This window comes from Periplaneta americana, chromosome 1 (genome assembly GCF_040183065.1).
Source record: "Periplaneta americana isolate PAMFEO1 chromosome 1, P.americana_PAMFEO1_priV1, whole genome shotgun sequence".
Lineage (NCBI taxonomy): Eukaryota > Metazoa > Arthropoda > Insecta > Blattodea > Blattidae > Periplaneta > Periplaneta americana.
Genome location: NC_091117.1, coordinates 216,712,888 through 216,784,976, shown reverse-complemented (window position 1 = coordinate 216,784,976; position 72,089 = coordinate 216,712,888). Strand labels below are relative to the sequence as shown.

General features: G+C 35.2%; 1 protein-coding gene across 6 annotated transcripts; it reads left to right on the top strand.

Annotated features, from left to right (window-relative positions):
* Window positions 1–32,293: 32,293 nt before the first annotated feature.
* pygo (pygopus family PHD finger) lies at window positions 32,294–58,569 on the top strand. Of its 6 annotated transcripts, none has more exons than XM_069838327.1 (7): window positions 32,294–32,589; window positions 32,817–32,928; window positions 33,210–33,329; window positions 33,424–33,578; window positions 46,174–47,153; window positions 47,243–47,388; window positions 57,610–58,569. In XM_069838327.1, exons 2-7 carry the CDS (start codon window positions 32,891–32,893, stop codon window positions 57,728–57,730), a joined length of 1,560 nt encoding a protein of 519 aa, XP_069694428.1. In that variant the 5' UTR covers window positions 32,294–32,589; window positions 32,817–32,890; the 3' UTR covers window positions 57,731–58,569. The 6 variants fall into 6 exon arrangements, with proteins under 6 accessions (XP_069694428.1, XP_069694444.1, XP_069694418.1 ...); XM_069838343.1 differs by having other exon boundaries at window positions 32,817–32,938; XM_069838317.1 differs by having other exon boundaries at window positions 32,814–32,928.
* The last annotated feature ends 13,520 nt before the right edge of the window (window positions 58,570–72,089 follow it).

The window sequence follows — 72,089 nt, the reverse complement described above, 5'->3', positions numbered from 1 at the left end:
CATTTGCTGCACAAGCCACTAGTAATATATAAAAGGATCGAGAATGTCTGTTAGCGAATCAGTTATCAAATAGTGATTTTAGAAAAAGAGAAAAATTCACGTAGGGTATACCTTTATTTTGCTTAAATAACTGAGGGGCTGGGTGCAAGAAGGGCATTTTAGAGGCAAACATATAGATATTAATAATACATTGATGTATAAGAGTGTACAAGTAGTTGGGTATGCAGGTGATTTGAACATTATGGGTAGATCAAAAGCCAAAGTAGAAGAGATACTTAAAGACCTTGAAAAAGCAGCAGAAAAAATAGGATTGAACATTAATAACAGCAAGACAAAGTGGATGATACAGTCCAGAAACACTCTAATATCCAGTCAGCAGATAGGTTCAGAAACATTTGAAACCACGAAGGATTTTAAATATCTTGGATCAGTAATAACCAATGATAAAAAAAAATGGACAGATATACAAACACACATGACGAAGGGAAATCAAACATAAGTTACTTTGCATTATTGGATATTGGAAATTTACAAATCTAGCGTAATATTAAATAGCATTGGTGCCAATCTAGATAAATAATATTACAGTTATAGAAATACGAGTATATCTGAAATCATTACGGTCAGTTTTGCTATTTGAATTTCTATTATTTTACTTTATTTTATTTTATTTTTTTTTTCGTTATAAGAAAGATAAAGAAAGAATATTGTGGTCCTGATAAAAGTTGATCATGGTATTTTCACGGGTATGTTTTCAGCAACCCTTACACCAATAACGTATTTTGCATAGCGTTTGTGTCTGTCTGTCTGTCTGTCTATCTGTCTGTCTGTCTCTCTGTCTATCTGTCTGTCTGTTGATCGTCCTAGAACCAGATAGAGAAATTCCCTCTGAGCAGAACAGGGCTTCGGGTCTACCATGAAGAACAAGAAGAAGAAGAAGAAGAAGAAGAAGAAGAAGATGATGATGATGATGATGATGATGATGATGATGATGATGATGATGATGATGATGGTTAAATTTATATACAATAATTAATATTAAACAAAAAGAACATCATTTTAATTCACTTTTGCCAGTTTTACCAAATAAAAAAATGTTTAAGTAGAGAGAAGAGGGGTAACCTTCTGGATTATGTACAGTTTAACAGGAACAAGATATTCGCTTACATATAACAAAATGGATGATGACTGTGAGAAATTGAAATTAATAATATTGCCTCTTACAGAAAACAGAGTCCTTTCTCACAGATGAACTTTTGATTGACACATTCTTTTCTTTTTTTTTTTTTTTTGTAGTAACTATTCAAGAAAATGTTGGTTGATATTCAAACTATTTTCTTACACACATCATCTGCACTGTGCCCATTTACACATACTTCTGGTTCCCAGAAAATTTCCTTCTTATTTATTATCTGCATTGTCATATTAAATGCAACCCCTCTTTGATTTCTGACTTTAAGATATTTGGATTGTAATACTGTACAAAGTTTGGAAACTATTACAAAGTTGTGCACTATAATGTTGACAATTGGTAACTGACGATGAAATAACCTACCTCATCATCAACATCGATAAATTCATCACTAATCACAATTATTTCCTTAGAACATACACTGTTTAATTTGTTCAGAATGGAATGACGGCAATATCCTGATAAATAAAACAATAATTATGGACATGTCATCATTACACAATTGAGGACCGTTTTTGCAAAACTTGCTAACTGTAAAAACCGAATTTTATAGGAAACATAAAAAACTGAAATAACTGCAATTTTTGCTATAGCTCCCACATAGCAGAAAGCAAGTTTTGAAAAAACGATCACACTTTGACACACTACTGTGAAGGAAATAGAGGCCTGTCTTATGTTAACTAATCCACCAAAATCTCAATTTTGAAAATTTTGCAGTTAGCAAGTTTTGAAAAAACGGTCCTCAATTCTACATCACGTTCATTCAAAGCTAACATTTCTACTTCTATATCATTAGCAACAGCAGTGCAAGTTTGTGAAAGGGGGCTTCAAAAACTCAGTAATTTTAATCGCATCAAATGTGTTTGATTTTAATTTCAGTGACATTGAGGACTGTATTCTTTTTTTCTTATCCACTTCAAATATTTCTCTTATAGAAACATTGTACTGGGAACCACTAAGTTGTCATTACTGGCCAAATCTATACCATAGCGAGTCTGTCTGAAACTTTCCAAGCAAAACATATTTAAAATTTAAGATCTTCAAGACAATATTTTACAAATCTTAGTAAATCATGTTGTAATTATTACAGCATTCATGGATTCATTTGACAATGATTCCACAATACTGTATGCATTTTGTTTCATTTATGCAGTCAACTCAAAAATATATTCAAGTATTGGACGCATTCATCATTTTCCCCTGAAATAGATTACATTAAGACGTTATTTAATCTCTTGCCCTTGCCTGGCGTTTCACAATCTCTCACCAACCTAATACAATTCAATGTAGAATGTAGTTTCCTTATACATCTTGATTACACAGCTTTTTAACACTATTACCACTTCGGAATATGTATTATATGTCTTTTCAGTGTTAAATATTACTATACTTAGTTAACATGTTTCGGTCTGTTATTGACCTTCTTTTTATTTCTTTTTATTTTAGTAGGTTATTTTACGACGCTTTATCAGCATCTTTGGTTATTTAGCGTCTGAATGAGATGAAGGTGATAATGCCGGTAAAATGAGTCCGGGGTCCAGCACTGAAATTTACCAACATTTGCTCATATTGGGTTGAGGGAAAACCCCGGAAAAACCTCAACCAGGTAACTTGCCCCAACCGGGAATCGAACCCGGACCACCTGGTTTCGCAGCCAGACGCGCTAGCTGTTACTCCACAGGTGTGGATTTGACCTTCTTTACAACTGGTTGTTGATGGTCTTGGCACCTTTTGTTTTATATTAAAAGTATTTATTTCAGTCACTGACTTCACAGCATATGTTTAAGGTGTTAAACCTTTGCATTACATGTTTAAAAGACGTATGAACGTTTTCGTTGGACTACACCAACATCATCAGATACGACGTACATTTCAGCAATATCAATAATCTCTACATAATCTCTACAAATACAAAACATATTTAGTGGCATGCAAAATAAAACATACTAAAAACCAACATGGTTATGATACGCATTGACATTCTTGTATGACTACCCGTATTGTCAATTAATTAAAATACACGTGTAAGTTACAAAATATAATATGTTTGCAAGTCTTCACACATGGAATAATGAAGTAACATGATATAAAAGGAATAAAAAATAATAAAATATAAAACTAAAGTAATTATGTATTATGAGTGTAATTTGCAACTCTTCACACTCATCATCATCATCATCATCATCATCTTCACTTCATGATTTAGGCTTAGTGCCTGTTCCGTCTTCACATTTTATTCAATTCCACCTCTTCCTAGGACGTCCGACATCTCTTTTGCCCTTAGGTTGGTACTGTTGTATCAGTGCTGGAATTCTTTCATTATTCATTCGAGACAGGTGTTCTTTCCACTTTTTTTTATAATCTTCAACTTTTTCGTTTATGTTGTATATATTTAATTCTTTACGGATATCCTCATTTCTTATCAGATCCCTTCTTGTACAGCCCTTTACTCTGCGAAGAAGCCTCATCTCTGCAGCCTGTAATTTACTTTTATCTCGTTCTTTAATTATCCATGATTCGCTTCCATATGTCAACACAGGTACTGCCATAGTTTTATAGAACTTTAGTTTTGTTTCTTTTCTAGTTTTATTTTTTAGTGTTCTATTTATTGTTCCGCATATCCACTGGAATTTGCCTATTTTGTTGTCAATATCTCTATCTACGTCATAAGTTATATTACAACCTAAATAATCAAAATGAGATACTTGTTCTATGGGCTTATTATCAACTCTTCACACTCATAATACATAATTACTTTAGTTTTATATTTTATTATTTTTTATTCCTTGTATATCATGTTACTTCTTTATTCCATGTGTGAAGACTTGCAAACATATATATTTTGCAACTTACACGTGTATTTTAATTAATTGACAATAAGGGCAGTCATACAAGAATGTTAATGTGTATTAGATTAGATTAGATTAGATTAGATTAGATTAGATTAGATTAGATTAGATTAGATTAGATTAGATTAGATTAGATCTTTATTAGCCGAATAGAATTACAAGCATTCATGGCGTCGTCAGTACACAAGAAAAATGACATAACATACAATATAATACAAAAATAGACTTAATTCTAAATAAATTTAACAGTTTAATATTAAGTGACATGCAAAAAAAAAAAAAGAAAACCATGTTGGTTTTTAGTATGTTTTATCTTGCATGCCACTAAATATGTTTTGTATTTGTAGAGATTATGTAGAGATTATCGATATTGCTGAAATGTACGTCGTATCTGATGATGTTGGCGTAGTCCAACGAAAATGTTCATACGTCTTTTAAACATGTAATGCAAAGGTTTAACACCTTAAACATATGCTGTGAAGTCAGTGACTGAAATAAATACTTTTAATATACAATACAGGCTTCTCGGAAAACTATTACAAAAAAAAAAAAAAAAAAAAAAAAACTTTTGTTTTGTTTCCTGTGGGGGTTGGTTTGTGTAGTGTAATGTGGAGTCAAAGAGTGTGTGTGTTCTGAAATTGAGTTGTGTGTTGAGAATTTCATTTGGGTGTGTTTTTGTGTGACTGTATATTTCATATTGTTCTAGTGTGTTTAGTTTCTGGCTTTTTGGATGAATGTGTAGAATTTCCGTGTCTGTGTTGATGTCTCTGTAGGCGTGGTTAGCATTTGTGATGTGTTCTGCATATGTGGAAATATTTTGTAATTTTGTTATGGCTGTGATGTGTTCTTTGTAACGTGTTTGAAATGATCTGCCTGTCTGTCCTATTTAGAAGTTATGTTGCTATGTTGCTTTCACTAATGAACAATGATTTAATATGAACATTATGGTCTCGCCCAGTTATAATTCGCAACAACTTATTTTGTAAAAGTAAAATTTAGATTTTCAATACCCCAAATAAATATACCATGATATAATTATAATGTTACGAAAAAAGGCATAATAAGCTAATTTTAAATAATCCTTTGATATTTGTTTTTATATGTCTCAACATATGAGTTACCGGTACCAGTACTCTATTTCATGGATTGGGTTTTGTTAGTAGCTATATTCAATTTAAATCCATTAGCATGAAACCAATTTACAACATCATTAAAAGCAACATCCATATAATATGGTTTTAATTCAGTTAAGAAGAATAGAGTGTGGTGCCATTAGCGGATAATATGGAATAACAACTAGTACCGGTATTAAAAGGTCGTTCACCATTATTAACCCAAGAACTGTACATACATGCTCCCTCCCTCACATCAAGAGGACATCAGAATATATTCCTACAATAGGCCTACATCATAACTAACATTAACAAACTCAGAGTCATCACTGCGAAGATATCATCCATGGAACTTTTAATATCAGTCTATTTTGGATATGTTCATTCAATACTATCATATGGCATTATTACCTGGGGATCTTCACCAAAAGTGACACAAGTCCTCAAATTGCAGAAAAGAATACTCAAAATCATTAAAAAAGTTCCTATTCGGACTGAAAGTATAAAAATTTTCAGAGAACTAAAAATCTTACCTGTACCCTGCATATATATTTTAGAAACAGTGTGCTTTATTCATCAAAACATAGATTCCTTTAAACCAAATTCAACCTATCATGAGTATAACACCAGAACATCCCAAAACATACATCTGAATTTCCACAGGCTTACCAGAAGTCTTAACAGCATATCACATAGAGGCAGCAATTTATATAATAAACTTCCACAGAAAATCAAAGAACTTAACATAAGAAAATTCAAAAAAGAGGTAAAGAACATTTTATTAACGCATATGCCATTTTGCACAAATGAATACCTAAATTTAAAATTTTAGAATTAAACGTTTCTTGATACTGCCCTTGACCATTTATGTTTCAGGTAACTCAGAGTTGAAGAAAAGACAGGGAAAAGCAAAAAGAGAAGATACTAGGTAGAAAGTGGAGACTGAAGATCAAGCTTGTCCTATATGTATTTTTTTTTATTTTTTTCTCTCTTTTTTTGCATGTCACTTAATATTAAACTGTTAAATTTATTTAGAATTAAGTCTATTTTTGTATTATATTGTATGTTATGTCATTTTTCTTGAGTACTGACGACGCCATGAATGCTTGTAATTCTATTCGGCTAATAAAGATCTAATCTAATCTAGTCTAATCTAAACTATCAAAATAAACACATTGTTGATGATTGGACAATTTTAGTATGTTCTCATCAATTCCAATTCCTTCCCTTTGTTTAGAAAGTAAATGTATCATGAAGGACATAATCAAAAGTTTTTGAAAGATTGCATAAAGATCAGAATGCCTTGATACAGGTACTAATTTTATACATGCCATTATTGTGTTAAATTATATTGTGTATTCTTATTGTATTGTGTATAAAATTGTATTGTGTATTGTATAATTGTATTGTGTATTGTAAATTTATTGTGTATTGCTTATCATTTTTTTTGTGTATTGTTTATATTGTGTATATCACTGCCACCGGGTGCTTGCCCACTTGCGGTGTAAATAAATACATACATTTATATTTCGGTTTAACTATTAACTTAGGTCTAAGGGTTCAGTATTCGTTGCAAATCTATAAACATGCATCGGAACTATTTTTGGCATACTCTGTAGTTGTAAATTAGTGTCAATAACATTCACATCATTAACTACAGTAATTCGACTAGACTTTCTCATAAAAACTTCAATCCATAGTTGTTATCTATTTTCTTCCTTTGGATCCACTGTTTTAGTACGGTACATCATTTAGAGTTGTAACTTCCTCTTTTTAGCAGAAATTCCCTAACATTTTTCTTTCTTTACAGTAATTATTCAGCAAAATTAATTAAATAATTATGTATTTATTTATTTGTCTGTCTGTCTGTCTGTCTGTCTATCTGTCTGTCTGTCTGTCTGTCTGTCTGTCTGTCTGTCTGTCTGTCTGTCTGTTTCTTTCTTTCTTTCTTTCTTTCTTTCTTTCTTTCTTTCTTTCTTTGTTTTAGTTTTAGTACATCATTTTTGTTTGTTTGTTTTAGTTTTAGTACATCATTTAGACTTGTAACTTCCTCTTTTTAAATTAATTAATTAATTTATTCATTCATTCATTTATTTATTTATTTACTTATTTAGTTGCAGTGCTTTACAATGTTGAATGATGGCATTGACCTCCAGTTATATACTGTAGCTATCACTTACTTATCAACATACAATTTTTATATACAGGTACACAGATAAGCCATCTTATGTACACATACGTCTAATTATATATATATATATATATATATATATATATATATATATATATATATATTTCCCTCGTTCACTTTTCTCTTACTTTCCAAAAGTATGTTTCTAAGGATTTTATTATCTCTTCATTTGCAATTCTTGATATTTTTGCTAATACAATCTCATTACAAAAATATAGCCACCCCCTTTTCATAAAACTGCATTCACTCCAATCTGTCTTGACACATGTTAATAATATATGCTTTATATTTTCTATTTACCCACATAATATAGGGGCTACATATGTAATTTTCTGTATTACTCCTAAAATCTCTGTTTTCACACTCCTAACCTAATCCATGCAAAACCAATTCTAGCATTTTTATCCTATGCCGGTAATAATAATAATAATAATAATAATAATAATAATAATAATAATAATAATAATAATAATAATAATAATAATCTTTATTGGCCATTAAACAATACACTTATAATAGGCTTCGTCATTATTGAATTACATCAGACAATCATTAAGTATTAAGAAACTCATCTATGCTATAAAAACTATTTTCAATTAGAAAAGTCCTAAGAGAATTACTAAAATTAATAGCTTCTTTTAAGTGTTTTGGTAATTTGTTACATATCGTTATAGGCTATACGGTTCTTGGCTCCACACAGTTTTAACTTTCCTGTAATTTTGTAGTGAAGTTTTGTTATTCATGTAACTAAACATTAGTTGTTTTTCTATATCGTTATACCTTTGTCTCATAATATTCAAAACATTATTTTACCTTTCATGATTTCCTCTCCACAATAATTGTCCCAGTACAATCGTGTCAAGTTCATTTTTTAAAGTGCTAGTCCAATTTACTGTATTGCCAGTTGTTACCAAATATCTGTAGCAAATCTTAACAATCTCGTTTTCTACCATTTTTTTTAATTCTAAACCAAAATTTTCCTATTCTTACCGTAATTTCTCCCCTTCTGCTACACCTACCACATTTCAACATTGCTGTTCTCCTGGAAGCCGAATTGGGAAGTTGTAAGACTCGTTTAGAATATTTATCTTGTATTATATCAATTTTCTCCCAAATATTATTATAGTGCCCCATATCTCAATGCCATAGAATATTCTGAATTCTATCAGTGAACTGTATACGTTATTGAGAGTTTTTATGTCAATGTTTGGTGTTTTAGCTAGGCACATATTTATTTATTCAGCAAAATATTAACAGTTAACCATATAAGCATTCTATCAATCTTAACAGCATCATGGCTATTAGAACAAAATATATTAGAATTAAGCTCTTCATTTTCTAGTACATTACTAGTAACAAAATTGTTTTGACATTTTACCTTTAAAAATCTCTCTTCATGCTCAAAACACAGTTTTGATACATAGGCCTACCAACAATAACATGACAGTATTTACCACATTTGGAAAAGAAAGGTTAAGCTGATCTCTGTCTAAATTTTTTGTGAATTATACAGCAGATTGTGTTTACTTCTATCTTTTTCAATTTTCAAATTTAAACTACAGCCTTCACAATTGAATTTCTTTAGAATTGGATATACACAGTAGCCTCCAATATACTTTGCATACTTCCACTCGATAATGAGTTTTGGAATAATATTCTGGGAAAATTCCACAGATAGTAACAGTATATTTCTATTACAAAAAAGAGTAATTAGAATAATGGTAGGTGCCAAATCTAGAGAATCGTGTAGGACTATTTTCAAAAAACTACAAATAATGCCCATGGCTTGTCAGTATATCTTTTCATTAATACTCTTCCTCGTATGTAATCGTGAAAACTTTGTAACTAATTCAACAGTTCATAACATAAATACACGTCAAAAAAATGACTTTCATACTCCATCGGCAAGTCTATCGTGCTATCAAAAAGGAGTGCGTTATACGGCAGTAAAAATTTTTAATAGCCTCCCTATCGATATAAAAAATGAAGCTCAAAACATAAGATTATTTAGGGCCAAATTAAAGAAGTACCTAATTTCTCACGCCTTCTATTCTGTAGGTGAATTCATGACATTCAGTAACACTTCATGAAATTGATACTAAAACTTTGTGTTGTACTAGTAGACTATATTGTAAATCTCGTCTGTATATATTTCATCTAGACTGTGACTATAAATAAAGACTTTATAATAGTATTAAGTTTTTTGACTTGTTCTACATTCTAGCTGTAAAGCAATGTATGAATACCATGGAATGTTAATAAATACAATACAATACAATTACAGGCAGCTTTTGAATGGTTCTGTCAATATCATCATCACTAATGAGACAAACTTTGTTTACCATATAGCCTATCTCATCAAAGTTTGCAAGGACACTGAAGTCTGTCGCAGTTAGTAAACCAAATTTTGTTTCCATGCAGAGCTTTATCAATCTCACTTTAAAAAATTTGTCTCACTGAAACATGGATGGATGGATGGATGGATGGATGGATGGATGGATGGACGGAAGGACAGATGGAAGGACGGACGGACGAACGGACGGAGGGATGGATGGATGGATGGATGGATGGATGGATGGATGGATTTATTCCTTCCATAATATTCTTAGATTTGCTTTATAGCATAGAATAAAGAACATGTCCAATTCTTACGTTTAACATATAAATGCAATACATATAAAATGCAAATATGAAATATGTACAGAATTAATATCTTAATAACGATAATATTTTATACAATGTAATATGTTTACCATTTAATAGTATTAAAATATTTACACAGTACTGTGAAATGTCAAGAATTCATCTACAGAATAGAAAGTGTGAGATATTAAGTAATTTTTTAGTTTTACCTTAAATAATGCAGGGTTTTGGGTATGATTCTTAATGTCTTCAGGAAGACTATTGAACATTTTTATCGCCATGTAACGTACTCCCCTTTGATAGCATGATAAATTTGATGATGGCATATGAAAATCATTCTTTCTGCGGGTATTATACTATGAATGGCTGAATTAGATGGAAAATTTTCTTTATTACATAAGAGGAAATTTATTATGGAGTATATGTACTGATTTGTTAAGGTTAGAATCTCTCATTTTTTTTAAATAATCTACATGATTCTCTAGCCTTTGCTCCAACTATTATTCTAATAGCTCTTTTTTGTAATAAGAATATATTTTTACTATCTGCAGAATTTCCCCAAAATATTATTCCATAGGACATAATGGAATGAATATAGGCAAAATATATTGTCTTTAAGATACTGCTGTTTAGAAATTGTTGTAACGACCTATTTGCGAAGCATGCTGAACTAAGCTTGGGGGTTATTGTCCCCCTGCTAGCTATCTGTACAGGCTAAACCTATTCTCTAATCAGTCTGGAACTTTCCTGGCAAGCTATAATCTAAACAAAGTTCTTTATGACAGTATGAGACAATTTATGTTAAGGCATATGCAGGGGCGGCCGGTCCTTAGGGGCCACCGGGGCCGAGCCCCACTAATATTTCGTCCCAAATAATTTTTTTTTCGCATTTAAAATAATAAATTTTGTTCAAGACAGTGCACTGGATTCATAATTGTTTCAGTAAATTTCATCACATTATGCGATGTGTGTCAGTAAAACATCAAAGATTGTATGACACTAAATATTGTGAACTTGGGGCCGCGTCAAAGAGCCCCACAACTTGAATCACTTTAGTGCTCAACTACCATGGTACGCAAAGTGCAATGTCGCATTCGTTACCGATGGAAATTCACGAAGCGCTACGAAGTTACCGTTATGAGTATATGCTTCATTGGGGCCCATCCAAGCTGGCCTGCCTAACAGATGGAAGCAATTGTCGCAGATATTTGTTCTATGAACAACCACACAGCTAACGGTCTGAGCGAGGTTCTAAGACAAAGTCTACAACCTTCCAATTTATAAAATAAACTCATAGCTCAAGCATATGATGGTGCTGCAGTAATGAGTGGAAACCAGGGTGGGTCCAGACTTTGATGCAGAAAACATTTCCTTATGCGAAATTTGTTGTTGTTGTTTTCTAATGCCAGGCGTTTGACAATAAAGTCATTTGACCTCTTGCACTCCAATATTTTTCAAAGATATTATCATGGTCAGCCACTGAAACACAGATTTTGAGGTGTTCCGAATCCATTTCTTGGTTTGAGTTGCACAATGGACAGTTAGGGGACTGATATATTCTAATTCTATTCTGAAGTTTGGCCAAACAATCATGGCCTGTTGCCAATCTAAATGCAGCTACAGAAGATTTTCGTGGTAAATCGGGAATTAACTGTGGATTATGATGCAGAGAGTTCCATTTTTCCCCTTGAGATTGTGTTATCAAATTTTGTTTGTTGAAGTCTAAGTATGTAGATTTAATAAATCTTTTCACAGAGTAATACGTAGATTTAGTAACAGGTCTGTAAATAGCAGTGCTGCCCTTCTTTGCTAAAGTATCCGCATTCTCGTTTCCCAGGATTCCACAATGGGATGGTATACATTGGAATACAATTATTCTTTTATTGAGTGATATTAATTGAGAGAGCATTTTAGTTATTTCTGCTGTTTGAGATGAAGGTGTGTGTTTAGTGACTATTGATAGAATAGCTGCTTTGGAGTCTGACAATATAACTGCATTCCTAAATTTATTGATGTGAAATAGAAGATTCCTGAGACTTTCACTTATTGCAATGATTTCTCCATCAAAACTTGTTGTTCCATATCCAAGAGATCTATAAAGTGAGAAGAGACAGCACGTAACACCTGCACCAGCACCTTGTTCTCTGGAGATCAAGGATCCGTCGGTGTATAAATGAAGCCAGTTTTGTGGAGGGTACCTAATATTAATTGTCTCTAAAGACAATTGCTTCATTATTTCAGTGCTTAGTTCTGGTTTCAGTATTTCTTCTGTTAAATTTAGATTATATTCTATGCGAAATTTGTCCACTGCTATGCCCACCAATGTAATTTAGTTATAAAAATACATGTTCAAAACGCATTAAATCAGTGAAGTTGTTTTGTATATATTACCGGATTCATAGCATTCTTCTCCACTTCACCTAACGCAGTGACCTATTGCGATCTGTGTGCAGTAAGCGCATAGTGTAGTATAGTATAGTATAGTATTTATTAGCTGTCGTTATAGCAAAAGCTAATGACATTGTCAAATTACACGTGTGAAATTATAGTGCAAAAATGAAAATTATTCTATTACAACACTAAACATAAAACAAAATGATCACAAATACTCCTTAGAGTTTACAATTGAGAGTCAAGATTATCAAAATTAGGCTAATATCTAGATGAAAATTGTAACACACTGATCACAAATATTGATTTGATTAACAATTTATGAGAATTTCCTAATATATTACAGAATAATAATACAATTCAGAGAAAGAAACCTAAAAAATATCAACAGCTTGATTTTCTGATTCAAAATATTCTTGTACAGAATAGAATGGGTTTCTAAGAAGCCACGTTTTCACTTTGACTTTGAATATGTCAAGTGACACTTCCTGTGCTTCCTGTGGAAACATGTTGAACATTCTACAGCCCAACATGTTAGGACTACTTTTAACTTTGGATAGTCTGCAAAATGGTATGTCCAGTTTTTCTTTATTCCGAGTATTATACTCATGTTTATCCATCCTACTGGTGAAGCCATAAAGATTTTTCTTGATGTAAAGAAGGAGTTCCAGAATATATTCATTCACAACTGTTAAGATGGACTCCTGTATGAACAGTGGTTTACAATGTGCTTTGCTTGGTTCTTGTGTGATAATTCTTATTGCTTTCTTCTGAATGAGTAAGACTTCAATAAGTTTCTTGCTGTTTCCCCACACCAGGATTCCATACTTCAATATGCTATGAAAAAAAGCAAAATAAACACTTCTTAGGTACTGCCCGGGTATTTTATCCATACCATTTCAGCAATACGATGGAATTTTCAGTCCCGAGTTGTATCCTCCGTTAAGGGAAAAAAAGTGGAGCTATTGAAATGCTTCGAAAGGATTGAAGAGGGAGATGACTCAAATTAAAGGAATGATGTAACAGTGAGAGAAGCTTTTGGCCTAAAAAACTTGTTAAATAATAATTAATTTTTGTTTTTCTAAATTTCTTTTATGACTTTTATGACTGCCATACTATTACCAAAAGTCTCAACAGTACTCCTCATACAGGTATCTTATTATATAACAAGATACCTGGGATATTAAACATTTAAATTATGAAGGTTTCAAAACCAGGGTAAAAACTATTCCGCTCCAGTCCATGCCGTTCAAAATCACTGATTTCTTGCATTAAAGCTATAAAGCAAAATACCTACCTTCATTACTGTTGCACATACAATTTTCTCCAAACAATATTAATAATAATGTAGGACTACCGGTACTCCCTTTTTGTCTAGGAATGACTTGACAAGTAATCTTATGTCAAATAATGTGAGTGGAAACCCCCATTCACCAGCAGCAGTGATACATTGAACTAATGACCTTTCATCTTCTTCCAACAATACACAAGGTCGGCCTACTTTCCCAGCATTTTCCCCATTTATTCGTCGACTTATTGTGGCTCTGGATATTCCAAATTCTTCTGCAGCTTTTCGCAGCGTCGATTTTCCACTGTTGACAGCTTCAATGGCTTTCTGCAAACTTTCCTGGCTATAATCCTTGTATTTTCTTGCCCCAGGATGTCTCTTTGGATTTCTTGGCATTGTAACTTCCTAAAAATTAAAGCAATTCCAATAGTTTGTGATTTACTATTAAAAATAAATATGATGGGGTAACTTGAGCCACTGTCACAAGTTACCCCACAAGCTGTCAATTTGGGGAATTTTACATTCTGGCTGAGATATGTTGGCCATACTGCAATTTTCAACATGGCTTCCCATTGAGCTAATATGAGATTAGAACATAATAGCAATAATATTACTCTAAATTAAATGGTGTTATCACAGCAAATAAAGTTTTAATGCATCCAATTTTTGATCTTAATTATCCTTATTATATATTTAAGTATATTATCCTTACCTTTTATATATATTTTCGACAGTTTATCACAACAACATACAGCCACATGTAGGTCACCTGTAGCATACACAACACTAGATATATGTCTTCAGTGTTGCCACACTACTTCAAAATAACAACACACGTAAAAATGGCTCATGTTACACCACCGTTTCAAGTTGCCCCATTTTACGGTATCTTGTTTTTACCTAATCTCTGTTAATTTATTTATTTAATGTCTTGTAAACGGAAAATGTATTATATATCTCGTTATTTATTGTGTCTTTTGGTAGTTTTACTATTTGAAAACTTAAGAGTGTTAAAATTAAATTCATACTAGAAATCAATTAAATTGATACCAGAAATCTTATTTGTGTGTGTATGTGTGTGTCTGTGTATTTTTTGCGTTTGTATTTTGTGTTTGTATCTAATGACGAACCTATAATCTGTAATAGATTGTACAGGGAATGAATAAATACAATACAATACAATGCTTAATGAAACAAGTTGATATATTATACAATATAATACAGATGCAAACTGCATAATATAATGGTAACATGCCATGGTATGAAAGAAAAATTTCACAACCTCGAGCAGGAATCGAACCTGCGACTTCCTGTTCTCCGGTTAGAGCTATCGAGTTCGTCTCACGCCAAAGGCTTGGAATTATCCTTTCATATTGGCGACTCTATTATAGAATACTGTCCATAGCGTCTGATCTAGTCAGCACTGCTTATGGCTTGAAAGAAACTTTACAAATGTAATCTTCATCTTACGATGTTTGGTGACGTTTTTGTACATTTGCAGGTCATTTGGTTTCTTTTGTACAGACTGTAAAATTTTTCCTTTGTCAGAAGAGAGCCAATTGTTGATCCATAGGTTTGTAAAATGAGACTTTACTGAAGCAAAAGCACTGGGTAGAGATATCATTTGAAGAGGTCTTGGTTGCAAATATGTTACCTGTTTTTCAATTGATTGACTGGACGGTGTGACTTTTGGTGTTCCAAATAAGTACTTTAGTACGATTCTTAGCATCTCTCAGTGCAGTCCCTACCCGGAGATCCGATTGAGGGACTATTTTACCTCCGGAGAATTTTACACTGAGGGACTCCATGAATCATAAGCAGTGAAAAATATAGTGGGACTGCGTTGGTGTTAATGCAGCTTATGTGGGTACAATGAAATAAAAACTCTTGGTGCATTATGTAACGCATATCGCAAAATTTGTGAAATATCTGGCCCCACCAACAAAAATGATCACGAGCCGCCACATGTTGTATTCTTTAAGGCATTATGGATTTCTTTGGTTAACATACTCGTACTATAGTTCATACTTTTCAACTTATCTAACCAATCAAGAAATTTATACAGAAATACAATATTTCAGTCGCTTTCAGAACTTGTTAGTGGATATTTATGAACATCATTCAAGCGAATTCTCTTAAATGGAGGCTTAACATTCATGATATTCCAATATTCTAATGAAAACAGCAGTGCCTTTGAAATTTGGTATCGGTATATCATATTTTGAACCTAGTTCTCAAAGGGCTTCAATTACAAAATTATTAAATACCTTCAACACTAAGTTAACATTTTGTCTTTCTAAATTTGCTGGGAAGAGAGCCCTTAAAGGTACAGAATTATCTAACTTCAAAAGACTGTTACTTTTACAAGTCACCGGTAATAGTTTTCTTAGTGTAGACAGTGAAGCTGTTTCGAAAGTGTCACTTTCACTGGGATCGTCAAAGATGGAAAAATACATACATTGCTCTGCATTTTTTTCGGTTTAACCAATTATTTCTGATATTTTTCAATAGCTGCACAGAATCAGTGCCATGAAATAAAGGCCTGGACTTGTCAGCAGGGTGTGGATATAGTATGTTAACACTAGGTGACACAAATTGAAACATTGCTTTGCGATATATGCTGTTATTATCTGTGACAACACTAATTACATGAAAAACCTAGATTTTCAAGACCCAAAATTATATTTCTTATTACTCAATGCAGTTAAAGATAATTGAAAGACATGACTGGCAAAATGTGTACAACATCTTCATATGTTAAGGTGATACTACTTATAAATACATGGACACTTGTTGCCATGTTTGCCATTAAATGACACCTCTAGTCATGGGCGTCACTGCCTGGGGGAGGCAACAAGGGAACTCATCTACCTCAATAATTTTCGGAATAGTTGCAAGGGAAACTGATTTACTAATTAAAAAATGAAATTACCTTTTTAATCTTCGCAACTTATCACATCTTAAATTATGTACAATCTACCTGGGGTCTTTTCTGACCCTGGACAATTTTTTTTATTTTTAATTAAGTTTTTGTTGTTTTCTTATTATTTTATATATGTCATATACACTGATGGATCCTTGATCTCCAGGGAACAAGGTGCAGGTGCAGGTGTTACGTGCTGTCTCTTCTCACTTTATAGATCTCTTGGCTATGGAACAACAAGTTTTGATGGAGAAATCACTGCAATAAGTGAAAGTCTCAGGAATCTTCTCTGCCACATCAATAAATTTAAAAATGCAGTTATATTGTCAGACTCCAAAGCAGCTATTCTATCAATAGTCTCTAAACACACACCTTCATCTCAAACAGCAGAAATAACTAAAATGCTCTCTCAATTAATATCACTCAATAAAAGAATTGTATTCCAATGGATACCATCCCATTGTGGAATCCTGGGAAACGAGAATGCGGATGCACTAGCAAAGAAGGGCAGCATTGCTACTTACAGATCTGTTACTAAATCTACGTATTACTCTGTGAAAAGATTTATTAAATCTACATACTTAGACTTCAACAAAAAAAAATTGATAACATAATCTCAAGGGAAAAAAATGGAACTCTCTGCATCATAATCCACAGTTAATTCCCGATTTACCACGAAAATCTTCTGTAGCTGCATTTAGATTGGCAACAGGCCATGATTGTTTGTCCAAACATCTGCATAGAATTGGAATATATCAGTCCCCTAAATGTCCATTGTGCAACTCAAATCAAGAAATGGATTCAGAACATCTCAAAATCTGTGCGTCAGTGGCTAACCATGACAATATCTTTGAAAAATATTGGAGTGCAAGAGGTCGAATGACTATTGTCAAACTCCTGGCATTAGAGAACAACAACAACATAGGCCTATTTCTTATTACTGAATGCAATTAAAGATAATTGCAGGACATGACTGGCAAAATGTGTACAACATCTTCATATGTTAAGGTGATACTACTTATCATAAATACATGAACACTTGTTGCCATGTTTGTCATTTTATGACACCTCTAGTCATGGGCGTCATGGCCTGGGGGGAGGGGCACAAAGGAACCCGTCTCCCTCAATAATTTTCGGAATAGTTGCAAGGGAAACTATTTCACTAATTAAAAAATGAAATTACCTTTTTAATCCTCGCAACCTATCACATCTTAAATTACATACAACCTACCTGGGATCTTTTCTGACCTCGGACAATTTTTTTAATTTTCAATTAAATTTTTGTTGTCTTCTTATTATTTTATATATGTCATATGATGTGTTATATAATTTATTACAGTACCGAAAAAAAAAGAAACAAAATTCCAACTCTTCTCATTACGAAAGAAATCAGTTGAAGTAAATCTTAACTATGTTGATGCTAAGTTACAAAGAACAGACAGTGCTTGTTGCCTAGGAGTACATTTTGATAGTAAGCTTACATGGAGAAATCACATTAACTATATGAGTGGGAAGGCCACCAAAAGATTCAAACTACTGAAGAGACTAGCAGGAACCAAATGAATGTTGTTCAAGGAGTACACTAAACACAAACTACAACACTTACATGTTGTTGTTTTCTAATGCCAGGCGTTTGACAATAAAGTCATTTGAACTCTTGCACTCCAATATTTTTCAAAGATATTATCATGGTCAGCCACTGAAGCACAGATTTTGAGGGGTTCCGAATCCATTTCTTGGTTTGAGTTGCACAATGGGCAGTTAGGGGACTGATATATTCCAATTCTATGCAGGTGTTTGGCCAAACAATCATGACCTGTTGCCAATCTAAATGCAGCTACAGACGATTTTCGTGGTAAATCGGGAATTAACTGTGGATTATGATGCAGAGAGTTCCATTCTTTCTCTTGAGATTGTGTTATCAAATTTTGTTTGTTGAAGTCTAAGTACATATGTAGATTTAATAAATCTTTTCACAAAGTAATCTGTAGATTTTGTAACAGGTCTGTAAGTAGCAGTGCTGCCCTTCTTTGCTAATGCATCCGCTTGTCTTTTCCCAGGATTCCACAATGGGATGGTATCCATTGGAATACAATTCTTTTATTGAGTGATATTAATTGAGAGAGCATTTTAGTTATTTCTGCTGTTTGAGATGAAGGTGTGTGTTTAGAGACGATTGATAGAATAGCTGCTTTGGAGGCTGACAAAGCTTGTTGTTCCATATCCAAGAGAACTATAAACGCTTACATAAAACCTGTCCTAAAACATGGTAACGAAGTCCTCATAACTGCATCAACTAGTAATAAACAGATACTGGAAAGAACACAAAATCAAGCCTTGCGTCTCATCGCTGAGGCCATGCAAATAATTACTTCTAACAAACCAATTATGGTAGATCTTGAAACTCAAGCCCTTATAATTTATGAAAAATTAATACGATTTCCAGATTCTAACAAATGGAACAGATGTAACTCCACATCTACATTAAAGACCCAAAACTGATTCATACAGGAAGTTGTAAAGATTAGGGAAAATCTAGAAATACCAACTGGAAAAAAAAAATTAATACTTCAGTATAATCCAATAAATAATTTCAGAGCGAATTGCCATCTCAATCTAGATGAAATCTTCCACAAAAGTATACTCACCCAGAAATAACAAAATCCATTACTGTTCAGACTATTATCACAAGATATCCACGGAATGATTGGTTACATATCTACACAGATGGCTCACTCATGAATCCAGATGAAGGAGCTGGAGCAGGTGCTACTTGTCTATATTTTTCATTTATAGAAATGTCGGCAAATGTACAACAAATTTTGATGGTGAACTTGAAGCTATTTATGCAGCTCTCCTTGATTACAGAAATGAAAAAATATAGTTCTCTTATCTGATTCCAAAGCTGCAATTCAGGCAGTTAATACAACTACTTTTGCTAAATCAGAAAAATTAAGGAAATCCATTGTATGTTAAGGCAGATTCAAAATTTAAAATAAGACCTTAGTTCTCCAATGGATCCCAGCCCATTGATATGGTAATGAGAAAACTGATATGTTGGCCAAGAAAGGAACTAAAATAAACGCAAAGAAGAACTACAGTTTTTCATATGAGTCCATAAAACGAGTTTTCAAAAGGAAAATTAACAGCAATCACCACACTAATTCTCCAAGTGAACTTCAAAATTCAAGGTGAAACAATGTACTACAAGATTTAAAATCCATTCCTGATCTACCACGAAAATCTGCTGTGGCCATGTTCAGACTGATTACTGGTCATGACTGTCTTACAAAACATCTACATCGAATCAGCTTATTGGACTATGCTAGATGTTTATTGTGCAATAAAGAAGATGCCATGGACATGGAACAACTAAAAATCTATGAATCTCTGGAAAATTTTATGGACCTTACATCTAAATATTGAGAAGCAAGAAGAAGAATGACTTCACTGTTAAATATTGAGCATTAGACACACACACAATTTATTACAATTATATTATATTTATTTATATTATTGTCGTGTTGTTTTTCTCTGTTATAAGAAACATTTTATTAAACTTTTATTTACTAAAACAGTTATAATGCAGATAATAATAATAGTTATCATTAGGGACCGGATTTTAAAGGGAATTCCTTTTCTTTTTATTTCAACACCAAACATGAAATAATTAATTACGATGTCCAAAACTATCTTCCACCGACCAAATTATGTGGTTTTGACTTCCCTTTTTTTAGTCCATATTCCCTTTTTTCCCCGGTGGCCGGGTAGCTCAGTTGGTAGAGCAGCTGGCTACGGACTGGAAGGTCCAGGGTTCGATCCCAGATGGTGACAGGATTTTTTCTCGTTGCCAAACTTTCAGAACGGCCCCGAGGTTCACTCAGCCTCCTATAAAATTGAGTATACTTGGCTCGGAAACATGACGGCCTCTCTTCTTGGAATTGGTAATCCCTCATAAACCCCCATCCTCTACTCAACCCCTAGCCGCGTGGCAGAAATACAATAGAACCCAGCATTGCCAAATCTAGCAGTCATTGCCTCTACCTGTTGGGTTTAACCCATTCTCAGTGTCTTTGTCGACGTGTTGTTTTATACCGTTGTGCGCTTCAATATGTCTCATTTATTCCGGTCATGATTAATGAGTGTTGGAGCAGATGATCCGCAGCCAGGCCTCCTGATACACCTGAAGATCCAGGACCATCACGACAAGAACAACAAATAACACCGTCGAAGAAAACAGAATATCTTATTTGCAGAGGAGCGTAGCTAAGAAAACAAAGTGTTAAAATTGTGTCTAACGTTAGAAATTCTATCCATAAAGTAATCGAAAGTTCAGGCAGTTTAATAAGTATAAATCTTAATCACTTAACATCGGACGCAACCGGCGGAGTTGGATATATGGGCATAGAAATTAAGAATTACGGTTCACCAACTAAAGAGAAAATAAACAAATTAAAACAGGATTCGGTAAGATAGACGATTTTATACGTGATTTACTTCGCCGAACAGTATGTGAACAGCACGCGAAAGAAATATGGCCAACAGCAACACCGTCCTTAGCAACCTAAATAATGACATTATTCACAGCAGTGCTTAAAAGTTTTCTAACTTACAGCAGTGAATTAAATGCTTTTAAATCACTCTACATGACAACCAACATATTAGCAATAGTAAAATGAATATATATGAACTTCTTCGCCAACAACACAGTACAAAGAAAAGCCCTACAATTTAAAATTAAATTTACATACCAGTAATGAATAAAATATTGTATAGCATACTAGAGTAAACAGATTTTATGCGTTCGTGGAAATTATCACCCAAGGCGAAGCTGATAAAATCTAACTTTACTCTTTTGTACTATAAATTCTATAACTATTCAATGATCACAGTTTCAGAAAATTTTACCAGCGCAACATTCTTAAGTATAAAATTCTCGAACTTCAATAACATGAGAATTTAACACTTATTATAGAAGTCTGCATTTTTTTGTTTATTTAGGCAAAACATGTTAGTGAAAATATAAATATAAAGTGTTTTTAAAATAAGTTTGTTCATTTTTATACCAATTTTGTTTTAGTAATTATAAATTAAGGTATATTTACAAAGATAATATAGTCTTTCTGAAAATCGCGGTTTCACGGAACACAGTTTGAAAAACGTTCGCAAATCACAATGACTTCAAGAATTGGCAACTCGGCTAAGGGTTTATCCCTTGCGCGTGCCTGCAGTTAACTGGTAAAGGGGATGAGGGAAGGTCGTCATGTTTTCGTGCGAAGTATACCGGGTCTTTCCCGGGGGTAAAAGGCGGTCAGAGCATGGTGTCGACCACACCACCTCATTCTAGTGCCGAGGTCATGGAAAGCATGGGGCTCTACCTCCATGCCCCCCAAGTGCCTTCATGGCATGTTACGGGGATACCTTTACCCTTTACCTTTTATTCCCTTTTTCCCCTCTTTTTAAAAACATCTCTCATTTTGGTACTTTTTTTTTTATAATATCGCAAACATTTAGGTAATTTTCCTATATTTTTTCCGATAGACCTTATAACTTCCTGAGAAAGCGAAAATAAAATATCGTTCTTCTTCTGATTCCAGACATTGAAAAAATTATAAAGTGTGCTGATTTAGAGTTCAGGATAAAAAGAAAATTTTCACCTCTGGTTTCAGTTGATGTTGAGCGGTCATTTTCTGTTTATAAAGACATTCTGCATTCAAAGAGGTAGAATCATATTGAAACATATTTAAATGTTGAATGTGATCAAATACAACACTTTCCTTATGTTGTGAAGTGATAAATATAATCTTGTGTGTGCTATGTGTACTGTAAAATGGGGTGAATAGAATCAATAGGGGGAATAGGATTAAAACTTCATTCTTGTTTATAAAGTTTTGTTATAAACTGCAATTGAGCAAGAAGACAGTCATTGGTTACCATATTGTTCTAGTAGCAATGACTGTCTTCCCACTCAATTGCAGTTTATAACAAAACTTTATAACCAAAAATTAAGTTTTGATCCTATTCCCCCCCACTGATCCTATTCACCCCATTTTACCATATCCATGAATGTGCCGAAGAGTGTTTTTAATTAAGATAGCACCCTTTTGAGGGAGTAATATAGTCCTTTTTGACTATATCAAATACAACACTTTCCTTATATTGTGAAGAGATAAATGTAAGATTGTGTGTGCCATGTATATCCATGAATGTGCTGAAGTGTGTTTTGGGGAGTAATGTAGTCCTTATTTCAAGTCCCTTTTTTTTTTGGCTATAACTTTCTCTTTTTTCATTAACAATAATCATGACTACAATAATATAGAAACAGATATGGAAATTCTACACATCACACCAAAATGTCCGCAGTTAAACATCTAGAACAATACGAAATATACAAACATACAATAACATACCCACAACATATACTTAACACACAATTACAGTTCAATACCCACACATTATTCGACATCATGATACATAGCACACAAACAACCAACCCCCACCACAGGAGCAACACACCCCCACCCCTACAACTGACGAATGCAAATGGCAGTATGCAAGATCAACAGGAACATCAGTAGTTCGTAGGGCACTGAAGATGATGCCGAACCGGCGTCGAAACGGGCCGTCTGTCTAAGGTACATAACCTTTTTTTTTAAATTTTAACACTTTTAACATGTCGTTAAAAAATTTAAGTTTCTCTTTTTTGATTAAAAATTTTCAAATCACACATGTAAGGTCAATTATACAGTGTTCATGGGTTAGATGAGAAATATACAATATATATATATATATATTGTATGTTTCTCGAAAAAATTTCCTTTAAAATTCAGGTCTAGTAAATGAATGTGTTCGGAACTGTTTGGGACAAAAACAGTATTTTTCCTTTTACCACTTCATAGGGAAATGTGAACAACAAAATGATTGATGCAGTCTAGTAACTTGCAAATAAATAGGCCTAGCTGTTATTAAAGTAGTAAATAATATTGGTAAACAATAGTTAAGAATTATCTTCATTTTAATGCAAAATCCAAATCCTAGTTTAGGTGAACCAAAGGAAATCATAAAATGATAACTAAATAAAAATAAATCATGGCTGAAAAATACTTACCAGTAGGTATATATTTTGATTTGAATTGGACGGAGTTGTGCAACAACAGACCTACCAACAATTTGAAAAAAAAATAGATATTTGGACAAACTTGTTTTTGGCTGGATAATTTAATTCTGAAAAAATAAAAAATGTGTTACCAGTATCTGCTCTCTACTGCCATTTATAAGCAAAATTCGTTTATTGCATAGAATTCATATTTTTATTTTGCTTTGTAATAATGAATCAACTGCTGATCACTTATTAAAACTCAGCCTTTTTGGTTTCATTGTTTGTGCAATTTCTTGTAATAGTATAAATGTCTTACTTCTTATATAAAATATAATAAATAACCATATTTACATCAATGCCCAATATCTCGAAAACATGTTTTTGTTAGTTTGTTTCTTATTGCATAAATCCATTCAATTAAGTGTAATGCAGAACAATACACGTACACAAGTCTGATGAGAATGATGTCTGATCTCTCAGATAAGGGTTTGGAGGAAACCCGAGTGCTCCCCCCCCCCCCCAATAATTAGATGATAGTGATGTCAATGCCCCTAGTCTCTAACTCCTACCCTTCTTCTAAAACAACTGAAATAATTCAGATGCTCTTCCAATTAACAACACTCAACAAAAGAATAATTTTCGAATGGATTCCATCTCATTGCGGCATTCTGAGAAATGAAAATGCCGAGGCTTTGGCTAAGAAGGGTAGTACAGCCAGGGCTGGGCAGTATTTGAAATACATTTGTATTTTGTAATTTGTAAGGATTTTGAAAGTATTTTGTGTTTTGTATTTCAAATACTTAAAATACTTTTTTTTTTCTTCTTGTCCTTCAAGTTTTGGATTTGGATTTTAATAATGAACTTTTGTCTTATTTGCCTATCCATTTCAGATCTGCTAGTTTTCTTGCCACAATTGATTCCCTTAATGCCATAAAGAAATCTCCAACAACATCAAGGATCCATCACCCAACACTTGCTAAATGTTCAGCATTATGGAATGCGTCTAGGAGACCCAAATCCTCAGAAATTATATCAGATGTCTTGAAATATTCATCAAAGTTTCCTTGCCCAACTCGATGGAATTCTCTTTATGACCCAGTCTCTCAAATATTGCAATTCAAACATGATATAAACAGATGTAACAGAGAACTGCTCACACACATATTCTGTGTCCTCTTCTTATCATTTGGTGAGGCAGTGTCAGATAGCCATCTCATCATCAATGGCAAAGGGACAACCCTGTGCACTCTAAAGAATTACCCAACAGTGAAACAAGCTTTTATAAAGTAAAGTTTGTGTACCTCTGCACCTGTAGAAAGACTGTTCTGTTCTGCAGGATTTATTCATTCACAAGCAAGGGGATCCTTATCTGATAAACTTCTTGAGAAACTGTTTTTTTTTAAGGGAGCAGTAATTATTCATATGTAGCATAATTTCATTGCTGACTGGGAAAAGGAAGAATGTTCAGTTACAGTGTTTATATAAAATTTTGAGGTAAAAATACTTTTAATGTTAATATAATATTTTAAATTTTCAGTAATATTATTTCTTTAGGCCTATATATTGTATCGAGTATTTCAAATACAAATGTATTTTGAGTATTTGAAATACAAAATGTATTTTGGTTAATTTTTTCAAAATATTTTGTATTTGTATTTCAAATACAATTTTTTTAAGTATTTTGTATTTGTATTTCAAATACCTGGATGTCAGTATTTTGCCCAGCCCTGTACAGTCATTTACAGACCAGTTGCTATATCTAAATTTCATTCTGTAAAGCGACTCATTTAATTAACATACAATATATATTCAATTTGCAAGGAAAGAAATGAAACATTTTGTATCAAAATCCACACGTGATTCCTAATTTTCCAGGGAAATCTTCTGTAGCAGCATTCAGATTGATCACAGGACACGATTGTCTGGCCAAGCATTTGCACGGAATTGGAATATATCAATCTCTAAATTGTCCGTTATGTTAAGGTTACCAGATTCTCTTCACAATTTCCAGGGACACATATCGATATATGAAAAAACTACCTTTAACATTTCTGTCAGTTTGTCATTCACTTATAGGCCTATTGTTTTCACTTACCTTAAAGGATGAAAATACCCATTCTATTTACACATTAAAAATGTTCATTATACTAAACTACTACTTACACTGCTGGTACTTTCAGAATTTATTTAAGCAGGTCTTCTCTGGATCCCAATTTTGCAGAAAATTCCTGACAGGTGATATTGCAGTTGGTTAAGACAGCAAGCATGTCTCGAACAGTTTATAAACTCATTATGGATTTTTTGAATCTTCAGAACATTTTCATGGAAGAAAAATTTTCTTCACAGAACATTATTTCCAGAAAGATGCGGAGATACTTTGATCAACTTCTGGAATTGCACATAAAAAATCATTTTCTCGGAGCAAATTTAAAAAAAAATCACTCAATTTTGAGCAAATTTAATCTCCAGATATCCCCAGATTTTAAGTGTTAATTATTACAATTTTATGAAAATGCTATTGAATATCACTTTGTCTTTGGTATTCAGTCACAAGGTAAGATATCTGTGGAGATGTCCTCTAGAAAGAAACAAATTAGAAGAGGTAGTGCATTATTTTTCTTCCAATGTAGATGTAGCTTACTTGGCTTGGATGAAATAATTTACTTTATTAAATTTCTTGCTTGAAAAAATATGTGACTTCAAAGAAAATAGCAAAGTGGAATGAAAAAATTTGTAATAATTAACACTTAAAATCTGGGGATATCTGGAGATTAAATTTGGGGACATTTTGGGGACGAATTTTTTTTTGGAACAAAAAGCAAAATTCGGAGACTATCTCTGGGAAACGGGGATGTATGGTAATCTTACGTTATATGTCTTACAAGAAGAAATGGATTTAGATCATCTTTAAATCTGTATTTCAGTAGCTCATCTTGGAAATATCTACGAAAAATATTGGAGTGAGAGAGGGCAAATGGCTTTCAATCAGTCTTCTTAATGTATCCAGCTGTTTGCAGACAACATAAAGTCCACTGTAGTCTATTCAGTCGTTTTTCATGAGAAATGAGGGGTATTTTGATCGGTGCCTATTGCTAGTAGCCAGAGTTGGGGTGTAGTCAATATATACTGCAGGGCTGTGTCTTCTGCAACTGGTACTGATGATTTTAATTTACTTCTTTTGTGGTTTATGGATGGACAGTAAAAAAGAATGTGTTCCAGATCTTCAAGGGCAAATGGCTTTGTTGCCAATCGTCTGACATTAGACAACAACAACAACAACAACAACAACAACAACAACAACAACATGTTTCTTAGATATTTATTTTTCTGACAAATTAATTTTTAATTGACTTGTTAATTTATAGGTAATATAAGTCATTCAATGCCTTTAATTTTAATCTCTTAATGTCAGGCAGTATGAATTTCTTAAATAGTACAGGGTACTGTCTCAAAAGTGAAATGAACTCCTCCTAAATTGCGTAGGCCTACTTTCTTCTTCCATAATGTACAGTACAATCAACTATGTTCAGAAGCCTTAATTTTCAATAAGTAGGCAACATTTATATCTTCGTCATCTGTGATTGCGATACAGCTGAATAACTGAAGACTGGTAGCGATATGAGAAAGATCACTGTCCCTTGTAAAACAGTTTTTTAATCATACGAAAACCAAGGGACAACTCATTGGGAAGAGTGCACACATGTAGCTTAGTTAGACTACACTCGGGATTATTTATTTATTTTCTGTGCAGTCTATTCCAGGTTATAGGTTCGTCATTAGGTACTCACACAAAATAAGATTTATAATATGAATTTAATTTTAATTTTAACATACTTGCAACACTACCAAAACATACAATAAATAACTATCACTAATTAATATAACTATTTACTAGCCCAGTAACAATCTACATCAGGCATGTCAAAACCCTGCACATTGTGCACTGGTCAATGTGCAACGTGCAGTTCCTATTCCCCTACCTGGAGGGAGCGAATTGGCTTGGAGGGGAATGTGACAGGGCTGTACAGTACCTATAGTTGCAGATCAGCTTCTGTTTCAGCAACACAGATCAGTACGGGTGCTCATTGAGCTGTGATTGTGAATGCATTATGGATAATAAAGTGAGGAGTCCACAGATATAACGAAGAAGAGAAATCACGAATCATCTAACATAACTGTTATGATGTTTTCCTCAGCCAACAGTAATTATTTTAAAATGAAAGGCTTTCATCATATCATGTGGACCTAATAGTGATGTGAGAATTTAAATCAGATTAGTAAAGTTCTCAAAATATATTCGCCAGCTCTTATTTCTTAATTAGTACTCTCACGGCAAGACAAACATGAAAATGATGTTGTTTTGGAGTCTGTACTAACACAGGCATCAATGGTTAGACGACTTACAACTTTTATTTGATAAGCTGATAAGTGATGAGAATATAGTGAGGAATGCATGTGAGGCTCTTGAGGTTGTAAGGGAAGGAAGAAAGCAACTATTTGTAAGGCGGAAAAGTTTTCTGGAAAAATAATACATAATGGCGAATTTTCCACCTCACGTTACTATATTAGCTTAATATACTTACGTTAATAAATCTTTAAACCTGACATAAAGAAAATGTCCTCGCTTCACAGCTTGTGAAGTACTCTTTTAACTCAATTCAGTAACGCTCCCAACTTGCTGATACTTGCTCTCAACGTTTTCCAAATAAACTATATATAAATTTAAATTCAAGCTTAATTTATCCAATTTATTAATAATAATAATAATAATGTGAATTTATATTAATATACAGAAAGGAAATGATTCCAGTGTAAAAGCCTCACAATGTCCTATTGCATGTAATTGGGAGTAAAATATTTTCTTTCTTAGCATTTGTGCACCAATGGTCCCAATAATGCTTGAGGAACAATGAAAGAGTATTACTTTGAAATAATCAGTACCTACTATGTAAAATGAAATATTGTGTTCGTTTTTTGTTGTTTCGAAATTACTGCAATATTTATATTTTCTTCAAATACTGTATACAAATCATGTAAATAAATTATTCTTTACAAACGACTGCTTTGTGAATTGTAATTGAGTTAGTCTATTGTTTCTTGTGTTACAATTATTGTCAAATATAGACACTGACAATAATTGTGTTTTTTTCCTCCTACTAAGTATGTTTATAATGTCCAAATGTCAATTTAATTGAACACTAGAAGCGCAGAATAGATTCTTATACATCCCTCCCGCTAAGAACTGGTAAGAGCAACAAGTGAATGACGCAATCTGCACAGACCGGCGTTCCGCGCACATACACTGCACTTTCAGTGTCTGATTTCTGACATGCCTGATCTACATTATAGTAGATTACAGCTTGCTTCGCGTTTTTCAACACAGCCTGCTGCCTAAGTAGTATAGTATTTATTAGCTGTCATTATAGCAAAAGCTAATGACACTGTCAAATTACACGTGTGAAATTATCGTGCAAAAATGATAAATATTCTATTACAACACTAAAGATAAAACAAAATGATCACAAATACTCCTTAGAGTTTACAATTGAGTCAAGGTTTTCAAAAATAGGCTAATATCTAGATGAAAATTGTAACACACTGATCACAAATATTATTTGACTTGCTCCGTTTATACACAATAAAACAAGAATTAACTTAACAATTTATGAGAATTTCTTAATATATTACAAAATAATAATAAAATTCAGAGAAATAAAACTAAAAAATATCTACAGCTTGAGTTTCTAACTCAAAATATTCTTGCACAGAATAGAATGGTTTCTAAGAAGCCACGTTTTCACTTTGACTTTGAATATGTCAAGTGACACTTCCTGTGCTAACATGTTGAACATTCTACAGCCCAACATGTTAGGACTACTTTTAACTTTGGATAGTCTGCAAAATGGTATGTCCAGTTTTTCTTTATTACGAGTGTTATACTCATGTTTATCCATCCTACTGGTGAAGCCATAAAGATTTTTCTTGATGTAAAGAAGGAGTTCCAGAATATATTCATTAACAACTGTTAAGATGGACTCCTGTATGAAAAGTGGTTTACAATGTAATTTGCTTGGTACTTCTGTGATAATTCTTATTGCTTTCTTCTGAATCAGTAGGACTTCAGTAAGTTTATTGCTGTTTCCCCACACCAGGATTCCATACTTCAATATGCTATGAAAAAAAGCAAAATAAACACTTTTCAGGTACTGCCCAGATATTTTATCTCTAATTACTCTTAAGCGGTGCAGGACTCTGGACAGTCTCCGAGAGATATATTTGATGTGGCAATCCCAGGTTGTAGTTATTCACACAAGAAATTGTACACTATCGTTTAAAGGTAACTTATATACCTGTCTTATAATTTTCTAATTGTGTTAAGCGAACTTTCTAATCGCGGGATGTATTTTTTTATTGGGTTATTTTACGACGCTGTATCAACATCTAGGTTATTTAGCGTCTGAATGAAATGAAGGTGATAATGCTGGTGAAATGAGTCCGAGGTCCAGCACCGAAAGTTACCCAGGATTTGCTCTTGTTGGGTTGAGGAAAAACTCCGGAAAAAACCTCAACCAGGTAACTTGCCCCAACCGGGATTCGAACCCAGGCCACCTGGTTTCGCGGCCAGACGCACTGACCGTTACTCCACAGGTGTGGACTTGTATATATACTAGCGGAGTCAATAATAATTTGTGTGTATATATATATATATATATATATATATATATATATATATATATATGAAGAGTTCGCGGGAAAAACGATGAATGTCACAGTTTTCTTAAGGTTGATGTCATTACCGGTATCTAATTCAATGGATCACTGCGAAATTTAATGTTGTTCTTATATGGTGGAGGTGGGACTGGTGATATAGATTAAGTATAAATTAATCTCATAATTGACAGTAACAGCGGTTTCCCGCTAAACCTAATGTTTTTTTTTTTTTTTTTTTTTTTTTACAATCATTAGACACAGATGAAATTTTGAATTCTATAATGCGGATATATTTATCTACTATTGGCAGCACTGATTGCTAACTTCGCCATCTAGTAATAGAAGCTGTAACTACAGAAGCCTCACTTACACGAACAAATTTTCGATCACTATCGATTAGTAGAGGTCGGGTATCTTTGAACGAGTATACGTTGGCGAAACGTATAAACGAGCGAACTTACTGCACCGCTTCACGTTTCGCTTAAAAAAACCACGGGTTGCTGCACCAAAAGTAAACAGTGAGCTCATTGAATGTAAAGCAGCGCTGCAGGGAAATACAGCGGAATGTGTGAAACACAGATCACACAGATAAAACGTCTTTGGATCACACGTATTAAAGAACCAGAGTTAACAGAGATTCTAACTCGTTGTAAAGAACGGAAGTTCTGCAGCGCTTTACGTTCCGCTTAAAAAACGCAAGGAGTGTATAGTATAGAGCTCACTGGTTCCCACCAACCAAAACGTCTTTGCCACACATTCGCAGAATCCAATTCGGACCAACTCCTCTATGCTCTTCCGTCACACGCAACTGAAAAGTAGTGAGTGCAAGAAATGACATAAGTCATTATCTGGATCCTAGACTTCATCTATACTCTTATACAGAGAGAAAGGAGGGGTAAAATGAATGCAGAATTGCAAAACGAATTATAAAACAGATAGAAGAATAAATGAAACATGGCTTCGCACGTCCTTATTTATGAAATTATAAGAATTACTACAAATATGACGATAATATCGGGGAGAGGATGGTAGTGGCAATGGTGGTCATATTTGTGTAACGCAGGTTTACCGATCAAATGCAAAACGAAACATAGAAAGAAAGAAAGAAAGAAAGAAAGATGATTGAAATGTGGTCGCACACGTCCTTATTTGTGATATGATGATGACGATAATATCGAGAAGGAGACAGTAGTGACGATGGTGTGTAATATAAGTTTGCACTGCCGTATATTTGCTTCATTCGGCTATTAGGCCAAATAAACTCACACTGTAGATCGCTACACTCTATTATTATATCTTTGTTATATACTATATTTCTTATTGATATTAATGCATTAATATTCAGACTTTTATTTGAAATTCGTCTCTACTACATCATTATAAGGAATGGCCTCAATGACTGTACTTAAAGTCCGACATCTACTGAGGATTACAAACTGTTGGGTACAGACGAATCTAGCGGTAATTCTTAGAAACAAACAGAATCTAGTTTCGTCGACTAAATCATCTTTTTATTTCCCAGTCAGCTATCATTACGTGCTTTGATGTAGATGTCATTCATAAATGAAACAGGTTTCTTCTCTTAATTCTGTAATGTTTCCAGAAGTAATGTAGTAATAAAACTACTCCGAATTGTTTACATTGAGGTTAATCCCACACGAGAACAATTTGAACTCGACAAACACTTCGCTTTCATCTGCAACATTTTTTTTGCAATAGGTTTGTGTTTAAACATAAACTTAAGAAAATACCCTTACAGTTTTTTTTATTATGAATTCCTCTACATTCTCGGCATACTTTTTGTGCCCAAAGAATATACATCAAAAGAGATGAATTCCAGCTAATCTGAGTAGGCCTTGCTTTACGTACACTCGATCGCACCCGATGAACGCGCTATCTGTAGCTCATGTATTGAGAAAACAGACAATGGCGACATGAAGGTAGCGTGTGTTTGGGAACGAAAGTATATAAATATATATTGGAATTTGTTATTGTTTCCAAAACAGAAGCGGATTAGGTGTGACTTGTTGAGAAATATATTACAATGTGTTGGATTGTTTATATGTGTTAACAGTGTCGAGTTATAGTTACTATTTACAGTACATAAACCTGAGTACTTCAGTGGTCCAGAACCGAAAAAGTTGACAAATGAAACCGACTCGGTCGAAGTATTGGGATTAAAATGTTGAAGTAAGTTCAGAGTGTGTTTGGAATGGGTGCATCGTTAATCTATTATCACTCTGTAGAACCTTTAAATTTTGATTATGGCCTCTAAAGGCGTAATAAATTGTTAAGGTTAGGTCGAAGCTTGCTATGTGTAGATAAGTTCTGCAAGAGTAATCTTAACTGGAGAACATCACAAATGTTACGAAGTGTAAACTTCCATCATCATTATCTTGAGACCTTTATTTCAGAAGAATTCCAGAGACTTTTGACATGAGGATAAACAGAGGAGGTTAATGAATCACGAAGGGATGGTAAAGTGAAGGACATGAGCCATAACATTGCAGGGATGGCGCCCTTTGTCAGGTATGAATAGGTAATTCACTATCTTATTTATTTTCATTTTAAAATATAAATTTGTTAAAGATCTGTGTATTTGATAAATATGATATTGGGTGGGAATGGGAATAAGAGAGTAACATAAATTAGAATGTTCGAATGGTTACAATTTCTCTTACGTCTTGTGCAGTAGATTTATAGTGTACATAACGTATTCTCATGCCGCTCTTATATTTAATTACCACCAGTTTTTTATACGATTAATATTTTTTTGCTTTGAGCACTGGTTGGTTGTACTTTCTATGCAGCATGCCAAGGGGGAGGAACCACATGTACTTCCAAAGCCCTGGAGGGGATACACAACACATGCAACGAGGCCCTTGTTTCCATGATGAGCGGAATGAGAAACATCTGGGAAACTCGTGCGGGTAATACTAAAATGAGGCTATTTCAGGAAGGATAGGAAAGAACGGGCTTTTGGTTTTAAATTGTTATTATATTAACTGTTAATTATTGCTTTAGAATGCCGCTGGGAGGACTGGGGGAATTTAAACCCCCAGCGGGTACAGTTCCTGATCCACCCCCTGCCAAGAAGAAGCGGCGAGTCTCAACAGCAGCCTCGGCACCTCCTCAGCCAACCCCAGTTCTGCAGGATCTACTTCCCCCACCCCTCACAGGTAACTGAAAATCCAAGATCTTGTTAGAAAATTGAGAATATGTGTCTTGTATAAGAAATCCAGTTAACTGTCTTCCTTCAAGCCAGAAAAGAATAAACAAGTTCCGTTACCAGTAACATTTTTTTTAATCAGTCTGACGAAAGCAGATTTACAACACTAACCCCTGTAGCAACCATTGTAATGTGAAGTGAAACATAATTAAAGAAAAAGAAAACATACAATACTAAATAATGTTTTTAAATTTCTACATAGGCTACATAAATTATTAATGGAAATCAGTAGCAACAAAAAAAATCAAATTGATTGAAGATAAAATTTGTAAAATAATATTATTATATAGAAATAATCAGATTTTGATTGCAAACACATAAAATAAGACACATAGCTCGAAAGTAAAGTACCATAGTATCTATTAGTCATTGATGAATGAGTACTTTTGTTGTGGGATGTTGCTAGCTGCATGTTTATGTCGAACCATGGGCAGTTCAGTGGGTGTGCAGGGACAGTGGTATCAAAGTACATTCATTACAGAGATGTTGTCAGCGACAATATGCCCATGCGTTTAAATGACTAACCGAAACTTTATTGCAGATTTTACCTCAGGTGATGTGTGATGTTCCATCATTTTATAACAACGAGTTTCAGGAGTATATTTTCGTTTCACATGGTTTCAAGTAAATTAAAATATTTTGTAATGGAGGCTACTGGCTTGATCTATAGTTTACATTATTGTATAATAATACTAGCAGTGTTAAAAGAAGAAATTATGGATAAAACAGTTTACTGATCTAATTTTTTACTCGTATCTATAAAACGAACTTTAAATATCAACTTTGAAGCAAGAGGCAGATAGAAACAAAGAGTAATACCGACAGTAACCATGCCTAGACTTGAGCAAAATGCTTTGTCCCTGACATACCAATGAAACATTAATTTCTAAAACCTAGTTGAACAATTAACTTACAATATCCAATGTTGTATGTATTCATCAAGAGCTGTCATCCCATCAATAATAGGGATATCCTGAACTAGCACCAATAGATAGCTTGCGTGTACTTTGAGGGATGCGCTTTGCGTGTGCATTTTTCTGGTATATAAACACTCAGAATTTACGTAGTGTATTAGTACATTAAATACGCTTAAAAACAACTCAAAATGCCAAATTTTTGTTGTGTTCGTATATGTAAAAACTAGGGAAAGCCTTGTCTTCATTCAGGTTCCGAAATATTCTGAATATATGCTTTAAACCTTAAAAAATTTAATTAATTAAATTGCGCCTCGAAAGTGCTAGCTGTTAAACAAAAATAACTACTTCAAGTAAGGAATTGCTGGCTACAGTTTCATTTTGGAATAGGGGAAAGAAAAATTAATAAAAACATATGCAACCACGACAGCAAGCTATGTTAGCTTAGATTATATTCAGTATTTCTCCGAAGTTTATGCCTGCAGTAATGAAGTGCCCACTTTTATATATTTAAAAAACATAAGCCTAGTTAAACTTATATAGCTCACGCAAGAAATGATTACCGAAAAGCAGTGGTGGCGTTGCTGTCTGTTTTGACATGTGTATGTAGGCACGCCAAGGGAGCGAGAGGTACGGGCCGATGGACGTACTGTCTCTACCAAGAAGATGAACAAATGAGGATATTGCTGTGGAAATAAAGAACATAGCAAGAGAAAAATTCGAAGCTAATTAAACGTGCAACATATGTTTACAAATTAAATAATAATACCGTGCTATACAAGACACGTATTCACATGCAATGGAACAAACTAAAGTCGTAATGTAATTATCACAACTCAAGGCTGATTGTATCGATGTCATTTCTCTTCCGACTGTACTCTTGAATATCATTCAAACTATCTCGTGATCTTCCTGTCACCCTCTTTTCCTTATCGCATTGCTTGATTCACATTCCTTCCGTCGGTATTCCCTGCTTGCGAGACCTATATCTGATATTGTTGTTAAACCACAGAAATGTTGTGGAGTAATTGGAAATATCACACAGGCTAAATTTTTAAACAAAATTAAGATTTCATAATATTTCATCCAAAGCAACTTTGATATAGTATGAAAGTGAAATTTGGATTTAAAGAAAGAACAATATTGATAATCAGAAGTAGCTCAAATACATTTCTTAAGATTACTTTTAGTTTTCATATATGTACCAAGAAATTCGGACATAAGAGGAAAATTATTAAAAGTTGAACATCTGGTTGAAGTTAAGGTACGGTCACACGTCGCTACTTTTGCTGTGCAACTTTTGTACTGCAGCTGCAAAAGTTGCGTGTCGTGTTCACACGTAAGCCAAAAGTAGCGCGCTGCACGCTACTTTTCGTGCTGCACAACCCGAGTGCTGCAAAAGTTGCAACTGGAGGTTGCGAGTCTGTTCACACACAAGGCGCTACTTTTGCAGCCGCAGTCATGCTGCAGGTTTCCATCTCCGTGTTGACTTCTCAATATACATTTTGTGGTTATGTTTGCATTATTAAGAAACTCATGCGAAAGCTTCCTTATCTATTATTTGGTTTTCTGTCGTATCTAGTATTCAGAAATTGACATTATTTTTACTATAAAGCTTTTAAAAACGCCTATATACTTAAATGATAACCAACACATATTCATGTAATCAATGTTGGCTACGGAAAATTAAAAAAATTAATTATATCGTCAGCAAATATGCTCAGACTGTGTTGTGCATTTAATAACTGTTACAAATAATTTATTTTCATCACATCTAACATTAAAATATATCCAAACAATAAAAGTATCATTGACACATTTGGGTTGTAACACTGGTTGCAACCGCAGCAAAAGTTTTAACAAAACCGTTATCAAAAATGTTGCGGCTGCAACCCTGAGAACCCTGTTCACACGTCGCTACTTCTAAGCTGCGCGCAGCATGAAAAAGTAGCGGGCAGCAGGTTCGGCAGCCGCTACTTTTCGGGTTGCACCGTTGTTCACACGTCACAGTACGAGAGTTGCGCAGTTGTTTGTACTGCAGCACTGCAAAAGTAGCGACGTGTGACCGTACCTTTATAGGGCTACAGAAATAATACGATCATTATACTAACAGTATGAACTGTGATCCTTTTCAAAAAGTTAACAGATGACGAGAATGGAGGTAAAAGAAATATATCTGTGGAACAGGACTACAAAGTCCTGAAACATCTTATGTTTATGATGATATAAAGATGTAGGCCTAGGCCTAATAAGTCAGTATTATATTCTGTTTAGTTTAAACCTGAATTTCTTCGTCTTTTTTGCTGCCCATTTTCCTTGGATTTCTAAATCATCTTTGCCTTTAATGGCCAGTTTTGGGGGATGAGTCCATTTATTGCCTAGCAGTCCAATAATAGTTATTTATGGTACTTGTGAGGTAAGTGCATCTTAATTGCACGAGTGGAAAGATTTAAGCATGAGGCGTCAGCCGAGTGCTTAAATTACACGAGTGCAATAAAGATCACGCTCACAAGTACCATACGTAATTTTATCCATGACCATAACGAAAAGTTCTGTTTTATAAAAGAAAATATGTTGAAAATAAGTCCTCATATATCACATATCATGGCATGGATTTTAGAATCGATATGTGTACTAGGTAGGTCATGATGTAGGAGGCCATGATTAGTGAAGAATGGTATCTAAGCCGTTGGATAAATAACAAATTATAATTAATTATATAATTTTAATATATATTTTTTTTCATTTTAAACGTGTATTTTCGTCTTTTTGAAGTTTGAGGGATTTATTTAGAAGCGTTCACGGGACTAATGTGATTAAAATAATTTCACATTTTACTTCTGTAAACTTAAGAGGAATATTAAAAAGTAGTTTATCATTGTTTCTGTTTAGCTTAGTTGACTAACGCGTGTTGTTATAAAATCCTATAAATCCAACTTCACAGGTTCAAGTCTCCTCGCTTCCCAAAAGGTAAATTATTACAAATTAAAATAAAAAATACATATTAGATATGGATGCAATGCACAAATTACGATGTAGTAGATAGAGAAAAGAGAAGGAGATTGAGTGTATGTATATTTAAGAAATGGTAACAATTTTAGAGTAAACACATCGAATTTGAACTGTCTACTATTTGCGGACGACCAAGTCGTGATATCAGATTCTAAAAACCATCTGCAAAACGCTGCACATATACTATTCCAAATAACAAAGCATTACAATTTAACAATTTCAAATTCAAAAACAAAAGCAATGGCCTTTAAAGGTAAACAACATAAAAGGTAAAAAATTGTAATAGATTAAAAAATTATTGAACAAGTAAGCAATTTTAAATATTTAGGTTGTAGGGTATTCTATCAGAAAAAAATGGACATGGAAGAAAAGCTACATAAATATCAATGGATATGTGGAACTTTAAGGAGGTCCTTAGGGAACAAAGTAAGGAAAGATACACACATGAAGTTGTATAAATCAGTTGCATTACCAATACTCTATACGGTGCAGAGACTTGGACATTAACACAAGAAGACAAAAGACAGCTTGAAGCCTCTGAGATGAGATATCTGCGATCAGTAGCAGGAATTTCACGACTTGAACATATGAGGAACGAGGAGATAAGAAATGAACTACAGATAGAAGAACTAAATCAACTCGTGAAGGATTATCAGAATAAATGGATGCACCACCTAGATAGGATGGAGGAAGAGCGTTTCCCAAAGATAGCTTTCCAATATCGTCCAGAAGGCAGAAGAGATGTAGGTCGTCCGAGACTTCGATGAAGGCAACAGTTCTAATTGGGGACGGAACGGGTCGATAGGCCCATGATGATGATGATGGTAACAATGAAGTAGAGGTAGTGACATCTAGTAACTAATATATTAACTTCTTGAGTAATAGTTCAATGGAAAAGTATACGTGTGTGCCCGGGTACTAGAAAAATACTAATGAACTGTGAGATAAAGTTCAAACTGTGAGGTAAAGTCTTTAACTCACTAGTGGAATAAAGTAATGTTGAATAAAATCCTACTTTACAAACGCAAAAGTATTTAGTAAAGGCATGCTTTTCGTTATGATCATGGATAATGTACATTTATGTTGTTGTCTATTTCCTGCAGTTCTTTTTGTCAAAACTAGAAAAGAGTAATAGGCAGTTGCTGTCCATTTTGCTGTTGGGTTTTCTGCATATAGTACATTCGTTACCTAGATGGATTGGTGCCAATTTTGTGAGGATGAGCAGCCAGATAAATATGTTCAATAGCTATTCCGAAAGCAGCAGTAGCTTCTCTCCTGGGTTTATTCTTGTATTTTTTCCAAAGGACATTGCAGTGTTTTTCCATGGCTTAATTATATTTGATTTTGAAGATTAATATTGTATTGGATATCTCCTTCAATTTGGATTAGTTGCATAATGACTTTTAGTCATGATATCTTGTTCTTTTCTTTTGCAATCTCATGTCCTACAATTCCGCCAGGTGATGGCCCCACTGAATATTATTGTCCTTTGTAGACTTTTAAGTTGTTAATTTTCTTCCTGAATTCTTGGATGATGGTTGCCGTTCGACTTTGAGTATTGTTTGTTATAGCTTGTATCACTATTTTGGAATCAGGCAGGAAGACAACTTTCTTGAACATGTTTATTTTTAATATTGACTCTTGAGAACTATAAGTAATTTTAACTTCCCCTGCAACTAAATCCAAATTGAAGGAGATATGCAATACAATATGTTGTTATTTTCTAATGCCAGGCGTTTGACAATAAAGTCATTTGAACTCTTGCACTCCAATATTTATCAAAGATATTATCATGGCCAGCCACTGAAGCACAGATTTTGAGGTGTTCTGAATCCATTTCTTGGTTTGAGTTGCACAATGGGCAGTTAGGGGACCGATCTATTCCAATTCTATGCAGGTGTTTGGCCAAACAATCATGGCCTGTTGCCAATCTAAATGCAGCTACAGACGATTTTCGTGGTAAATCGGGAATTAACTGTGGATTATGATGCAGAGAGTTCCATTTTTTCCCTTGAGATTGTGTTATCAAATTTTGTTTGTTGAAGTCTAAGTATGTAGATTTAATAAATCTCTTCACAGAGTAATACGTAGATTTAGTAACAGGTCTGTAAGTAGCAGTGCTGCCCTTCTTTGCTAAAGCATCCGCATTCTCGTTTCCCAGGATTCCACAATGGGATGGTATCGATTGGAATACAATTCTTTTATTGAGTGTTATTAATCGAGAGAGCATTTTAGTTATTTCTGCTGTTTGAGATGAAGGTGTGTGTTTAGAAACTATAGATAGAGTAGCTGCTTTGGAGTCTGACAATATAACTGCATTCTTAAATTTATTGATGTGGCATAGAAGATTCCTGAAACATTCGCTTATTGCAATGATTTCACCATCAAAACTTGTTGTTCCATATCCAAGAGATCTATAAAGTGAGAAGAGACAGCACGTAACACCTGCACCGGCACCTTGTTCTCTGGAGATCAAGGATCCGTCGGTGTATAAATGAAGCCAGTTTTGTGGAGGGTACCTAATATTAATTCTCTCTAAAGACAATTGTTTCAGTATTTCAGTATTTACTTCTGATTTCAGTATTTCTTCTGTTAAATTTAGATTATATTCTGTATTTAATAGAGTTAAAGGGTTTGGTTTAATTTGTAAGTTTTCTCTTAAATTCGGGATATTGATTTTCTGTTTTAATTCTTGAACAATGGATATGAAACTTTTTTTGAGTTTTCAGTCTACAGAGAGGACTGTATGAATGCCAATTGTTTCCTGGTAATCTGATAGGTTTTTCATATTGAATCAGTGCTTTTTCTTCTATTGTTATTTTGATCTTGAACATCTTCGTTCATTTTGCAGTCTAATCTAGTGTAGCCAGCTGTTCTTCGCAGGAATTTCATCTTGCTGGCTACTATTGGGGTTTGATCTCTTTCCATCAAAGTCCAGGCCTCACAATCATAGTTAGTACTGGTCTTGCCAATGTTTTATGAGCTTTAATCCTCGTATGTTTCTGTACTACTGAGGATTTAAACACTTTGTTGATGACTGCCATTGCTTGGTTATAATTTAAAATTTTAGCAGATATGTCTTATTTCATTTTCATAACTAACATAAAATCCTAAATATTTAAATGAAGAAACTTGTCCAATATGTTTTTTCTGATGTTTGTATATTCGATTCCCAAACCATTTTGAACGACCTGAAAACTAGATTAGATTTGCTAATTTCGTCGCCTTTATTACATCCTGATCAAAAGTTTTATATATTAAATTTTTCAATTTGCCCATCGTTAATCTACACATTTCAGACAATGCCCTTGAAAACAATACCCAATACTTTTTTAGATAACGGTGATAAAATTATTAAAAGCACTCTTAAAGAAATTTTGCAACTACCAGCTGACACACCCGATTCTATGATATATACACATCATAAATATAAAGATCTTGGTCTTTTTATGGTACGCTAGGAATCCACGCTACAACATATTAACGGCTTACGGGTATTACACAAAATTAATGATCCTTACATTACTTCCACTAGGGACCTTATTGAGGAGAGTAAAACATGTTTAAAGAGCCTTAAATTAACTTCTGGTAATTCTTTTTTAAATAATCGTGAAAATTTTGTGGACTCTCGAAAAGTTAGAGACGCTTTAAGAGACAAAGAATTTGAAAATTGGTGTACATTGCAACAAAAGGGTAAAGGAGTGATTCTTAATAAAGAGTTCCCCCTAGCAAACAGCTGGATAAGAAATCACAAAGGTCTAACCCTCTCGGAATAGATAGACGCCCTTAAAATGTTAGGCTATGTTGCTCCGGTCCGAATTGTACCGGGTAGAAGTCGGGATGGTACCCGCTGTAGGTGCTGTCTCAGCGAGATTGAAATTCTTCCCCATATCCTTGGCTTCTGTCCCTATAGTGAGGCCCTTCGCAACATCCGTCACCATGCTGTCCGTTCTATGCTGGCCGAGGCGCTGAAAGAAGTAGGGTTTACGGTCCATCAAGAGGTGCAGGGACTAGCCACACAAGGAAGTGTTCGGCGAATTGATATCATTGCCATTAAGAACAACTCGGCATACATTCTCGATCCCACCATCAGATTTGAGACACATGCAGATCTACCGCATGAGGTGGACAGTGAAAAGAAATGGATCTATGAACGAACAATCCCGTTCTATAAAGATAAATATAGCCTGTCCCACATTGATGTGATAGGTCTGATGGTGGGAGCACGAGGTACCATACCCTCCTTCTTTGCCAACAAATGTAAAAACAGGGGCTAACACACAGCAAAGTGAAGGAAATAGCCATTAGTGCCCTCAGAGGATCAGTTCAGATATTGAGAAATCATTTGTATGGGAGTGATAATGGAAATTTGAAGTTATCTTAACCGATGGCTGTTGATTGGTTCAGATATCAATGCCAATAAATCCGTACTATTATTTTTCTCGCGGTATATGGCATTCAAATCATTCTAACCTATCTGATGATATTCCCCCCCCCCCCCCCCTTCTTAACTGTGAATGAGCACAAATGCTTCTTAGGTGTAAATTTTTCTGACATTTTGTATATTCGATTCCCTAACCGTTTCAAATGTATATCATTTTACCTTTTAGGTGTGTTTCCAAATTATATATAATACGCTTTGTCAAATCTGGCAACCTTTTCATAAGGGAAGCTAAATGTATTATAATTTATCATATATAAACAGATATCTTGGTATGAACAGAATTTCGCCCCTTAAACGCCATAACTTTCGTTTTTGATGTTCGAAATTATCGTATTATATTTTTCAGCAAGAAGTTGAAGTTGGTTTATTGAATGTTGAATGAATTTAAATTGAACAATTGCGAGGATCGTTAAAATAAATCTTGCATTCTGGTGCAGTGTCATGTGAATACAGCAGAGGTGAAGGGAAAGCTCAGGGATGAGTGGCCGTTCTTGCTAGAGTTCTTGCAGCAGCTATGATGTTTGCCAAATGTTTCATAGAACATAATGATTTCCTGTGAAACGGCGAATGTTAGAAAAATAACTTATTTAGATTTTTAAAACGTCTCCTCATGATCTATTACCAGTTTCATTTTGATGTAGCAGTTACCTTCCACCCTGTATAAATGTTGGATAAGATTTGTGCTTGTCACTGCGTCCTGTAGTAAGCATACATTAGTTTGTTTCAGTTTTGATATTTATTTATTGTAGTTTGTTGAAATTCATCTTTGTGTAGCCGAAAGCCTGAGAACATCTTATCTTTCACTTTTATAGCTTTTAGTTTCTTTATTAATTTATTTCTTCAAGTGATATCATAGTCGCCTTTTAGTTCTATGAATGTTACTTGTTTCTTTCTGTTATTTCTTGTGTTATTTGCATTATTAATTGGGAAGTTGATCTTTTTTTTCTTCTGAATCTACTTTAATATTGCAGAAATCGCGAACAGACAACAAACGAGTGGTTGCGTAAGTCTGTAGCTTATCTTGATGCTGGTACATAAGGACCTGAAAATTTTGTATTTGCGAAATCTGCGAATTTTTAAATTGTGGGGTAGAAAGTATTTTCCTTTATCTATAAGGTCATTTAACATGATTTTATAGCAGAATTGAAAGTGCGAAAAATGCAAATTTCCTATCAAGTTGCGAAGTCACGAGAAAAATGCTATTTAATAGCGATTTATCAGTAAAATGTTATTTTTCAAGTGAAAACCGCATTATATGTACAGAAATTAAAGGCATTTTTTAAATACTCAAAACATGTCGATCGATTATCTCTTTATCAGTGATTGTCCGCTCAATTCGAAAAATGTCATATATTGATAATGAAGGTCAGATGATTGATATACATATCGTAATATCGATTATCAAGTTCTATATTCGATATGGGCTTCATTAAAATGCGTCGCGTCAGTTTACTTGGCCATTTGCTTTTCAGATCACAATAAGAGTTGGATAGTTATTCTAGTTTTATTGGCAGAGTTGGTTGCATTTGTGAGACACGAGCTCCTTCATAAAATGGGTGAACAACCATAACTGCTTATGAAAGAGCCCAGCAGTATTCCATTCAGGGACTCAATGCTTCAGATGCGAAGACAGTTTTCTGTAAATTCTGCAATTGCTGCATTGGAGAATGAAGCATTTTCAGAATGTTGTTTGCAAGTACTGTGGACACTAACAAACATTGGATATTTGTAGGTTACGATATGTATTAAATAAATTAAAGATTTTTATGCTTGTTGCTTCCTCTGATTGAGATTCTGGCTTATATGTACATCTATTATCAAGCAATACATCTCATTTGATATGTGTCAGAGGAAAAACAATTGTTTGTATACATCTGAAGCCTGATTAGTGTAATATATATCTAATCAGTGATGTATGCAATGGAGGGGGAAAGGAACTGGCCACCTTATCCCATTATCTCCTGGCATAGTTGTCTCATAAGTGATACCATGTTGATATAACTTGTGAGGTTTAGACCTGTCTTCGGACAGTTGACTTAACAAACAAAACAAATGCATGTTGGATTATTAAGCGTTATTTTGTTTTTATCCTTTAGACCTGTCTTCAGACAGTTGACTTAACAAACAAAACAAATGCATGTTGGATTATTAAGCGTTATTTTGTTTTTATCCTTTAGACCTGTCTTCAGACAGTTGACTTAACAAACAAAACAAATGCATGTTGGATTATTAAGCGTTATTTTGTTTTTATCCTTTAGACCTGTCTTCAGACAGTTGACTTAACAAACAAAACAAATGCATGTTGGATTATTAAGCGTTATTTTGTTTTTATCCTTCAGACCTGTCTTCGGACAGTTGACTTAACAAACAAAACAAATGCATGTTGCATTATTAAGGGTTATTTTATTTTTATCCTTTAGACCTGTCTTCGGACAGTTGACTTAACAACAAAACAAATGCATGTTGCATTATTAAGCGTTATTTTGTTTTTATCCTTCAGACCTGTCTTCGGACAGTTGACTTAACAAACAAAACAAATGCATGTTGCATTATTAAGCGTTACTTTGTTTTTATCCTTCAGACCTGTCTTCGGACAGTTGACTTAACAAACAAAACAAATGCATGTTGCATTATTAAGGGTTATTTTATTTTTATCCTTTAGACCTGTCTTCAGACAGTTGACTTAACAACAAAACAAATGCATGTTGCATTATTAAGCGTTATTTTGTTTTTATCCTTCAGACCTGTCTTCGGACAGTTGACTTAACAAACAAAACAAATGCATGTTGCATTATTAAGCGTTACTTTGTTTTTATGCTTCAGACCTGTCTTCGGACAGTTGACTTAACAAACAAAACAAATGCATGTTGCATTATTAAGCGTTATTTTGTTTTTATCCTTTAGATGTGTCTTTGGACAGTTGACTTATCAAACAAAACAAATGCATGTTGCATTATTAAGCATTACTTTGTTTTTATCCTTCAGACCTGTCTTTGGACAGTTGACTTATCAAACAAAACAAATGCATGTTGCATTATTAAGCGTTACTTTGTTTTTATCCTTCAGACCTGTCTTTGGACAGTTGACTTATCAAACAAAACAAATGCATGTTGCATTATTAAGGGTTACTTTGTGTTTATCCTTCAGACCTGTCTTTGGACAGTTGACTTATCAAACAAAACAAATGCATGTTGCATTATTAAGGGTTATTTTATTTTTATCCTTTATGCTGTATTGCGGGTTGTATCAGCTTCTGCCACTAAGGAACAATGATATCTTGCGGGTTCATCAGTGCATGTTTGTTAAGAAGCAAAATGCATGTAGGTAGAGTATTACAGAAATGGTAATGAACATTTTTCTTGATTAGATGCCCACTTAAACATTCCATGTTAAAAAAAAATACACAAAATTATAGGCTATAACATAAATGCTCACAGATGCATGAAACATTTTTATACAAACACATGTAACACATCAAATATTCATATGAAGGAGGTCTCGCCCACCTCATTGAATATTACACGACTAATGTGAATTAGTCTATTGTATTATTACTATTAAATACGAGAAAAATTCGTACCGGCACCGGGTATCGAACCCAGGACCTCTCAGCTCTGCGCGGTGAGCGCTCTTACCAACTGAGCTATGCCGGGACACAATCCACGGCGCCGGCCGAACCCCTCTCGCAATGTTATTTTACGGCCTTACTGCCTGCACTTGAGACGATACAAGTCATATATGCAGGAGCGCATATTTTAAATGACTTTACGAGAGGGGTTCGGTCGGCGCCATGGATCGTGTCCTGTTGGTAAGAGCACTCAGCGCGCAGAGCTGAGAGGTCCTGGGTTCGATTCCCGGTGCCGGTACGAATTTTTCTCGTATTTAATAGTAACATGTAACACATTTTTCGATGTGAATTAATTCAGGATGTGCACTGTAACTCACAGAGAAGGTTCTGCTGATATCAGCAGCAAGGAGTTAAGAAAGCTCCAGGGCACTTAAATTGTGTGTTAATTGTTGTGTTCATTATTTTGTCATTAGTATTCAGTAAGTGGTGCCTTCTTGGTACCATTTGTGAGGTTCAGACCTGTCTTTGGACAGTTGACTGAACAAAAATGACATTCACAGTGTCATTGTAGTAACAACACTAAAATGTTGTAATTCATTTTAAACAGGATATGGCGATACAATCGTTGCATCAAATCCCTTTGACGACACGCCTCCTCAGCTTCCCCCTTCGATGGGCATGGGTCACGGGCATCATGTCCACCTGAACCATCACCACCACCACCACCATCACATGGGTGGTCCTCCCATGGGTGGTATGAGCCCCATGAGTAACATGGGTGGTCCTCCAATTTCGAGCATGGGCGGACCTCCCATGAACAGTATGGGCAGCCATCCTATGGGTGGTCCTCCAATGAACAGTGGTCCGATGGGTGGTCCACCGATGAACAGCGGTCCTCCGATGGGCAGCCCGATGAACAGCTGTCCACCGATGGGCAGCCCGATGAACAGTGGACCAATGAGCGGCCCTATGAATTCAGCTGGTCCTATGGGCAGTCCCATGAACAGCATGGGAGGCCCCATGATGAACAGTGGTCCTATGGGAAGTCCGATGGGCCCTATGGGGAGCCCAATGAACAATATGGGTGGTGGTCCTATGAACAGTGGTCATATGAATAACGGGCCTATGGGAGGCCCCATGAACAGTGGTCACATGAGTGGTCCGATGGGGGGGCCACCAATGAACAATATGGGAGGCCCCATGGGTGGCCCTCCCATGAACAGCAGTCCTATGAGTGGCCCACCTATCAATAATGGTCCTATGGGTGGCCCGGCAATGAATAATGGTCCTATGGGAGGTCCTTCAATGAACAGTATGTGTGGGCCTTCGATGGGGGGTCCGCCAATAAACAGTGGTCACATGGGAGGGGGAATGAATATGGGACAGATGAATAATATGGGGGCTATGAGTCCGATGAGTCATCACCACCATTCGCCACACCAGCATCCGATGGGCAACATGGGTCCCATGGGTAGTATGGGAAGCACCATAGCACCAGGAATGCATCACATGGCCATGCATGGCCCCCCGCACGGCTTCCCTGGCCCAGGAATGGGACCCAAACCCATGCCAGTATCTGCTGGCAAGGTAAGCACTTTCATTTATATATCACTGCATTTAAGTGCAAATCATATAACTTTTTGTGCAGGATTAACAAACGTATTTGTTACACCCAGGTGTACCCGCCGGATCAGCCAATGGTCTTCAACCCTCAGAATCCCAATGCTCCCCCCATCTACCCTTGTGGTACCTGCCATAAGGAGGTTCATGACAATGACCAGGCCATTCTCTGCGAGTCAGGCTGCAACTTCTGGTTCCACCGGTATGTATAGAAACTGTTTAGTTGCAAATAATTGTGTAGAAAATAATGTAACTTCATTATAATTATACCTATTTGGTCACCAGTTTGATGTAGTATTTCCATTTTGTCATCTTTATGTTTATATGTTCTTACTTTGAATGGGAGTTTCTGTCAGATGCGTTTCCAATTCACTGCGGGCTAAAGCATGGAGATGCACTATCACCTTTACTTTTTAACTTTGCTCTAGAGTTTGCCATTAGGAAAGTCCAGGATAACAGAGAGGGTTTGGAATTGAACGGATTACATCAGCTGTGGAAAGGGTGCTCCGATTTTTATCCTAGCGATGTCCCTGGTTGTATCCTAAATAATGCAAATCATATATGTGTCAATATTCAGCAGTAATAATTAACCATTGTCGTGGAATATTTCGCCACTATAAATGATGATGGTAAATCATACTCTTTTCCTCGAATAACACTACTGATTGTCTTAAGGCAAGACAAGCTAAGAACTATATTAATTTGATTTTGATGATGATGATGATGATAATAATAATAATAATAATAATAATAATAATAATAATAATAATAATAATAATAATGTCTGAAAGTAGCAGAAGCCGGTAGTTCACTTTCAGCAATTATAACAAATTAGAGAGAACGAAATCTGAAGGAAAAACACGGAACTGAAAACAATCAACTTGCCAAAGTAAATACAATGTTGTCTCTGTTAATTCAGCGTTGAATTGAATGTGCACCTTATTAATTGGATAAGGTAGGACAAGTAGTTTTTCCATGTCTTCTATGTTTAAGTCATATGTCTTCTATAGCTGTTGGACTTCTTTCATAAACCCTTGTTGTGTTTTTAAGTTTCTTAGACTGTATTTAAAATTCCTCTAGTAATCAATGTTAGGGATTCACTTAAGTTTCTCGTAAAGGATGAAGCTTCGTCTTTCTCTGTCTAATCAATGGGATGGTTTATTCATAAAAGCTTGTAGAGCTGTGATGGGTGTGGATAAAACAGCACCTTTTTTGATCCTTAATGCTTGATTTTTAACCCGTTTAATTTTGTATAAGTTTGATTTATTTGCTGTAATAATAGTTTGACTGCCATATTGAAGGATGAGTTTAATGTATGTATGTATTTATTCACACTGCAAATGGGTATATACCCGGTGACAGTGGTAACTAATTACACTCAATAATGACAATTAATAATAAACACAACTAATAAAAAACAATAATTAATAATAATAATAATAATAATAATAATAATGAGCATCCTAAATTAAATGAAGCATGGTCACTTAAAATAGCATTTAAAGTAAATCTAATTTGTATCTTAACCCTAAGTTCGAACTAAGACCCACGAGTGTAACAGGTTCATACCTGCACAAGTACCTTTCGGCACTACACTTATTTCGCTGTCAACTCACTCACTGCACTGATTCTACCTGATTTCACTAACACTTCTAACCATTTCACTGTTCAAATACTTTGCACAGCCACTTCACTGACACCAACACACTTCACTTACACAATAGACTTCACTGGCACTACACACTTCCTCACTGATAGAACACTTCAAATAACAAGATATCAATTACACCCTTTAAGTAATGTGTGTAATATACTACCGTCTATTAGTAAAGTCCTTAAGCCTATTTTTAAATACATTTTTGGTTATTGGTAAAGCCTTTAGTAAGTTTGCAGGTAAAGCATTCCAGTCTCTGATAGTACGATTGAGAAAAGAAAACTTTCCAGTGTCCGTCCTCTGTCTTCTTTCCCTCAATTTATATGAGTGGTCATTCCTTGAAGAGTAATTTGGTGGCTGCAACCTATTTTTATTTCTCTCCAGGCAGGCTCACCTCTGTATGTTTTGAACATTGCTCATAATCGAATTACGTTCTCCGGTCTGTGAGTGTGTCCCGTTTTAATGGTGAATTATTACGACAACATTTGAGAGCCCGTTTTTTAATCTTTTCCAGTATCTTTATACTCATATATTTATCATCATCATACGGCTTTCAGGTAGTGGTTTCCCTCACATTTCCGCATACGGTTTACCACTACCCTTGATTACATTCGATCACATATCCTAATATAGAGTTTACAGCAGAACACAGTCATGTGTGCACAACTCACTTACACAGTATAAAGGCTATTGGCTTGAGGAAAAAGCAAAGAATACAGTAAGAGAAGATGGAACAGTGGTTACAGAAAGAGACATCAGGGAAGGATAAAGTAAGTGAATTAAGTAGAGAAGAAAAGGAATAATAATGCAGACTTGAATGAAGTAGAAGTAGAAATGAAGAACCCGGCTTTAGAAAACTTAAAACTAATGGTAGAAAACATCAGTGAAAAAACTAAAGGTATACTGTTTTCACTGTAAGAAAAATCCTACTGTAAACACAAGCACGTGGCTGTCATACCCGTGATTGGCTCACAGTTAAAACACTCACACGACGCAGGAAAATATAGTCCGTATTTGGAAACTATAAAAAAATAAATAAAACTTGAATTCTAGTTGTTAAATACAATGAAACATATAATTTCACTCATATGTAAATTGATATGTAAAAGAAAAACTTAGTTACTTACTTACTTACTTACTTACAAATGGCTTTTAAGGAACCCGAAGGTTCATTGCCGCCCTCACATAAGCCCGACATCTGTCCCTGTCCTGTGCAAGATTAATCCAGTCTCTATCATCATACCCACCTCCCTCAAATCCATTTTAATATTATCCTCCCACCTACGTCTCGGCCTCCCTAAAGGTCTTTTTCCCTCCAGTCTCCCAACTAACACTCTATATGCATTTCTGGATTCGCCCATACGTGCTACATGCCCTGCCCACCTCAAACGTCTGGATTTTAAGTTCCTAATTATGTCAGGTGAAGAATACAATGTGTGCAGTTCTGTGTTGTGTAACTTTCTCCATTCTCCTGTAACTTCATCCCGCTTAGCCCCAAATATTTTCCTAAGCACCTTATTCTCAAACACCCTTAACCTATGTTCCTCTCTCAGAGTGAGAGTCCAAGTTTCACAACCATACAGAACAACCGGTAATGTAACTGTTTTATAAATTCTAACTTTCAGATTTTTGGACAGCAGACGTAAAAGAAAAGCTACTTTTATATTTTGTTATGTACTATGAACGCGGATGAATACAAACAGTAATACCGAGATAGTCTGTTCTTGTAAGAAGCTGGCTTGAGCTCGTAGTTGTTTACGTAAGCACGTGGTATTCCGCACTCTGCAAGAATAATCTTGTTATTACTGTATACTGCAATGTAAATTTCCCCCGTGATATGCCTCAGGCGAAACACGGGTTGTAACCAATTTCTTGAAAAATAAAATAAAAAATAAATAATAAAAAAAGCACGTGATACTGAAGTATGGCTTCTGCATCCTCGGTGTGTGTGGTTATTAAACATAAGAGTAGAAACCCTCTCAAAAGCGGAGAAAAACAAGTAGTCTTAAATATATATAATAAGTTATGTGAGATTTAATTACAGTAATTATAAAGTGAATGTTTCCTAAGCAAATGAATGCATAGTAGTGAGGTTAGGCCTACTTGACGAGTAACGGGAAATGTTTAACATGAAACAGAATGTACAACAGTGGGCAGGAACACATACTGAGAATCTATGGCGCCAAACAGCGGCCAATGAAGCATCACTTCAGTCACGTGCTAATGTTTATATTAGGATTTTTCTTACAGCGGAAAGATTATAGAAAACATCAGTGAAAAGATAGAAGAGTTGATAGCGAAGAATAACAAATTAAAGAAGAAGATGAGTGACTATGATCTCAAGATGAGGAAAAATAACTTAATAATTTTCGGGGATGAAGAAAGGGGCCGGGAAAAAGAGATGGATACCTTTGAGAAAGTGAGAGATTTATGTGAAGTGGTCTTTAATATAGAGTTGAGAGAAGGACATGTCGACCATGCGAGGGGGGGGGCCAAAAATAATCGGAATGTTTTTTTTTTTGCATTTTTATGGAACTCTACATTCACAGTACTTTAGTCCCCTTCAAAGTATTGTCCATGTGCATTAATGCACTTGTCTCAACGCTTTTGCCACTGCTGAAAACAGTGCTGGAACTCTTGAGGCAGGATACTGTTCAAAGCCGATAGCGTGTTTTCTTTGATGTCATCCACATCACTGAATCACTTTCCTTTCAGACATTTCTTCATCCGTTGAAAAAAAAAAAGTCCGACGGAGCCAGATCTGGTGAGTAGGGTGGATGGGGCATGAGCACCATGTTGTTGTTTGTCAAAAACTGTCAGACCGTCAGAGATGTGTGGTCTGGAGCATTGTCGTGGTGAAGCAACCATTTCCCATTTCTCCACATTTCGGGCCATTTTCATCGCACACTCTCTCGTAATCTTCGTAACACATCCAAATAGAAATGTTGGTTCATTGTTTGTCCTGGCAGAATTAACTCTTTGTGGACAATGCCATTCACATCATTAAAACAAATCAACATTGTTTTCACATTGGATTGCACTTGACGTGCTTTCTTGGGTCGTGGTGAATTTGGAGTTTTCCACTGGCTTGATGCTTGCTTTGATCCTGGATCGTACCCATAGCACCATAGCACCAAGACTCATCCCCAGTCAAAATTCTTTTAAGAAAATTTGGATCGTTCTGTACTTCACTCTTCAAGTCGCGGCAAACTCTCACGCGGTTTTCTCTTTGGTCATCTGTGAGCAAGCAAGGAACAAATTTTGCAGACACCCGTCTCATGTGCAAATCTTCAGTTAAAATTCGCTGGACCTTGCTCCATGACAGGTTCGTTTGCTCAGAAACTTCATCAATGGTTTTTCGACGATCTTCATCAATTGCACGTTTGATTTTGGCAGTGTTTTCGTCACTTCTTCCTGCCGAAGGACACCCGGGGCGTGGCATGTCTTCAGTTGACATGTTGCCAGATTTTAAACGGGAAAACCACTCGTAGACCTGTGATTTCCCCAAAGCATCATCATCAAAGGCTTGCTGAAGCATCCCACCGATCTCAGCTGCAGTTTTTCCCTAACAGAAAACAAAATTTCACACACACTCTTTGTCGGCCATCTCACTAATCGCCAAACGGTTGAAACAGGAACACAAACAACACAGCACCACAAACAAAGCACTTAACTCAGACTGACGCCAGCTCACTAACGGTCGCGGGAGACCCCAAACTAACACCACCTAACAGCACAACTCGTAATTGCAAAGCATGCATGTACAACAGTTCGGTTCCGGTTACTTTTGGGTCCACCCTTATACGTACAGGTTACGGAATATGACTAAAATACCCATCTTCTTCAGCTTTATGAATACAAAAGTAAGGGACGCTATTCTGAATAATCTAGGACGGCTCTCTGGTTCAGGAGTGAGAATGGAAACAGATATGCCATTTGAAGTAAGAAATAGAAGAAAACAGTTACTACCTTATATGAAAGCAGTGAGGACGAAAGTTCACTTTGCTAAAATGTACGAGGATAAACTGAAAGTGAACGGGAAATGGTTTTTTTTTGTTTGTTTTATTTAACGACGCTCGCAACTGCAGAGGTTATATCAGCGTCTCCGGATGTGCCGGAATTTTGTCCCGCAGGAGTTCTTTTACATGCCAGTAAATCTACTGACATGAGCCTGTCGCATTTAAGCACACTTAAATGCCATCGACCTGGCCCGGGATCGAACCCGCAACCTTGGGCATAGAAGGCCAGAGCTATACCAACTTGCCAACCAGGTCGACACGGGAAATGGTATGAGCTGGAGTTTTGCCTGAGGAATGAACGAAAGAGGACAGTGGACATATTTCAACTTTGCAGAGGGAAGCAACGAGAAGGCAACAGAGAGTCGACGTTAGCTACATAAACTGAGGGAAGGAGCGGGAATGGTGGAAGAAAATCATCCCAACTTCAAGGATGGAACAAGTGATTGTCGCACATCAACACATGGTAACAGGAGCGAAGAGTAATGAGTTCAGGAACCCACATACTGACGTACGAGGAAGTGTAAAGATGATTACACAGCAAGGAGAAGAAAACAGTAACGTGATCATGCAGCATAAGCGGATTCCTAGTCTCCATACGATGGTGGTAAGGTTAGCGCACTCCAGAAGGAATGCTGACAATAACGGAACAAGGAACACAGGCGCTAGAAAAAAGGCGAGTGGGGATAAAAAGAGAAACCAAGAGTCAGGAAGTGATAGGGAAGAAAGTAGTGAAAAGAATGAGTGCGAGTTCAAGTGGAAATCTAGTACATGAAAGTGAAAGCGTGGGGAGGAAAATAAAAGAGGAATATAAGAAGAAATAAATAGAAAGAAAAACAGAGATAGAAATAAGGTAGAGACGAACAGGTCAGAACCTGCGACAGCTGACGATATAGCAGAGGTATTAGATATGATAAAAAAATGTGGGGATGTGATCAAAAAGTGCAAGTAAAGTGAAACTGTAAAAGATCGATAAGTATAGGGGGGAGAGGAAGTGTAGAGATAAAATATAATTATTTATAGGAAGTGAGAATAGTGAGAAAGGATTAGGTGTAAGTGGAATAGTGAGAAAGTGAAAGTGAGCGCAAATAGGAATGAGTGAAAAAGGGTTAAGAGAAGTGAACAAGTGACAGCATAAAATTAGTACTATCATTTGAACGTTGGAACAGTAAATGAATATAAGAGAAAGATATGAGAAAAGGTCAAAGAACAAATAGGACAAATAATTCAATATGATAATTTAATTTATAGAGAAAAATTTGAAATTGAGATTTTAGTGAATAGTAGTTAAGAGTAAAAAGGGGGTTTGAAAGGAGTATATAATATTATATATATTAGGATTGAAATGCCCTGCCTCTGTTTAATTTGAATAATATGTATAAATAATACTTTTACCCCGCCGTCAACCGTACAGTAGGGTCGATAGTCTCATGGGTGAGGTGGAACAAATGAAACACTTAGCATAAGTAATAAACTATCTGTTAACATTTATTAGATAACATTTCCGGTAATAAGAAAATAAACAAAATGGATGTAGCAGAAATTAAGCAAACTATCAATCTACTAATCCTTCGGGACTGGCTTGCCAAATAATCTTCGCTCAACTGGCATTCGGCATTACACACAAGAGCCACATAATCTGTACTAACAGATAATAAAGTATAACTTAACTGATTGACAATCCCATCCTTCTTGAATGTGCCAGGAAGTAGCAACATCTAAGCAAGAAGAACCAATGGAAATATACAACTGGCGAATGCCAGCGGACTCTTTTAAATAAATGTAAATTACGTAATACCCTGTATGAACGCAAATATACATATATTAATTAAAAGAAACATACAGTTATTTATGTTGGAAAAACCTGTTACAATCGTAGGTAGGCCAGTCTCGAAAGCAAGCAACAATGATCTCCCTCCAACCATCATGCCGCCATCATCAAAGAAATCCTATACTCCACAGCCTGGCTATGCTTCCACATGTAGTTGGCAACCATGCCAGATCGAGCCCCAACTGCAGCAGTTCACGTCTCTGCCCAGACCAGGTTATCCGTGATTCCATCACAGATCACCGCTAAACAAACCCCCCCAGCTCTCAATGGCTGTCCCACAACCATCTCTTCGAGCGTCGACCCAAGACTCTACGCGTCCACTGCTCTTCTCTGGAAAACCCGACGCTAATTAACAAATTATGAGAACAGAGCCAATGAAATTCAAAAGCCCATATCACGTGATAACTTAAACTTGCTCCTTATACGTGAGAAGTATCAGACCATGAATGGCGGAAAGAAGAACAAAGCCATCTATGAAAAGGAAGAATGAGACCTGAAATGGCGGATAGGACGCCATCTATGAGAAGTAAGGGTAACTAACAACAGAAAAAATGACATGAACAAGGAAGAAAAAAGAAAAAGAACGAAAGAGACACAGAGTGCCGAAAATAAAATGGCACAGGATTAATGAACAAATAGAGAATAGCAAATGAAATGTAGGAGAAATAATGAAGGGGAGATTAGACCAAGTAGTAATAAAAAGATACATAGTGTAATTGGGAGTATTTGTGTAGACGTGTACTGCAAATAATGTGTTATTGTAATAATATACTAATGGTGGCACCGTATACAGAGAAATATGAGGTACACCATTACATGTAAAGAAGTGCTGTGACGAAATATATCATATTATATCATATCCTAATATATTTCTTCTATCATCTATATTTTCCCCATATCTTCCTTTACATAAAGTTAAACCCTATTTCTGTCTATTTCTCCCTCCATCCTTTCTGATGTACACTATTTTCAACTCTTCACCTTCTTCATATTCCGTCAATCCCATTCTCGAATACTATGCAGTACTGTCTACCTTACTTTTGTTTACAAACATTCTCGGCTATAATCTACTCCTCCATTTCTACTACTGTCAATATTGGAAGATGCGTTTAATGTGTGTTTTGTATCTAGTATTTAACTCTGTTCTAGAGCAACCCCATTTACATCTTGCTAGTGTTTTTAAGATAGAAAGTCTTTCGCTTGCCCTTTCTATTACCATATTAATATGGTGTTTCCAAGTTAATTTCTGATCAAATGTTACTCCTGGGTATTTGTAGCACTGGCTCTGGACTATTGTTTCCTTATTTAATTTCAGTGTGATTGTTGGAAGTTGATAACTTGAACTGAAGATTTTATATTCAGTCTTTTCTACATTAATTTGCATGTCATTTTCTTGGCACCATTCAGATAACTTACTGAGTGCCGAATTCCTTGTTTTTGACATCTCATGAGTGTTATTAGTTTTCACTGATGTCCAGATCGCCAAGTCATCTGAATATAATGGTACTTTGATGTTGTTTAAATCGATTAGTTTGCTGGGGAGATCATTAATCATTATATTGAATAATGTGGTACTGAAGACAGATCCTTGTGGAAGTCCTTTCTTTGTCTGTTTGTATTTTGAAGTTATTTCTCCATATCGAGTTGCTGAAAACCGTTGAATTAAAAGTTATAGAACCATTTTAGCATATTATTATTTATACCCATTTTCTGCATCTTGTCTAATAGTTTCACCTTCCAAATTGAGTCATAAGCACTTTTAAAGTCTACAAATACTGCTACTATTCCTCCTAGTGGCAACTATGTGATGCAGGCTTTTTCATAACAAAATTTGGAGAGTTTGTAGTTTCTTCGGTAAAAAAATTACAATTATCTGTTGCTTAGTTTATTTGTGGTGAATTTCTAAAATGTTTCACTGACTTATGAAAGATGGTGTATATTGTTGTAACAGAGTTTATCATTATATCAGTTTTGTATTAAGATTACTTAATAGTTTTTTTTAATGTATGTATGTATTTATTCACACTGCAAATGGGTATATACCTGGTGGCAGTGGTAACTAATTGCACTCAATAATGACAATAAACACAACTAATAAAAAAAACAACAATAATAATAATAATAATAATAATAATCATAATAAAAATAAAAATAAAATAATAATAATAACAAGGAGGATCCTAAATTAAATGAAGCATGGTTACTTAAAATAACATTTAAAGTAAATCTAATTTGTATCTTAACCCTAAGTTCGAACTAAGACCCACGAGTGTGACAGGTTTATACCTGCACAAGTACCTTTCGGCACTACACTTATTTCGCTGTCAACTCACTGCACTGATTCTACCTGATTTCACTAACACTTCTAACCATTTCACTGTTCAAATACTTTGCACAGCCACTGCACTGACACCAACACACTTCACTTACACAATAGACTTCACTGACACTACACACTTTACTGACACAACACACTTCCTCACTGATAGAACACTTCAAATAACAAGATATCAATTACATCCTTTAAGTAGTCTGTATAATATACTACCGTCTATTAGAAAAGACCTTACACCTATTTTTAAATACATTTTTGGTTATTGGTAAAGCCTTTAGTAATTCTGCAGGTAAAGCATTCCAGTCCCTGATAGTACGATTGAGAAAAGAAAACTTTCCAGTGTCCGTCCTCTGTCTTCTTTCCCTCAATTTATATGAGTGTTCGTTCCTTGAAGAGTAATTTGGCGGCTGCAACCTATTTTTTATTTCTCTCTTTCCAATTTTCTTCAGGATCCAGCACAATGTACGGGTCTATATCTGACCACCCACTTGAGATAAAAATAAAAGAGATACTTTTATTCTGGAATAAGATCTGGTTATGGTGCCTTATTCAATTTTATGAGCTGTGTTTTCATTTTATTTTTCCAGAGTGTGCACTGGCTTGACAGAAGCGGCCTTTCAATTGCTCACTGCGGAAGTGTATGCAGAGTGGGTGTGTGACAAGTGTTTATCTTCCAAAAACATACCGTTAGTGAAATTCAAGCCATAATAAAACATTTACTCCTTATCCTCGCCCCCACCCTCCCTCGTTCCGTTCGTGGACAAAAGTACATACTGATCTACTGTCAAGTCAATCTCCTGCCTGCCGTGTTGCCGAAAGTGAGATTCGGCACCGAAGAGTGAGTGTGCGAGTGTCTACGTGTGTGAGTGTGTGTGTTTTTGCTGCTTGTGTGCGGGAATGTGTGATTAAATAATTTACAAATGTGTGAAAAATGTTTGTAATCTATGCATACTTCCTTCTTGGAATTCTTACTTTTATGAATCATATTTTTATCTTCTGTTCTTAATACTTAACCTGCTGTACTTTTTGACAAGAGTGTTGATTTTATTTTTTAGGTGTTAGGCAGCTAACCTTGTTTAAATAAGTGACGACACAATCAATTTTGGTGACTACATACTATATAATAATTGTGTTCATATTACTTATTAATTTACAAAATTAGAGGCAATTTTTTGTGACTTTGTCTTTTTGAGATATTATATCGTATTTTGAGATGATTTTTTGTACATACGATGAAACTATTGCGTGGTCGGGTTTTTGTCATGTAAGTTTTTTTTCCTGTAAAATAATCTTGTATGAAAGTACCTACATTGCATGATCACATGGTCACAAAAGAGCTTTTTTTAAAGTAATTTCTTCTTCTTTTTTTTAAGTTCTAAAACTTCAGCATAATTAAAAGAAAAATGAAATTTACAGAGGTCTTGTAAAAATCTTCATACTTAACAAATCACTTTTACTGAGTATGCTAACTACAAAAGGAAAAATGTGCATAGTTTATTTTTTATCATGTGAATAAATATATTAGCAATAAAATTTGTTATACATTATAATATTTGTTGATTTCATTTTGTTTTATTAAATTTGCTTTTCAGCTAGAAGTGGATCTTTCCATCATTCTGGACATGAGGCTAGTACTACATTTTTAAGTTATACCCATTAATTACTTTTATTTTTATGATATTGTTTCGGAGGGAAAAACGTAATAGATATTCTTGAATCTACCCTCGTTCGATTGGGACAAAAAAATATTAGTTCGGGCAAATCACAATATAGCGAACGTAGAAACTCCGCTTCCACTTTTCCCCTACTAGCTCACCAGACATTCTAGCGGGAAAGAGTGGAAATAGGGGTTTTGGGTGGGGATGACATCTAGTGGAGGAAAGTGGAACAAAAAGAGTGAATGCAGCATCTACAAAGCAAAAGAGGAACTACGTCCTGTCTCCCTCCTCTCTCTCACCCTAGCCTCTCTTCTTCGCTCCATCTCTCTCTCTTTTTTTTTTTTCTTCTTATGACCTTGCTGAGGGTAGTATTCGATCTGTTGATCTTCGTAACGAACTGCATGCACAGTTTTTGTTCACGCCTTAGACCAAACATGGGCATCGTGCCTCACTTGAGAATTAGTGCCTCACTGACCTTCACAGAGCTTATCGCTCTGAGTGACATCATCTTCACAGTCCCTGTTCCTCCCTCATGTAGCTCCTAGGCGTGGGCAGGTTCTCTCAGTTTCATAAGTAATATCAGTGGTGACATAATGGCATTATCAAAGCAGTGTGTACGGGTTAGAAAACGATTATTTCATGAGAAATGGGAGGAAGAGTCTTTTTGCTGTTTAGAGGGGGAGAACATACGATGTATGTTATGCTCGAAAATCCTATTAGGTATTAATAAATTTAATATACAACGACATTACTCCTTATGTCATAAAGAACATGCTGAATTAGAAGGTAAGACAAATTAAATGTTATTTTTTCGTGCTATGCCAAAGAAAATTTATGATCTTAACATTTGCATAGTACAGTAAATACAACATTACACCTTAAACACGCTGCATTAAAAGGTACTAGGAATTAAATGTTGTTTGTACGTATTATTTCCAAAAGAAATTTATAAAATATCAAATGTGCGTAGAAAACGAAATATGATTTTCTGAAATTATTTTAGGTCGAGAACGTGCAGATCTAGAAAGTAATCTTGATAAACGCCAGAATATTCAAGAAAATAAATGTAGACAATGTGATGGAATATTATTGGCTAGTTACACAATTTCTCGCCTGTGATTTAAATCAATTAAATTATGGAGAAATAGTAAAGAGGTTTATGATTAAAGCTGCCGAATTAATTTGCCAAATTGAATAAAAGTTTTCGAGTCTCTCACGTTAACCAAGCGCTTTCCTAATAATTCGCCACTGACCGCCTTAGCGATTACGATAAGGTGACGCAGGTCACAGCAGTTTATATTTCCCATCCTACTCTGCAGTCTCCTCTCCTAGTAAACAAACTATTTCAAATCGAGTGCCTCACGTAACCGAAAATTGTGCCCATGTATGCCTTAGACCTCTCGGCTATCGAGACGAGTTGGTGATGAAAGCGAAAATGGATCTACTTATGTGCAAGGGACTGCCATTAACGTATTGCAGAAATGCAATGTGCGGGGGACAATGACCTAAGAACGTGGGTAGAAAGACGTGTACTTCTTCTTGAAATTGAGCAGGGAGAATTTAGAGGTGGGTAAGATCAGGTATTGTGAGGAGCATGGACTACTTGCTAGTCATTACAAGTGTCCGACCTGTGGTAAAAACATGAAATCAGCGCCAAAAAACGACGTTAGTGATTGTGTACGAGGTTTGTGTGTGTGTGTGTGTGTGTGTGTGTGTTACTTCGAGGAAAATACGTGAGTGTGTTGTGTTGTGTCCAATGAACATTAAATTCAGTGGCGGCTCGTGCCTTTCTTGGATGGGTGTTCACAAAAAAAATATGAGTAATGAACACACTGATATATTCTCGTATAGCTGAGTCACACGTCAGAGATAAACCAGTTCTAATATGCATGTACCAAATCTACGCATATAAACCAAAATTAAAACCATTAAACAAGAGTAGAGTAAAATTAATTCATAGGACTCATCTTCACTGCTGTTGTAGATGGTGTTGAAGATCTGGATTTATTTGTAGAAAAACTCCACGCGCCTAGTTTTGAGAGATGCAAACTTACCAATAACTTTATTATTGAAGTCTCTAATGTCGTTAACAAGTTTTTTTCCTCTGCCAACATAGCCAATGTACTTAATCGGTCTTCTGTCATGGTGCGGAGGAACGTTTTAATCTTCTTTTAATTTAACACACAATTTTACACACGTCCGTATCCAAACTTCAAGTGTTACTGTTTCAACCTTCAATACGTACCATTGCAGCTTGTATTTTCCTTACTTTGCTGAACAAAAGACAACAGAATCAGCTCCTGCGCGTAACGGTATTTTGAAAAGAAAGAGTAAAGAGAGAAAACGAGGAAAGAGGGAGAAAGGAACAGAATGCCAGACCCAAGAGAGATGGAGCATCTCTCTTTCTCTGTCACTAGCACGTTAAGACCTGTGCGAGCAGAGCTATTGTAACCATTGTAACAAACCAGAAAATATTCTCGCTTCAGGCTATTTCACCCTGCTAGAGAAAAATTGTGCCAACTGCTGTCAACCTGTCCAATGGAGATTTAAAGACACACGAACAGGACATTCTCTCGAGACGAAAAATGTGGGAACGTCATTCCACATTGGAAAGTAATAGATGATGTAATAATATTAATACAGTAATATGTATGATTATTGTTGGTTTTTATGGTGTTCACGTGCTCCTGGGCTCATATAGAGAAACCGCCGCTGATTAAATTTGAAATACATGCGAGGCGGTAGGCAGTGATCCATTGGAGTGGGGGCAGACAGTAGAGAGCGTGAGTAGCTGCTGTGTGGTGAGCGAGGTGCTGAGCGGCGAGGGTGGGGATAACTTCCCCTACTGGCGTTCACTATATTGCGATTTATACATTAGTTATTATAATAAATTAACGACGAACATTGGGGTCAAACTTATGTTCGGTAATGATGCATTTTAGGCACAGTTATTTTTCTTGTTTAGAAAAAACCTAAGTCTCTGTGAATTATTTACGATTTTCCAAATTTAAAAAAATATCGGACTTCACTCAACCTTCAAGAGTTATTATTATACCTTTCGGTACTTTATAGCAAGAAACTTAGCCAGAAAATAGATCAGTCAATCTTCTTAATGTATCCAGCTGTTTGTTGACAACATAAAGTCCACTGTAGTCTATTCAGTTGTTGTTTTTCACGAGAAATGAGGGGTATTTTGATTGGTGTTCATTATAGATGCCTGTTGCTAGTAGCCAGAGTTGGGGTGTAGTCAATATATACTGCAGGGCTGTGTCTTCTGCAACTGTACTGATGATTTTACGAGGGGGATCCAGGAAATAACGACTGTTTTGTTGTAATAATTAAAAAAAAAAAATATTTATTTGAAAAAAGAAAGTCTGTTACATAACTGAAGCTTCCTTTACTTCTCTACATAATCACCACCTACATTTAAACATTTGTCGTATCTGTTCACTAGCTTTAGAATTCCCGTGTTATACTCCTCTGCCGCCAGTTCATTAAGCCAGGTGTTCACTGTCTTCTTCAACTCTTCATCACTTCCAAAACGCGTACCATCCAGAAAGTCTTTCAGCTTAGTGAAAAGGTGAAAATCGCTAGGAGCAAGGTCTGGACTATAGGGCGGATGATCAAAGATTTCCCAACCGAATTGATCCAGCAATTCTCGAGTTGAAGCAGCAGTGTGCAGGCGGGCGTTGTCGTGAAGAAGCACAACTCCTCTCGAAAGCATTCCTCGCCTCTTGTTTTGGATGGCTCGCCGTAGTTTTCGTAAAGTCTCACAATAATGATTTGCATTGATCGTAGTGCCTTTTGGCATGAAATCCAGCAAAAGAACACCTTTGCGATCCCAAAAGACAGTAGCCATGACTTTTTGTGTTGAGAGAGTCTGTTTGAATTTTCTCGGTTTCTTGGGTGATGAGGGATGATGCCACTGACGTGATTGGCGCTTGGTCTCTGCGGTGTTGTGAGACACCCAAGTCTCATCACCAGTCACAATTTGATCAAGAAAGGCGTCTCCATCTGTGTGATATCGCATCAAGAATGTCAATGCTGAGGCCATTCTCTGAGTTTTATGTTGGTCACTCAGTTGCCGTGGAACCCATCGTGCACAGATTTTGTGGTAGCCAAGATGTTGTGATACAATTTCACCAAGCAAAGAACGAGAAATGTCAGGAAAGGCAATATGCAATTCGTCAAGTGATGTGCGCCTGTCTTGCAAGATTCTGTCGTTCACTTTAGTCTTCAGGTCTTCTGTGATGAGTGATGGACATCCGGGTCGAGTTTCATCGTGGACATTTGTTCGCCCATTGTTGAACATTTCACACCATTTTTCACATTTCTTTCATTCATTACAGTATCACCATACACTTCTTTCAATTGCCGGTAAATTTCTGCAGGTTTGAAATGTCGGGCATTCAAAAATCGAATCACACTCCTCACCTCACAGTCGCCGGGATTATCAATCGCGTCGTTCATTTTGAAGTAACACAAAATGCACAATGGCGACTTGTTTCAACCAGTACTCACAACATTATGAGAACACATGTTAAGGAAGCCAGTTGACCTTCAAACAAGGAAGGGGAGTCAGCTGCATGGCGGGTATGCGCGAACGGTCGTTATTTCCTGGATCCCCCTCGTAATTTACTTCTTTTGTGGTTTATGGATGGACAGTATAGAGGAATGTGTTCCAGATCTTCATCGTGATTATTACACCACAAACAAGTAGGATTATCAGAAATGTGAAATCAGTGTAGGTATAATTGAGTGATAATGTGACTTGTTCTGGCTCTTGTTAAAAATGTTTGAACATGTGTGGGCAAGTTTTTGTACATTTCCAGGTCATTTGGTTTCTTTTGTACAGGCTGTAAAATTGTGGTATACCTGGAAATGAGAAAGTCGATAATATTGCAAAACAGGCAACATATTTGCAACCAAGACATCTTCAAGTGATATCTCTATCCAGTGCTTTTGCTTCAGTAAACAAACCTATGTATCAACAATTGGCTCTCTTCTGACAAAGGAAAAATTTTACAGCCAGAAAACAGATGAAACACTTGTTCTGGACATGACGTCCAAAAATATCCTTATAAAAATATAAAATGCTAATATATTTCATAACATACAGCTATAATATTACATACAGATTACACTAACAAAGTGAAAATTTTCACTCTGGTCTATCCAATTTTAAACAACAGTTTTGTTAATAGATTGCTGCGAATACATCGTTGACATGAATTTTCATTACTTTCAGTGGCTTGACTCCATCATAATCCACACCTATGGAGTGACAGTCAGTGAATCTGGCCAAGAAACCAGGTGGCCCTGGTTCGAATTCCGGTTGGGGCAAGTTACCTGGTTGAGGTTTTTACCGGGCTTTTCCCTCAACCCAACAAGAGCAAATGCTGGGTAACTTTCAGTGTTGGCATTATCACTTTCATTTCATTCAGATGCTAAACTAACCTGAGGTGTAGATACAACATCGTAAAATAAATCCATCATAATTACAGTAAAACCTCGATAAGACATGCTCGCTTATTACGCTATCCCGTGTAATACGCTGTTTTTGTCCGGTCCCTGCACATTTCATATATAACGCCTTTATAAAATACCCCATTTGTTGTGCTCAAATCCCGCATAATACGCTGTTTTTGTGGAATATTTTCGATGTAATTTTCAGGAATGTACTGTAACAGCAATGAAACATCTTGATCACTGAACTCACTGGTGCCATTAACCTGAAAAGTATTGGTATTCAACCCTTTACCTGCGCATTCAAACCTTCATACTTCATACCTTAGTATACCCCACCCTCTTGTTACGCTCTCTTATTCGACTCCTTATCTGTGTGGTTAAAGCCTACATACAGTTACAACACCTCACCCTCTTCCTAACCCTCTCTTTCAAAAACATTCCTCACTTGGCCATAATAAAATTCTGGAAATTTTTTGCTGGGCAGTTTGTTGTCCTTTTGTGTATTGAAGTGTCTGTGAATGTGATTACAATGAGTGTTAAACGAAAAGCCCTTTCAGTGTCGGAAAAATTGGAAATCTTACGAAAGTACGATGAGAACAATACTCTTACTCAGAAACAACTCCCTGATGCATTAGGAATCCCATCATCAACATTAAGAACGATAATAAAGAATCGCGACTCAATCACTACAGCTGCGATGTCGGGAGGATGTAATCGCAGAAACTGAAGTGTGGTAAACATGACTTGGAGAACACGCACACGGCAAACAACTATAAATGTTTTTTTTTTTTTCGAAAGAATTAAGTACAGAACATAATGTACAGACGTGGACAAATTATTAACAAAATTGACGATTTTTATGATAATTCTGTTTACAAAATTTGATTTTTCAATTTAGACTACAGTTGACAATTTTGCATATTTCCATCATTACAGTAGACAGAAATATGCAGAAACGTCAACTGTAGTTTAAATTGAAGAGTCAAGTTTTGTAAAAATATATAATAAAAATCTTCAATTTTGCTAACAATTTGTAAATTATCAAAAATGTCAACTGCATTGAAGAGTCAAATTTTGTAAAAATATAAAACAAAAATCTTCAGTTTTGCTAATAATTTGGAAATATCCAAAATGTCAACTGTAGTCCAAATTGAAGAATCGAATTTTGTAAAAATATACAATAAAAACCTTCAGTTTTGCTAATAATTTGTAAATATCCAAAAATATCAAATATAGTCCAAATTGAGGAGTTAAATTTTGAAAAATATACAATACAAATCTTCAATTTTGCTAATAATTTAGAAATACACAAAAATATCAACTGTAGTCTAAATTGAAGAATCATATTTTGTAAAAATATATAATAAAAATCTTCAATTTTGCTAATAATTTGTCCACGTCTGTAAATGTCTTTGACGTACAGTACAATAATTACATAATATTGTATTACCTTTCATGTATCATGTATTTCAACAAAGAAAAATGCTAATAGATACTGTATATGTCAAAATTAGTATACCTTCCTAATATGCGGTCCTGGTTAATACGCGTTTTACACCCGGTCCCTTGAACAGTGTCTTATCGGGGTTTAACTGTAATTTTTTTATGCTGTATTATTCTTAAGTTTCAGGACTACGAATGCACTGTATTGTGACCATATTTTATTTAAACACAATATTTATCCCTTTGATTTCTGATGATTCAAGTGTAGCGAATGCTTCTGCAGAACAACAATAGTTGTTTGTAATCTTTGTTGCTCTTAGAGCTTTCCATTCTTGCCTCATCACTGTTCTTCCCAATCCATCTACAGCACACTTGCCACTACCAAACAAACTCCATGTGCAGTTAACATTGCACCTAAAATTTATGGTTATCATTTATTATTATTGTATCTCCAATGGGAGTTAGCCCTATTTTACATATGTATGCTAGGGATGTATGTATGTATTTATTAACACTACAATTGGGTATACGGGCGGCCGGGTAGCTCAGTTGGTAGAGCAGCTGGCTACGGACTGGAAGGTCCGGGGTTCGATCCCAGGTGGTGACAGGATTTTTTCTCGTTGCCAAACTTTCAGAACGGCCCCGAGGTTCACTCAGCCTCCTATAAAATTGAGTACCGGGTCTTTCCCGGGGGTAAAAGGCGGTCAGAGCGTGGTGCCGACCACACCACCTCATTCTAGTGCCGAGGTCATGGAAAGCATGGAGCTCTACCTCCATGCCCCCCAAATGCCTTCATGGCATGTTACGGGGATACCTTTACCTTTTTTACCTTTTACAATTGGGTATACACCCGATGGCAGTGATATATAATATACAATAATTACAATTACATGACATAAAATAAAATAAACCTAAATGAAATAAAATAAAATAAACGTAAATCTATAAATAGTAGATGCAATAAACCTAGGACTATAATTAAAAACTATTCTATAATAACGCCTACGATAAGCAAAAGTAAATCTGACTTAAGTACTTCTATTTCACCCACCTATTACCAATTTCAATAATTACATATCACCTTAATTAATTACATATCATCTTAATTAATTACATATCAACTAAATTACGTATCTTAATTCATTACATATCAACTTAATTATTTTACATATCAACTTATTAATTACATATCAATTCAATTAAGTACATGACACAACTTAAATAATTACACTGCACCTCCGATTACATTTTCAGTCTAATCTTCTCAACCTTTCCTTAAATGTATTGATTTTAAGAGGACTACCCTGAAAGATTACCGCAGGTAAGCTGTTCCAGTCTACTATTGTGCGGTTAACAAAAGAAAATTTTGCCACGTCCGTTCTTTGTTTTCTACATTTAAACTTCCTAATATGATCAGCCCTTCCTAAGTATGATGGTGTTGTTAATCTAGCATTGATAGTTTTACACAAAAAAAAAGATAAGCATAAGCATAAAGAGAAATGGAAAAGAAAAAAAGATTAGTTTACGCAATGTAAACAAAACATCAAAACATAAACAATCCGTAAATTAGGCATTGCGATTGCAGAGCAAACATCAGGCATCAATTTCAGACATTCAAAAACAGTAACAAACACACATACGTAACACTTCCCAAAAGCCGCCCTCCACAACACAAATATGCAGCTTTCCGTACCATACATCACAAATTAATACACAATAATTACACAGACACAATCAAACTATAATCAAGACATTGCGACGACATCAAGCATCCCATAACTATGACTCATATACATAACAAATCAAGCATCCGTTACAACACATACACTTCAACATAGCCACCATACTTTTAATTTGGCTCCAAGAAGAATAAATAGGACATTGTTACTAATTACTATTATTTTCTACAAGGTCTTAAATACATCTGTAATAAATCTGTGAAATTCCTTTAAGCAACATTGTTATTGGTGGTGAGAAAGTTGTATCGCACATGCTAAGATGGGTTTTTAGCTGGTATCTCTTGTGTTCTTGTAGTGGACACTCGAATAACAGGTGGTCGACTGTTTGTGTGGGGTGTTCACAGGAACATGAAGAGCTATTTGGGTTGTCAATTTTGAAACGTTCAAAATATGAATTAAATGTTCCGTGTCCAGTCATAAATTGCGTGGATATGTATGATGGTTCATAATTCTTTACGGTTAATCTATCTTCAACTGTGGGAAAATATAGTGTTTTTGTGATTTGGCCATTTGTACTATTTAACCACATTGCATTCCAGTCATTTAACATGTCAACCTTCATTTCCATTTTAATATAAGAGAGGGGTTGTTTAGAGTATGTGTGTTCTGTTTCCGAATTTGCGGCTCTCTGGCTAGATGATCTGCTCTTTCGTTTCCTGCGTTCCCTACATGACCACGTACCCAATCGAAACATACATGTTGCTTACATAGTAACAAAGTTTCCCTAATACCAACCGCAATTGTTTATTGTTAATAAAATAACATGGACAAAAATACAATCTTAGTACTTCCCTGAAGGAGTAAAAAACTCGTGCTCAGGGAGATATCTAAACACAAAGATAATTATTTGACACAAACTGGGTCAAGAAAAAAAAATTACAGGAATAAATTAAATTTAAAAATACAATTTCAATTTTAACAATTTAAGTCATACAAATGCATATACATATTAAATCAATATATATTCTTTAAAAATTAAATTCCTAACGCAATTTTTGAAATTTCTGATACAAAAATTTTCCCAATTTGGGTATTTATAAATTATTTTATTGTATAACCTTGGACCAAAGTAGGTACCATGGCTCAGAGCTGTGCTTGTGAAACACTTTGGTTCCTCTAGTCGTATAAAATCGGATCTTTTAGTTCTACCCGTTGTCGCCATCCCGGCTGCAGCGAGACTGAAACACTTGGCCACGTACTGGGGTTCTGTAAGAAGGGAGAGCTACTGCGTAACAACAGACACTATCGTGCCCGTACAGCAATTGCCAACCTGCTAAGAAACAGAGGATGGGAAGTACATGAGGAGATTCATTGCGTGTCTGATGATGATTATCATAGAAGAGTCGATATAATTGCCATCAATAGAAGAACCCAGAAAGCAGTGGTCTTAGACCCTACGATTTGCTTTGAATGAGACACAAATCAAGCACTGCAGATTAACGATGACAGGCGAGCTAAATATGTACCTTGTCTTCCATACCTCAGTGAAAAATATGGCATTTCGCTTTACAACTGGGATGTTGCAGGCTTACTATTTGGAGCGAGGGGTTGTTTACCAAAATTTACATGTAATATTCTTAAATCCTTTAAAATTCCCTTTTATGAGGTTCAGAAGATTGTAATGGAAATTCTGAAAGCCTCTCTTCAAATTTTACACTATCATCTATATATTAACACGTAAATTTTTGTTTTAATGTACAAATCTAATCCGTATTTTGCCCGTTTCATTTCCCTTTATCTTTTATGTCTGTTAATTCTGGATCCCAGTGGTCAACCTCACTTGAGGACGGATGATTTTAAATCTTAGTAGTAGTATGATGATACAATTTGAATTTATTACGGTTTTTATGTATGAAGATTAATAAGGCAATATAATAAATCTGTTTAATTTTCAAAACATTAAAATCAGTAAACAAAAGCTCAGATTGGTTTATTAAAACATATTTTAATAATTCTTTTCTGAATAAGTATTAGTGGAGTGAGATTAGAAATACATGCATGGACCCACCCTAAAATTCCATACTGGAGAATGGATTGAAATAAAGCTAAATAAATGAGACTTAAAATATTAACTGGTAAATATGACCGAAGTATAACAAAGATATAAATTGTTTTACATAATCTATTGCATAAATATGTAATATGTTTATTCCATCGTAAGTGTTGGTTGATTGTAATGCCTAAATACTTAACTTCTGAGGATTCGGTTAATATGGGACATTCACAATTTTGAGAAGAACAATCTGAATGATGAATTTTGAGCCTAAAGGAAGATTGAGGAGATTGAAGACCACTGGACCTTAGTGAAAATGGAACAACAGTTGTTTTGGGTGTGTTTAAGGAAAGAGCGTTTGAATCAAACCACTCTTTAATTATGCAAATCTAGTCTTTCAGGTAAAGCTTCCTGTAAAGCAGATTTGAATAATTTCAAGGGAAAATTTGTTTCGGGGCCGGGTATCGATCCCGGGACCTCTGGTTGAACGTACCAGCGCTCTGCCAACTGAGCTACCCGGGAACTCTACCCGACACCGTCTCAACTTCACTCTTTAATTACCTGTAATCCATTATTCGCATTAATAATTGGATTGAGGTTATATTTATCGTCAATTGCTGCGAGTGCTGCTTGAGAATCACATAAAATTCGTACATTACACGGTCTGTTTACACTCCATTCGGTTGCTTTCTTCAGTGCTAGGAGTTCCGCCTGGAATATTGTGCACGCTGGTGAGAGACCAGGATATTTCAGAGTCTCTATCGTAAACAACAAAAGCACAGCCAACAAGTGTACTTGGCTCTTCCTTTCTGAGAGTTATCATTTACTCATATATAAAATTAACTGCTTTTGAATTATGAGGAAGATCCATCTGAATAAAAATGACACATTTTAATGTTTCTATATTTGAATTGTGTCTGTAATTATATAGTCAATCAACAAAGATACTGCAAGCTTGTCATGAGAAAAATAATCTGACACTATGGTGTAATTTACTTTATACTCGACCATGCCGAAATGTAGTAATTATACACCTGGTAGTAGCCCTTTAATGCACCTCATTAAAGTACACCTATTCATTATAATTCAGTTGTTCTGCCAATGAGAAATCACCACTGTACCATCATAAAACCGCAAGTATCGATTATTCTCAGATAGGCAATCGAAATGGGCGAATCCAGAAATGCATATAGAGTGTTAGTTGGGAGACCGGAGGGAAAAAGACCTTTAGGGAGGCCGAGACGTAGATGGGAGGATAATATTAAAATGGATTTGAGGGAGGTGGGGTGTGATGATAGAGACTGGATTAATCTTGCACAGAATAGGGACCGCTGGCGGGCTTATGTGAGGGCGGCAATGAACCTTCGGGTTCCTTAAAAGCCATTTGTAAGTTGTAAGTAAGGCAATCGAAAGACAATTAGCGAAAAGTCACGAAGGCTGGAAATCCAATACTGTCGCAGAAGGTTATGTTCTGTTACAATAATAATTGTAAATAATATTCAAATAAATTCAATTTGTCATCTCGTTTTTCAATTCTAAATCAATTTCCAGGTTATATCAAGACTAATCTTCATGTTATTCTCTACATTATATCAAGGTCAATGACATTCGTGCCTCGGAAAAAAATCAATACTTTCGCGTCTGCGCACATCTCACAATTCAGGTCAGTTCCGCTCCTCACTTACATAACCATAACATGAATACTTATGAATAATTTCAAGTTAGAAATATGGTCGAGCATAAAAAGTCGTATGAAACTTGCCTATAATGGTAATTAAGACGCTCGTATGAAAATTATGAAACTCGCGCTCGTTTCATAAACAAACATGCTCACGTCTTAATTGCTACCATTATAGGTTCGTTGCAGAATGTACTATTTTCTGCGTCATTTAGACATATTACAGCCTTCAAAATATAAATTAAATTTGGTCCTGACAGCAATGCACACTTTGTACCTCATCTTGTTATTGGACTGTGTAATTTTTCTCGAAATCTACCTATACCACTACATTTTTACCATCAGCACAATTACGCATTTTCTTGAATTGTAACAACTGTTGCTTTGCCACAGACAATGAATGACCAACTTGGCAGCTACTTTTCCAATATATACATGAACCTGCTTTGGGTACCAGCTCTTGCTACCCTTTCTGGAGTCATTCTTCCCAATTAATATAATATCAACATGAGGTAAGGTATATTTACGCTAAAATTTGCAGTGGTTCAGTGTGCAGAGATGGACCTGAACTAAGATAGAGTTCAATTTAATTTATTTTAATGTGTATTGGTTAATTTATTTTTAGTTTATTTTCCATTTGATTTTTTTTCTTTTAAACATGCATGGTGGATGTGTAATTAACTTATTGTGATCTTTGTCCTTCCATTCTGCTTTAAACATGTGTTTCCATGATTTCTTGTTGGTTTCGATAATGACATGATGGAAACAAGCCAGTCCACCACTGATCCTGCTTGTTTACTTGAACACTGCATATCACGAATGAATAAATGTTGCTAAGGGAAGACCAGAAGTGTGATATTATTACAACTTTAACATAATCCCATTTACATTAAGTATTTCATTAAATACAGTAGCGTGCAAATTAATCCAAACAACGTAATTACTTATGCAAAAACACTCAAACGGGATTAAAAAAGGATCTAAGACATAACTTAGTAATCTATGTGGCCTCCCTTGTTCCTAATAACAGCTCTGAGACGATTTGGCATGGATTCCACTAATTTCCCACAAATATTCTTCATTTCTT

What these genes read in the sequence shown, in the direction of transcription:
- pygo (XM_069838327.1), top strand. Translation starts at nt 32,891, where the DNA reads ATGAGCCATAACATTGCAGGGATGGCGCCCTTTGTCAG. An exon ending in GGGATGGCGCCCTTTGTCAG is followed by an intron (nt 32,929 to 33,209) that starts GTATGAATAGGT and finishes CTTTCTATGCAG; the next exon opens with CATGCCAAGGGGGAGGAACC. An exon ending in ACTTCCCCCACCCCTCACAG is followed by an intron (nt 33,579 to 46,173) that starts GTAACTGAAAAT and finishes CATTTTAAACAG; the next exon opens with GATATGGCGATACAATCGTT.